This window comes from Seriola dumerili, unplaced genomic scaffold (assembly GCF_002260705.1).
Source record: "Seriola dumerili isolate Sdu_G_001 unplaced genomic scaffold, Sdu_1.0 BDQW01001125.1, whole genome shotgun sequence".
Lineage (NCBI taxonomy): Eukaryota > Metazoa > Chordata > Actinopteri > Carangiformes > Carangidae > Seriola > Seriola dumerili.
In genome coordinates this window covers 549856-621944 of record NW_019175380.1, presented here as the reverse complement: position 1 = coordinate 621944, position 72089 = coordinate 549856, and the positions used below count along the sequence as shown (strand labels likewise).

The window sequence follows — 72089 nt, the reverse complement described above, 5'->3', positions numbered from 1 at the left end:
TGATTCACTCGTTCATGTTCCTCTGAGGATGAACTGTAGTAACTTGACGGTCGTCTGACTTTTTTATCTAACTGGTTAAAATTTTCAAAACTAATGACGTTCCCATGAGCCTCAGCTGGACTTGTTCAGTGCTAATTATTAAATGGAAGCATGTTACACTCTAATCTTTTTTTCACCTGAATAACTTTATTAATCTTTCAGGTTCATTCCAGTCCATTCCGGTCCAGTCCAGTCCGGTCTGGTCATGCAGTCCTTGACCGAGGAGATCCAGAGTTTCTCCCGGACGCGGCTGAGGAAGCAGTGCACCCGCGTGACGTCACTGAGCGGCCGCCGCATCATCGAGACCTGGAAGGGGTCAACCATCACTGTGGTGGAAGACCCCGCCCCCCCGGAGAAGATGCTCGGGTACGTCCCCGACACTTCCTGGGACCTGCAAGTCGGCGTCGTCAAGCCCTACCTGCTGCTGGGTGAGTGCACGTGCCTCCACCTGTAGCATGATAAGGTAGCCAGGTAACCTCCCACATTCTCCTCCTGTCCGAAGAGACAGGTGACTATAAACTCTTCCTCAGAGCTGCAGGAGAGAGGGTTTTAAACACTGCACCTCGTGTGTGTTGAAAAGGTGTTTTCAAAGACGCTCATTTGTTTCTGCAACTTAACCAACTAGTTAACCAACTAGTTACCAACCAACTCTCCTGTTACTGAAAGATTACTCACAATAACTGCCAGGTTCAGCTGCTGTGTAGTTACAATTAACGTTAACTTGAGTCAAAGAGGCTCAGTGTATCTGACCTGAAACTTTAGAAGTGCTAAAAACATTGTGACTTTTGACTAAGTGAGTATAAAGTGTAAAGAACCTGAAGCAGAGATTTCTCCATGTATGCAGAGATAAATCAGTGTGAGCAGGAGCTTGTGATGCCACAGTGACGGAGTATATTTACATAGTTCTTGGCTTTTGATTGGACAGTGATATTCTGTAGATGTTTTCTCGTGACTAATTTACATGTTGGGCACGTTGGGCCTGAGCGAACCGAGCAGCTGCTCTAGTCAGGGAGGGAAACGTGAAACATGAAAACTGTGTTAGTTAACTAACTTACACACTAACTGTGTGTGTGTGTGTGTGTGTGTGTGTGTGTGTGTAGGTTCTCAAGATGCTGCACATGACTTTGGTACTCTGAGAAAACACAAGGTGAGTTTTTTTTTTAAACTTCTGAACATAAAAACCAGGTTAATTTCAGGTTAATGATGAAGTGAATCAATATGAAACATGATAAAAACAACAGGACAGTTAAAACAGATTGTGCATGTGTGTGTGTGTGTGTGTGTGTGTACAGATGTAAGTATATGAAGTATTCAACACAGATTCATTTAAAGGGCCGGTTCACCTGAATTAATGTGATTCATTTGTTAGATTCAGCAAAATGTTAAACAAAAAAAAAACTTAAGGTAAACGTAAAAACTGAAGGAAAACCTAACTAGCTAACTCCCTGTCTCCATAGAAACGTTATACCACTTGTTTACATCACCCAAAGCATCATGGGAAACCACTGCGCACTTACTGTAGACACAGTCTCAGACATGACTTTTACAAAAGTCTGTAAATAAAGCAGAGAGTGTAGAAGATAAATGTTATGTTGTTCTGTTGTACTGTTGTTTATGGCTGTACCACTCTTCCTCCTCCTCTTCTTCCTCTTCATCCTTAGGTGTCTCACGTCCTGAACGTGGCCTTCGGCGTGGAGAACGTGTTTCCCGACCTGTTCATCTATAAGACCGTCAGTATTCTGGATCATCCCGACGCCGATCTGCTGCTCCACATCCAGGACTGTTGTGACTTCATCCAGCAGGCTCGCAGCGAGGTAACACATCAGTCACTACTACAGACTGTATCCATCAATTTATTCTTAATTTATCAATGAAGCAATTTATCATTCCCTCCATAAAAGCTCCTAAAGAGACTGATATAAAATAATGATATAAAACAGAGAGAAGCAACAAATGCTCACAGTTCAGAAGCAGGAACCAGAGAGAGAGAGACTGGAGTTCATCCTGGAAATGATTGAAACCATTAATCACTTATCAGTCAACAAATTGATTAGATGACAAATCATTTCAGCTCTACTGTATCAACAGAAAACAAATGGGCAGAAGGTGAACATCCTGTCTGCAAACACAGCGAGGGATGTCTCACTCTGCTGAAAAATCACAACTTGAATTTTTCCCATCTCCGAGCAAATTTCATTGGTCGACACAGTCGTGATGAAGAGCAGCAAAGACATCTTGAAACTGACGTTGGAAACTTCCGGCTGAAATTAAAGAACATTTTTACCCCCTGCTACAACAGACATATCGTTTCTACTCTGTAAATCAGTAATCAGAAACCTATAGAGACATATAGATGGATATTTTGTTTTCATCCAGCCAATCAAATTTGTGTCTTTTTAAACCATATTTGCAGAGACAGGAACACTGTGGCAGACAACAGGCCGCTGCACAACACAAGATATTACAGCCAACAGCTTCAGATATATGAAGCATATTGCTTCACTTTCACCTGGCACCCACATATCATGTTAGTGTGACCTGCACTCTGTGACCTGGAACGTGACCAACATCCAATACTAGAAAGATACATACTTTAATAAATTCAGAGATTTTTAAAACTTCCTTTACTGAACTTAATAAAATCATTAAACATAAAACTATTAACATGAAATTGAAAAACAAAAACACTGACTTTATTTATTTAGGATTAATAACTAAATGTGATTTCAGGTGGACTTAAAACAGGAAGTGCCGCATTAAAACTACTGGAAACTAAACAAGCAATGAAGGTGAGAGCTGCTTTAGCTCAGGTGAAACCAAGTGATTGGATCAAGTCAAACAACCAGAAACAATCCCATAATGCCGAGGGATTATGGGCAGAAGGAAACAGATCTAAGGGTCTTAAAAGGAGGGAAGAGTTGACATGTGACACGTTTCAACATCTCCTCTCCTCTCCTTGCCTCCTCTCTCCTCTCCTCTTCTTCCTCTCCTCTTCCTCTGTTTTAAATAATAGATGTGTAGTTTTGTTCATGTTTTATTAAACTGCACACAGATCAGATCTCAGTGTCATACAAGCTTTTAGCAGCGAAGCCTGCGACTCACCTTAACATGATACCACACACACACACACACACACACGGCGAGTCATTAGGGAGTCATTAGGGGTGTATGATTACAGGAAGTGTGTGTGTGTGTGTGTGTGTGTGTTCATTATGATATGGTTCTATGTGTGTATGTGGAAATTCCAGCCCTGATAATCAAACTGATGCTTTTACTTTGAAATGCGGGGTCAGATTACGCAGCAGGCCATCTGGATGGTAATGACCATCAGTTATTGATGCTGTCATGACAACAAGAGCAACAACCAGAACACCATCATGTGACCCAGTTCCTGACTGCAGTACAGATATATAATGTGGTGTTGATACTAAATGTGTTTTTTCCTGGTTTAAATCATAATTTTCAGCAGGTTAACACAATTTACAGATCACATTTTTTTAGATAAATATTATATTTATATATAATAATATAGATAGGCAAGTATTTCATATTGATATTTTACATTTTTCTTTTTCTTTTTTCTTACAGTTTTTTACCCAGATTTTTTTTTTGATAAACCTGAGCTGTAAGTTGTGTTACAAATACTGAAAATCATGGTAGAAAGCTGAAAACACATTAACCACAATTTTCAAGTTGGATTTAATTTAAACTTTAGCCTTTAACCTTTTACGCAAAGTTTTGGTTCAGCTCAAACCAAAACAGATTTTTGATTTCATTCTTATTTGTACCTACATTTTAATTTTGTTTTGTTTTGTTTCGTTCAGATTTGTACACATATTCTCATTAATTACCTACAATTTTTTTTTTTTTTTTTTTTTTTGTTTGGCTTTTGTTGATAAGAAAAATGACAAAAGTCGCCAAACCTGAATCAGACTGTCTTAACGGAAAACTGTGACGGTTTAGGAAATGCTCTTGTTTTCTTTTCCTGTCCGGAGTCACATGAGAAGGTTGTTATGTTTGGTTGTGGTTCAGCCTGATAACTGGGACACAGCCTGTGGTGCAAACCGTCCATGTGCAGGAAAACAGAGGCTGTAATGGAGAAGCTAATGAGAAACCAAAAGACACCAACAAACAAGACACCTATTAACTAAACAGCACGTCAGTGGAGGAGCTCGATGTGGTGTTGAGCCCAGCTCGAACAGACTGAAGTCATCTGATCTGTTAATCTGTGGATCCCTCTAGTGTTCAGACAGCGTCACTGCAGTTTATGTTTTTATCCCAACAATCATCTCTCACTGACTCTTAAAAACACAATAAGCTTTAAGTTTGTTGTATCTCAGGAAAATGATTCTAAATCATTGTAAAAATGCACAAAGAAAAGAATTTTACATGTAAAACATATAATCAGATAATAAAGTGTAATGCTGGATTATACTCCCCAGTGGTACAGTAGAGTTACTGTTATTAGCTTTACAGTATAGTGCTGCTTACATGTTAATGCGTCTGTGATAATCTTCTAACAGTGCTGTGGAAAAGCTTTAGACACCAAAACTCAAGTGAGGATGCTTTCTAAAATAACGCAATGAATATTTTCTTCATTCAAACTGCAGAAAGAACCTAAATCAGATCAGTACTTGCTCTGACCCCCCCCTTTGCCTTTAAACCAGCACCGGTTCTCCTCGGTACACCTGTACAGTTCTTCAGGTAGTTGTCGGGGAGGTTGTTCCAGCATCTTGGAGAACCTGCCTCAGTCCTTCCGTCTCTTCATGTGATCTCAGACTGACTCCATGATGCTGAGACCAGGACTCTGTGGGGGATGATTATGTTGCTCTGTGTTTGCTGGATCTGCTAATAGCTAACTGTTTGCTAACACGTTAGCCAGGACTGTGTGTTTTTCAACTTCTTGTGGAGAGAAAAAAAATCATGCAGCTTTAGTATTAATGTTTCCATCTACTTCGCTCTCAGAAAGGTGTGGTGTTGGTCCACTGCAACGCCGGCGTGTCCCGGGCTCCGGCTGTGGTCATGGGCTACCTGATGTCATGTGACAGCCTGTCCTTCAATGAAGCCCTCTCATTGGTCAAATCAGCTCGGCCCGCCTCCTCCCCGAACCCTGGCTTCCTGGACCAACTCAGGAGTTACAAAACTCAGACGATGAACGGATCCAAACACTAACGGATCAAGAGAAAATGTTCATGCTGTTTTTAGACAGAACAAATAAGTTAGATTTTAATGAAAAAAACTTAAAAACAAATATTTTAGTGAACAAATTTTTGGGATTTTAACAGTGTAGGATCTGTTTTTGGACTGAGGAGGAAGGCTCTGGTTCTGTTTTGGTTTCATAGTTCATTATGTGAGAATGTGAGGTTGATATGAAATACTACTTTGACTTTAAAACAGTTGTGACACAAGATTCTACAAGCTGGAAATGAAAGGAAGGATTTGTCATCTGAATAAATTCTTTCTTCCCTCTACTGGTATCTACCTGTGCAGATAGGTTTGATTAAATGTGTCCAGATTTTTAAACCAAATGACATGATTGACTCCAAATGCCTTTCTTGTTTTTATTGATGACGTCTTCTTAGTGTTTTGGTGCTGTCGTTCTTATGGTCATGTCTGTGCTTTGTTACATTAGCTTAGCATTAGAACAATATATTGTGGGGGAAATTTATCTTTAGCAGCAGGAGAACAGGTGTGCTAACTGGGCAGCTCACACAGGTGCCTCTGATATTGTTTGTTCTGTGTCCTGAGCTCATTCTTTGTTTGCCCTTTAGCTGAGGTGCTTCCCTTTTAAGTTGTACATCTAATCTCTTTGGTTTGTTCTCACATGATTATATATTTAAAGTGAGAACGTATTGATGTACTGATTTTTGATTTAGAATTGTTCATTGTTGTTGTTTATTCAAGAGAATATGATAGAATTTGATCTGTATGTGCACTCTCTTTTATGTATTGAAATATAACCACTCAGCTGTAAGTACTCACACCTGACTGATTACAATCAAAAGATTAAATACTTTGAAACAGAACCTGCTGACTGCTTCTCCTGCTTTGCTGATATTCATTAAGTCCAGTGTAGCCCTAGAACACATACATGTATGAAAAATACATTTGCATTTTTATGTTTACATAATTTAATTAATTTGTATAATTTTTTTCTGCATCAGATGTTTTGAGGATGGAACTATAGTATTGTCTTTGTACTTTGTTGTTGTCTTTACAACAATCACATAAACTAGTTATTGCAGCTGTTTGCCACCTGAGCAAGATGGAAAATGTCTAAGGTACTTCTATCTGTAGTCTTGTGACTTCACCATTATAATAAGACTGTAACTACATCAGCAAATGACTTATTAAAATTAATTAAATAGCGTTTGTAATATTTCTGTTCTCACCAGTCAGGACAGAGGACGCCATGATTGTAGTGGTTATGACGTCAAGTCGCGTATAAAGCACGATTTTCCCAGTAAAAAAAATCGTTGTTGATAGGTTTGAATCCTTTTTTCCCAGTCGGGGGTTAAAATTTTCGATTTTCCGACGTGTCATGAACGCAGCATAACAATTGGCTACCGACCTTTGCTGATTCCATGGCTGCTACAGAGATCGTCAACCGGTGAGGACGGTGACTTCTTTGCCCGGGACATGTAGCATTAGCCTCAGTCTGTTAGCATACTATCATGTATGTCGTCATCAAGTTTATGTTCAAGACCTTTTGACATGCTTGTCGTTTTAATATGAGTCAGTCGGAAAACATTAAAAAGCTAAGGTTAGCTTAATTAGCTAGGTAGCTACGGCTGAGGGCAGCTCATGGCTCCTTGCAGAATGGGAGAAGACAGGTTTGAAGCTCAGAGTGAGCTGCTCCGCCGGCGCCATCTTGCAAGTGCCTGACTGTTTTTAACTTCCGGCGAGTGGACACGAGTGGAGCCGAGACTTTAGTGCCATGGCTCTTCGTGTCGGTTTGTGGTAAGTACGCTGTCCCACCTGTCACTTAAAGCGACATACCCTTACACCTTGGAGCCTTAATAAAATTGAAATGGGTGAGTTATAACACAGAAACCAAAACTGTTTTGTGCCAGTTTTATTCCTGCTGTAAAGTCTTACATTTCTACATGGGAGCCCATGGGGATCGACTCACTTTTGGAGCTAGCCTCACGTGGCTATAGAGTTTTGCAACCAGGGATGACGTATTTTTGTAGGCCAACCTGGATGTTAGCCACACCTTGGTTCCCTCAACAAAAAGCCTATGGGATTTTAACATTGTTTTTTGGATTATTGCAGAAAAAAATCCCTGTGTGACAAACAACAGTTAATGATCCTGATTTTGTTCAGCAGGATCATCTTAAGCCTAAATACAATCAGCAGATGTAAAAAGCTAATGCTAGGCTATAAACCAACTACACCATGGACACATGACTTCAACGTCACCACCACTAAACTTCAACTTGTAGTTTGATTTAGCTCTGACCTCTTCTACAAAAGCCTTTCCTCTTACAGTTGGTCACAGTTTGGCAGCCGGCCTTTTTTACCACATGTAAAAGCTTAAAGAAATAAGGACTGAAATATTTAACCACATCTTTTATGACATAGAATAAAACGTGAAAATGTAATGAGCTTGTGTTAACCACAGACTTATTTCAGGCATCTAAACAAAAACTTATTTAAAAGACCAATAGACTTCGGGACTAGAGAACAAGAAGTGCTAAAATGCTATTGCTATATGCTGTTCATAGCTTGTTTTAGGTTTATAAAATGACTGTGAATTAACATGGCAACCATTACTGGCAATGTACTGTACAATAGAGGAAAGTTTGACAGGTGTAGCATCAGAAACTACAAGGGGCGGGGCTTAGCTCATGGTGAGTTCCCAGGTGAGGAGAGATTCAGTGTTGCAACAGGAAACAATCTGAATCCAGTTGCTGCAGTATGAATTAAAACTGAAAAAAAAATGTGATCTCTCTTTCTCACACACACACACAAACTCACTGACCCTCCTTTCCTGGCTTCAACCTCCTGCTTAAAAGGGCAAGAGACCTCAGTGCACTTCTGCGTCTGAGAGAGCGAGAGAGAGCGAGAGAGAGCAGCAACAGTGAGGGAGAGCTGTGCTGAGCAGCATGTGGATGAAAGCAGGTGGAAGATGTCTTTCCAACAGGTAGAAAAACACAGAGATTCAGAGTCCTCCGTCTGTTTGGAGTCTCCATCTTCCTCCTCCTCCTCCTCCTCCTCCTCCTCCTGTGGTTTCTGCTGACGATGGGCTCCTTCTGCTCGTCTCTGGACAGGAAGATGGCGGTGGTGATGGTGGCACCACGTGAGGAGTCTCCGGTTCAGACAGTGACAGGTCAGTCGTTTTCTGCCTCTCTACACCAGTCTTAGCTCTCTCCTATACAAACTTTTAAATTATAAAAATGTACTTTTGCAGCGAACATGGATTTTGTCATTTTTTAAAAATGTCCTCCGTGTTCATTGTCATATAATATTTAGCCATCAGATAGGTTTTTTCTGTAGATGTGGATAGTTTCTGAGCAGTGTAGAAGCGCAAAGACGAAATTGCAATGAATATTTAATGCTGACATTTTGGCCAAACAAAACGAAATGAAACACTGGGTCAACGTTTAGACACTTTGCACATTTAGTTGTGCTACAAAATGATCTTAAAATGAAACTATTTGAATTTTTCCATTAAAGTAATAAAAACATTCAGATTATTAAAGTCCCCTGACGTTCGAAAAATGTTTGTGGCTCATTGTTGTGATTGATCTGTTTTCACATTAATCTGCTGGAGGAGGAAGTTTCCTCTGTGCTCAGCTCCACTGAAACACTTGTAGGATTTATGACATCACAGCTAGTTTGGAGCCAATCACAGCCCAGTATGCAACTTACAAAAATCATCACACCTTTGAAATTAAATAACATATTTACAGATTGTGGATTTTTCAGTGATGTCCTCAAACACGTCTGGAGGGATCGTTAAGACCTACTTTTTAAGATGAAGTGTTTTACAGCTTCTGTCGGATGGAGGTTTAAAAATAAACGTGTCTCTCAGCTCTGCTCATGTTGTTCTACTTGTTGCCTCAAAAGCCTTTTGATAAACAAAGACCTGAATATATTAATGAAACACACACACACACACACACACACACACACACACACACTCACTCTCCTCCAGCCGCCCACATGATCATCTTTAATTGTCTCTTCAGCGTTTTTTGCTGATTATGAAGAACCAATTAACAGTCAATTAGCCAGCTGACCAATCAGACAGCCAGTGTGTTGCCATGAGGGTTTGTTTACAACCACAAGAGCCGCTGTGTTGGACAACATGGGCACACTGCTAATTCCACTGTTCGCCTCACAGGTCTGAAGATGTTTGATGTCAGAAGGGACACAACCAAATCTCTCACTGGTCACACAGCTGCTGCTTCTGGTCTCATCTGCTCTCTGTTAGTCTCAAGTCTGGTCTCATAGGGTGTTTTTCAGGTCTCAAAGCATGGTTTCCTCCAGTCTCTGGCCTCGTCTGGTCTCTTCTAGTCTCTGTGGGTCTCTAAAGGTCTCTTCTACCCTCCTCTGGTCTCTGTTAGTCTCTGTTCTGGTCTCTTCAGTTCTTTGACCTGCAGCAGAAATCTCCGAAACCAGCTTTTTAAAATGAACTAGTTTAACTGGTTTAACACTGACTGACCAGAAGAGGGAGACACACATACACACACACACACACACACACACACGTTTCATTCTCTTTTTTAATCACTTTTATTCTAACAACCAAATACAAAAAGAGAAAATACAGGAGGAAAAGAAATCTTTCAAAACAAAGGTGATGTATACATTTTCATATTTACTATAATTTACAGAAGTTTCTCCTACAGATATAAAAAGTAGATCAAGTAAAATTAAAAACTAAAATAAAGAGTTTCCTGTTTCCCCTGTTTTCTCCAGTTTTCAGTTGGTCCCAGTTGCTGCTGTCGACCCTTTTAATTTCACCTCTACAGTCTTTTTAGCTTCGGCTATTTTTAGGGCTGACGTCTCTCGCAGTTTTGGGAGGGTCAGCTGTGCAGAGACAGAAAAGAGAGAGAGAGAGAGAGAAAAGAATCATGTTGATTCTGCAGAAATCACCCTCACAGTCATCCAATGTGACCTTTCATTTACTGTTGAACTCCGTCATCAGTCCCTCAGGATCGCCCCTGTCTGTATTCTCCCCCACACTTCTACTAAACCGATATATTTAAGAGGCCAAACAGTTTTGAAAATCAAAGTTTCACTTCAAACTTTTCCTTCCTCTCTCTCCATCAGGTGACTCTCTGCAGCCAATCAAAGCGAGTCACCTGCAGCATCCAATCAGGAGCCGGTGCAGCTTCGGGAGGCGAGTCCGCGGAACCACCAATCACTGTGCTGTGAAGAGCCCCAAGACCCGGTAAGAAATTTAAGATTCAAGTGCTGCAAGATCCGATACTACTACAAATACTGATGTGGTCAGTATCAACACGTTTGTGACTTGACAAATATGTTAATAATTAACAACTTTTTATTATTGATAATAGAAAGTTTGGCACTGCGTTTCCTTCATGACATTTGCTTTTTGCGAATTAGTTGTAGGTAAATGTCATTTCTTGGAGACACGTTTGCTCTTGCATGTCTGTGCTCTGTTGCTCTTCCTGAGTTTTTTTCCGCCGTTAAAGCTGCACTTCTCCTCAGGAGGCTTTAAAGAGTACTTGATGAAATTGCCTCTAGTACACCTTCGTGAAAGCTTTGAAAGATCTTTGATGGTTTACTCAGAGCTTCATCTCCTTCATCTCTGCCTCATCCGTTGTGTTTGTGTATCAGGAGACATTTCTGTCCGTTACTTAAACAGAAGAAGAGAAGTGTGGGAAAATATTAGCTCTTCTGCAGACACACACGTTCAGCTCAGTGGATCTGGATGAGAAACTCTTGGAGTTCCAGCAGCATCTGTTCCCACTGGAAAAAAAAGACAAAGATGTCATGGGGGGGGGGGGCAGAAACTGGGTTGAATATTGGTATGTGTCACCATGACGACCCAGCTTTTGAAAGAGGGTTACACCTTGTAATTTGTAAAAGTCAAACTCAGGGATATATCGGCTTCTGCTGCTTAGATTTAGACAAGTCCCCCAGCTTTATAAAAGTACAGTACTAAATCCTCTTAAGTGCTGAGATATTCCTGCTCCCCTGAGGACAAACCCAGTGGATTTACTTTAGTTCTGGTTTAATTCTGTTAATTCTGTTCATCGTGCTAACTTTGCGCTCGCCGCCTCCGTTCTAGAGATTCAGGGGAAACGAGGGTTTGGGTTTAGGGAGAGCTGCACGAGCCTCGTGTCTCAGTCTGACCCAAAGCAAACACAGTAGTCACCTGTCTCACTGTGCAGGGATCTAAATCTGGAACAACATGCTCTCCGTTTACATGTGTCCATTCAGCCTGTGTTTGTGACAGAGAAGAAGTAGCAAAGAAATTCCTGCAGTGATACGACACACACACCCTGCGGTTCTGTCAGTGTTGAAGTTCAGTTCACAAAGGTTAAAATGAACTAGTTAACATTCATAGTTCACAATTTTGAATTTGAACCAAGTTCAGTCCCAAAAAATAAACTCCTTTACTTTTATTTCTTCTGTTTCTTTTTAATTCTTTGTCAGTAGAACCTCCTCCTGTCATCCATCCTCAGCCTCAGACCACTGCCACTTCTCAAACTGCATGAATCACTGTTCACTGCTTCAGAGTCACAGACAGAGATCATTGTTAAAACATGAGAAAAACCAATGTGAGTTTATGTTTCATGTGTAAATGCTGTGAGTTTGACTCAGCTGTTGGTTCATAGTCTGACTCTTTCTTAATGATTTCTTGTGATCATCATTCTCTCAGATATTTCTAAAGATGGTCGGATGCTTCACCTCGATGTGTCGTTTCACATTTGTTACTGATGCGTCTGTTTATTCAGATTTTTATCGTTTGAATCTTTTTATTTGTTCATAAAACTCTTCAAAAGCACTTGCCACATGCCACATGCCGGCTGCCGTAAACCGACTCATGCCGCTGTAAAACTGAAACACAGTTCTTCTTCTTCTGGTGATTTTTTTTGGAGGTTGGCAAACAGCTTTTTGGGTCACTACCGCCACCTTCTGGTCACATTCAGTGTTCATTAGTTGTAAACAGATCCATTTGAGTCCGGTTCTGTTGTTTTTTCCTGTTAAAGGGAGTTTTTCCTCCCACCTGCTGCCTGCTCGCTCTCTGTGGGAACTGTTGGTTTCTCTCTATAATAAAGTAAGGTCTAGACCTTACCCTGTAAAGTGCCGTGAGATAATGTATATTATGATTTGGTGCTATACAAATAAAATTGAATTGAATCCAGTTCATCATTCACCAGCGTGTTCATGCACAACACTGGGTTCTGTTGTCTTTCCACCTCGGCCTCAATTCTTCTCTGTGTCAAAGTGAAGTGACTCGTCCTCATAGGACCCCACAGGATAATCCGCCACTGTGTTTAGTTTCCTCAGGAGACAGTAGAACCGTAGATGATGAGTGTGTGGGGTGAGTTGGCCCAGATATCGATCCCTACGCAGTTAGTTTTCTGTGTTTCCGTTCGGTCAGACTGAAATGATTCATGTTTATTTGGAAAGTTTATTTTTCAGGCTGATTCCCTTGATATCTGCTGTTGAGTCCTGTCCCTCCAAATCTTTACAGCGGAGGTGGACGGTGCAACAATAAGCAAATTTATGGGTTTATGAGTTTTAAAATACGTGTGGTTTCATTTTGGGGCTGTAATGACCTCTGCAGCCTGTAGGGGGCGTCAGCAGGACCTCACACTGATTGTCTGGCTCTGCCACTTGACTCGAGAGGTTTTTGTGACTCTCATTTTCAGGAACATTACATCATCATTGTCTAAAAACCACACACACACACACACACACACACACACTCTCTCTCTCTCACTCTTACACAGGAAAAACACACAGCTCAGCTCAGCACACACACTCTCTCTCAGATGCTGCGGGAGTGGAGGACAGACTGAGATGCCTGTTTGCTGTTTGCATCTGAACGGAGCGTAAAGTTATGTGTGTTTGAATTTGGGAGGGAGGAGGAGGGAGGTCTGTCAGCTGCAGGATTCCATCACTCTTAGCAACCGTTACTGAGTTACCACGGAAACGCTGCGCGATGTTCTCTGCTTCTCCTTTGTCCTCCTCCATCGCTCCCCTCTCTCTCCCCCCCCCTCTCTCTCTCCCTCTCACTCCATCCTGTCTTTATTGCCGGTCGACTTCCTCTGTGCGTTGCTACGGCGATGCTCTGGGACATTCAGCTGGATCATTTTTCCGCCGCAGTGCCGGAGTGCAGAGCTCGAACTGAAGGAAGTCACCAGCTGATCACCTCGTTTACCTGTCAGATGCCGTCAGTCTGTTCCTGCTCGTCAACTTTAAAAAAAAAAACAAAAACTCCACTTTTGTCTTGTGACCTTTTAACCCTTCCGCTTCCCTTACGGATCACGGCATAGCTCTTTGTTTTGGATTGGCCGGGCTGACAGGTGACGTCACAGGAAGTTGGACGAAGTTTTATTGAACCCAAACGGCTGCGATTGGTGTCGATGTTTTCACGACTCCGTCAGTCTGAGAGACGTCCGGACGCTCGGAGAACAAACTCCACTCAGTGAACACAACAACTCTCCAAACACCTCCTTCTCCTCCTTCTCACCCACGCTGAGATGAACGAGGAGGTGGAGGAGTTGCAGCTGCAGGAGCGGGAAGTGCAGCAACAGGAGGGAGAGCAGCAGGAGGAGGTGGAGGTTCAGCAACAGGAGATGCAACAGGCGGGAAAGCAAGGGGAGGAGGAGGAGATGCAGCAGCAGGAGGACAGACAGGCTGAGGAGGTGCAGCAGGTAGAGGGGGAGCAGGTGCAGCAGGAGGATTTGCAGCAACAGGAGCAGCAGGGGGAGGAAGAAGTGGAGATGCAACAAAAGCAGGACGAGGTGCAGCAGAGTGAGGTGGTAGAAGAGGAGGAGGAGATGCAGCAGGTTGAGGAGCTGCAGCAGACCGAGGAGGAGGAGGAGCAGCAACAGCAGCGGCAGGAGGAAGAAGCGCGGACTGAGGGGGTGTCATGGACTGTGCAGCAGCAGAGTGAAGAGGAGCAGGAGTTTGAGAAGGAGCAGCAGCAGATCGAGGAGGCGCAGGAGTTTGTGGATGCTCTGGAGCAGAATCACAACAACCAGGTCCTGATTCGACTGAGAGGAATGTGAGTAAACACACCTCACACGATCAGCTGGCTGATGATGTAATGATGATGATGATGATGATGATGATGATGATGTAATAGCACTACTGATAATTGATCGAAGTGATCGTGCCGGGAGAATCAATCGACCACTGTCAGTTTTGGAATCAGACTGTCAGACTGAGTGTGGTGGCCTGGTTACCGTGGTGATGTGGGCACGGACTGAGGATGGGGGGACGACAAATGACAGAAAATGAGTTGAAAACAGTGGGTGTTCAGCAACCTCACTCACCATGAGAGAGAGTGTGTGTGTGTGTCTGTGTGTGTGTCTGTGTGTGTGTTTGACAGACAGGTTGTCATATCATCAGATACTTTCTCAGACGCTAACAAGCGAACGCCGCGGAGGGAATGACATCACCACATCTGTCTGAATCTTGAGGCTTTAAAGCAAATGTAAAAAAAACCAAAAAAAAACAGCATGTCTTTTTGTGCTCCATAGTTGCCATGGTAACGGCAGAGCGTTGCGATGCAGCAAAGATAGACAGATCAGGAGTGGGGGGGGGGCTCATCACGTGGTCACCGCACACACTGAGCACAGAATCGTCTTTAATGGAGTCTAACGAGCAGGAAACAGCTCATCATGACATGAAATAAAGAGCTGGACATTTAATTGTGGTTCTATAGGACGTTATGTGCCGGACTATTTCATGGCCACACAAAACCACACTTTTACACTTTGGTTTTTTGTACAAATAGGCAAACAATGGGCCCCCGGGTACAGAGATGTAAAAGGTCCCAGGACCCTCCTACACAGGAGGAGGACGCTCAAATCACAGTTTCTTGCAGTTGTTTAGTGTCTCCTGCAGTAGTTCTGCCTCCCTTTGTGCTAATTTTAATTTCTTTGTGGTCATGTTGCATCTCTTTGTAGTCAGTTTCTGTCTCTTTGAGGTCGTTTTGTACCTCTTACTAGTCGGTTTGAGTCTCTTTGATGTTGTTTTTTGTCTCTTTGGAGTCAGTCTGAGCAGCTGAGGTCATTTTGTATCTCTTTCTAGTCGGTTTGAGTCTCTTTGATGTTCTTTTTTTGTCTGTTTGTGGTCTTTTGTCTCTTTGTAGTTGTTCTGAGTCTCTTTGATGTTGCTTTTTGTTTCTTTGAGGTTGTTCTGAGTCTCTTTGTCATCATTTGATTGACTTGCCTGGTTGTCCTGAGCTTTGCAGGTGGTTTTAGTTTGCCTTTGAACAGAGTCAGACTTTGGAAGGACAGTAAACTGAAATCCTGGTGGATCAAAGCACAGCACAGTGCAATACAGTCTGATATGATTAGTTCCCAGGTCGACGGCTCTCCCTCCTAATATGTTCAACAATGGGTCCTCAGATCTTAAGAAATGTCGCATTGGACGGAGTAATGAATGTCTCTGAGGTATAGACAAGAAACGGTGTCATTTAGCTCATTTTAAAGCAAAGAGAAGCTATTTCAGCTCTCTCATGATAATCTGTTTTGCTATGACCATACCCAGCCTGAGGGCGTGTTGTGATACAGGGGGAAGAGTCAAAGAGTAGTTGGAGCGGCCCAGTATCACAGAGAGACACTCAGGGATTAGCTCTCGGCTGTACGTGTCGCTGCACAAATGAAAAATGTCATCGCAGAAACTCCTGAGCTCAGGGCAAGACCAGACAAGCTCACCAAGGTCCCGTCACTCAACTTACACTTTTCACATCTTGCACAGAGACAGGAGGAAGAATTCTGCTCAATTTGATCTTGGAGAAGTGAAGCCGATGGATGACTTGAAGTCTGGCATTGATAGAACATGCTTTGATCCCATCTAACCCCTTTTCCCGTAACTCATTCGAAATCTGCTCACGAGTGTCCTTAATCCACGCCTCTCTAATGTGGAGGGGGAGGTTGGGATTCTAGTCATAGGGTCATAAAAGTTGAATTCTTTGAGCATCGTATCGAAGTGAGGCCTGACAAAATGTCTAATATGCAGATACCGAAGGAAAGCGACCAGGAGAGAGATCAAACGTCACCTGAAGATGAGCGAAAGATGAAAAAGGTTATCTGACCAATGTGAAAAGACAACGTCCATGAAGCCTGACAACTCAGAGAGACCCAGCTCTCCCTTGATTTTTCCCTTAGAATCTGATATGAGTTACACAAAATGAAGCCGTCCTTCAGTTGATTGATTGGACACATTGTGGGTAACGTAGGCGTCAAGTTTTGACAAGGATGAAGACTGTGTGGAATAAAAAAGACGACATCTCTCTGCGTTTGCTGCATTTAAAAAAAACAAACTGTCCATTGTGAATCTGACAGTGTTACAGCATCGCAATGCTAAATCGGTGGAGGACTCTAAATGCTGCAACATACAATGATATTTTGGAAAATAGCTTGCTTCTCAGTGTGAGTGTGTGAATAGGTGATTTAGAGGCAAATTGCAATGCACTTTGGGTAAAAGCACCATCTAAATGCAGCCAGTTACCTATTATCATTCCAACTTTGTGTCAACACTTTGTTTGTCCCTTCCCTGTTTCGTCATGACCATGATGAAACAATGACGCAAAGTCAGATCCATAAAGAAACGGCTCATCACCCAGTGAGTCCTCCTCATCACCAGCATCAGTGTTGGGCCTCACTGATGCTGTTGTGTCTGAATGGGAGTAAATCCAGCAGCAGGTTCAATCTGTAATATTTAACATGCGAACACATGAATTTCATAAGTGCTTTATTTGCCCTTGACAACATGAGAGTGAGTTCTCGTCCTCGTCGCTCCTCAGACCAGGAAGCCAGTCCGTAGAAAAGCTCAACATTTCTGATAAAGCTCCATGTTTTCTTCTTCTTCTGTGTTTTATTTGAAGTGTTGATCCATCAGAAGATATAAAAACCATCTCAGTGTAGTTTCACATCTCCTCTCTCAGGCTTCTCTCTGGAGCTCTAGTAACAACAGGTCGGTGAGCCAATCAGAAGAGAGGAGGCTCTGAGCCTCTCTTCTGATTGGCTGACTGTTTTCTGACTGATCCAATAAAAATATAGCAGATTTCAGGTAAAAACACTCAGAGAAACCAAATCCTGCAAGGTTTGGATGGTGGGTCCAGGTGGGCGGGGCTTGGTGACTGCTTTGTTGTGACATCACAAAGTTCCAGAAGTCCTGACGGCTGGTTTTAAGGCTCAGTTTCTGAATACAGGCTGTGTGCATTTCTCTGTGGACTGAGGCTTTGATACTTTCACAGTATTAATATAGAAGCTAGACCTGATCTATAATCACACTACACATGGACACAGACCTTTACACTGGAGGACCTTTAAGACCATCAGATGCATACAGGACACACAGTACATGCTATAACCAGTGGTGGAGAGTAACTTACCCGAGTACATTTACTCGGGTACTAATGTATATCTAACTACAGTTTTTTATTTTACTTCAGTGTTTCCATCGTCTGCTGCTTTTTATTTCCACTCATTACATTTATACACTAAATCTGTTTGATTGGTTGAACTACTACTAATAGTAATACTTTGTTGAGTCATAAATGAACGTTACTTGCATCAGCAGCAGCAGTGAAGTGAAATGTGTGTGGTATCACTTCCATAAAACTCACACACACAGGTTTATGCCCCTTGGCAGCTCTCGTCGTGATTAACAGACCCAACTTGGTACACAGCATCTTGTATTAGTAACTAGTTGGCGACAGAGCAAAAGATCACAGGAAAAAAAAAAGAATTTACCAGCAGAAGTTTGTGTGTTGGTTGAAAAAGTTGAAGCCAAGAGGCGCATTTCATTTTTGCCAAATCCTGTAATAAACATTGGCGTGTGGATGTGTTATCTGTCCACGGTGATTCAAAGAGAGAGGAACACTGAAGGTGTAAAAATTAAAATTGAACACAGAAGCTCATTTTATAACCTGGAAAAACTCTGAGGGCAGAACTTTCTGCCTTAACGAGTAAAAACAGAACTTTGTTTTATTTTTTATTCCATTTATTTTGCTTTAGAGGAGATTTATTCTTTTGTAGTTTTTCTAGTTACCATCCCACTTGTAAGTGGCGTTCAAGTCAACAACACACACACACACACAGTGAACTTATGTTGGGACACCTGGCAGGCGCGGTTGTTACCGGTCGCTACACACTGTGGCGTATAACAGTTTACTTTTTTTTCTCCATATGTTTTCATGTATGAAAAGAGTTAGAATGAAGAACTCATGCATTTGGTAAATCATGCAAATTATGATAGTTTTTAAAGGTACATTAGATGCCTAGACTGCCTCACTCGTGTTGTAAACATGTTGATGTTGCCTCCTTCAGCAGATACAGATATCACATATTTCTGACATCAGTGACAATACCTAACTGTCAGTACCAATATCAAAACAATACTCTTTGATACTTAAACCTCTGTAACTGATTTTTTTTTGCCACTTTGGGGCAGCGGAAACACAACTTTGACATATCATCATCTCTTTAAGTTGGTTAGCCTGTTAGCCAGTCCAGTGTTCCCTCTCTTTTAGCTCTGTGTTTGGTCTCCACCAGCTCCTGAGGGAAATATCTGGCTCTTTAGCTGCTAAATGCTCCACTATGTTCACCAGCTGCTCTCTGACTGAGTCTCTCTGCTGTTTGCTGAGAAAGAAGTGTGCAGCTTTTAGGGCTATGAGAGTGGGCGAGAGTCCAGGACGGTGAAGTCGTGTCTGGACAGATAAACAACGAGCTGAAACTCACTGTGAAGCTCTGTGAGGATGAGGACGGCTGCAGGTCGAGCTGATAATTCTCTGTAGGTTCATCACTATGATCAACCCCTTCCATCTTTTAACGTTGGTTTCATATTGAATATTTATCATAGTCACTTGAATGAAATGGGCCAAACTTAGAGAAAGTTCCTGATTGAGATCGGTAAACCTCTGATCAAAGACTTAAAGCCACAGATTTTCCCCTTCTCCTGTGTTTTATTGAAGTGTTGATCCATAAGAAGATATACTTTGTCTCCTCTCTCTTCTGATTGGCTGACTGTTTTCTGAGCGATTCAATAAAAATATAGCAGATTTCAGAGAAACCAAATCCTGCAAGGTTTGGATGGTGGGTCCAGGTGGGCGGGGCTTGGTGACTGCTTTGTTGTGACATCACAAAGTTCCAGAAGTCCTGACGGCTGGTTTTAAGGCTCAGTTTCTGAATACAGGCTGTGTGCATTTCTCTGTGGACTGAGGCTTTGATACTTTCACAGTATTAATATAGAAGCTAGAGCTGATCTATAATCACACTACACATGGACACAGACCTTTACACTGGATGGAGCTTTAATAAACAAGTCTAAAAATGGATCAAGGGGCTGTCTTTCAATAGGTGGAAGCTTCTTATGCTCAGTGCAAAGGACATAATGAGGTTTAATAATCAGCTGAACGGTTCAGGTGAAGAAAGTAACTGTAACTGACACTAACACTGCAGGTACGGAGGCTGCAGTCGCAACTTTTCTGATTGTTCAGTTTCTCTGAAATCCACTGAGATGTTAAGTAACACTAAATATGCTCCTGACAAGTTTTATCCAAATTAACGAAAGTGCAGCAAAAACAAACCAAACGGCTCAAAAACTTCCATTAGAACCACAAATAAGACGATGCATCATTCTTATCCCGAAGTCAAGTGTTTCATATTGAGTGTTTTTGTGTGTCTGTGCCAACGGTGCTTGAACCACTAAAAGCCCTTCTGTGTCTTCTTCTATCTCCTGATTGATCAGATTAATTCTTCTTGATGGATATAAACCAAATCTCCAGATCAACAAACAATAAATATCTGTGCTGTTTGGAGGGAAAACAAATAAGTGTACAGATTTTTTTTTTTCTTTTTGTCGTGTTCCCTAGTTTCCATGGTAACAGGAGAGCATTTTGATGCAGCAAACTCTCTGCTGAAGAGAAAGAGAAAAAGAGAAGAAAATGACTATTTTTTATTCATTTTATTCATCCATTTTGTATTCATTTCATTTTCTTTAATTAACCTCACTTTTTTTATTTTTTTTTACTGATGAAACAACGTGCTCCGCAGAGTTCATCAGACTGTTTTATGAGGCATCAAATAGAAATAGAAATCCAATTGAAACAGTTGAGTTGCTGCAATAATAACAGATTAAAAGGCAGGTTAGCTTGTTGTTTGAACTCCAGTCACCTGAAAATGAATTAAAACGAACAGGGAGAACGACATGCACGATGTGGAAACCAACCATGTTATTCTTGCTCTTCATTCTTCTTTATATGTAGTAGATAAATACAGACAGGTGACAAATTAAAGGAAAAACCTAAACATAAAGTGTCTTATTGATTCTCCTACTCTACTGGAGGACGAACCATCTCTCCTAAAGAAGATATCCTCTCATTTGGAGTCTCCCATAGGTGTTGAACTGGGTCCAGATCTGGTGGTAAATCCCAGAGGGGCTTCTTCTGGTGACTCACATCATTTTCATACTCATCAAAGCCTCAGTGACCTCGTGCCCTGAGGATGGAGGCATCTTTCTCCACTCGTTTATTCAGGTTTTTCCTTTAATTCGTCCCTGTTTTTGTATATACATTTATATATCTGTGTGTGTGTGTGAGTGTGTGTGTGTGTGTGTGCACGCTGCAGATGGTTTATTATCAGACTGTTTCATTTTAATGGATGCACTGCTGTTCCTCCAGGCCCGGCGCTCGGTCTTGACGTAGGCGGTGTAGATGGAGTTAAGTGCTAAAAAAGCGCGAAATGCACCCTGCGGTGGCGCATCGCTAACAGACTCACGCAGAGAAGTAATGCATCTAAGAATAAAATACACTTTACATGCTCAGCGGTGCTAATAATGCGAGGAAAAAAATGTGCAAGGAGAAAGTACAAAACATATCAGCTCAAGGAAAGAAAAGTAGAGAAAGAAAGAAAGAAGAAAGAAAAAGAAAATGCTAATTCTTTCTCTGAAGGCGTCAGCCCGGAGAAGTCATGACAGAGTGGTGACTCATTCTTTAGAAACCATCTCTGTCCTCACCTGTCAATGTTGCCTCTGCAGCACACTTTTGTTTTTTTGACTAAAAAAACCCCACAGTGCAGAAACCTGCTCTCTGCGCCGTACCCCGCTTTGTAATTTAGCGCTGGTCCGCCCACGCCAGGCCAGTGTACAATTACAGATCGACCATGAAATAACCGGTTCCTGCTGTCAGATTTCAAAGCTGAGACGTGTCACAGCTGTGATTAGCTGTCGGGGTCAGATCCCGCAGCTGTGATTGGCTAATTTCAGACCAAATGCTCCACATCAACTTGCAGAGTTTATATCTGGTGCATGTACTGAAATCCCAGCGGGGTTTCTTCAGCGGTCCACTTCATGTAACGGATTTAGCAGCGAGCCTCGACCATGGCTTTATTAATTCCTGTGTTGTGTTGAACCTCGGCGTTATTTTCTCCCTCACACACCATGTGTTAATAGTAGTTATATATATTTTTTCTTTTTTCTTCTGACCTTATTAAAACCCGATATCAGGAAAAGTAATGAAGTCGTGACCCTTCACTTTGCCACCTGGGTTTACACATTTACTGAAGGTGACAGAATATGGAAATGAGCGTGAAGCATCCTTCTAACACCTAATTATTTCTAATTTTTTTAATGTATTTTTTGTTATATCCCATGAATCCTCACATGTGACTTGAAACAGACCAATCATAGATAAGCAGGAGGTGAAAATCCGCCGTATTTAACCATGTTTTACAGCTGAGGACTGAGTGGTTTTTATAAAATTAGGAAAAGTCATTGAGAATCAGGCAGATAAAATAATATTAACTATATTTTTCGAGCTGTTTAAGAAGGTCTGGGGTCTCCACCGCCTCAGTCTGAACATTAGGGTTAATAGTTGTGGATACTGTGGTAAAGGAAACAGAAGATTTCCCTCAGACTTCTGTGTTTTTAGATAAAGGAGGAGTTGTCCACACACTGAAATATAAAAGCTTCCAAAATGTTTTTTGACCTCCAAGGTCTTTGTCAGACAAACATCAATGTCCTCCTCAGCATAATGCAGGAATAATTATCCTGTTACTGGATTCAAATTATTCTTTGATGTCTTATTTTAACTTGGTGGATAAAGCACATATAAGTCAACCATGTACTGCTATATTTCCCATAATGCTTTTGGGGGTGTAAACATGAATTACATCCTGAATTTTCACCTATGGGATAAATAGTATATATCTGTCTACTGATCTATGAAGCCACGGTGTCAGTGAGTTATGTTGTGTTCTTTCACCTTTTGGTAAATTGGCACCATTAAAAGTGAGCTGAATTATCTATTAAATGTTCCTGTATATGATATATCTATGAATGTACAGATGACAGTCACTGTTTTACTGTGATACTGAAGAAAACTTAAAAACAGGAAGATTCTCAGGCAACTTCTAGGGTTAAAAAGGAGCGTCTTTTTGCTCTGTTTTTAAAGTTGATTTATAGAGATTTATCTGCAACGGATATTAGGAATAATGATCTTCACGGGAAGCGTAGGTCATATTGAATCTAAAAATGTGTGTATCACGTCTCTGTGTTCAGATGTGGCTGAGTTATAACACTGGGAAGGAGATCATTCTGATGCAAATTGCAGCAGTCGGGCACAAATGGTCTGAAAGTAGCTGAACAGCCTGGATGAGCTGAGTGTGTCAGAGACGCTGCAGCTGCTGACTGTGAGGATAAGAGGGCTCTGCAGAGATAAATGTGGCCACCATTCAGATATGTTCATGGGGGCTTGGCCTTGACCACCTGAACACACACACACACGTTCACATGGTCAGTTTTAATGAGTTTATGATGAAGACTGTGAAGTCAGCGTGTGATTGGTTCACTTGAGTGACTCTTGTGTTTTTGTTTCTGTTTACAGGCAGAAATATAAAAGTACATCACAGAGGTAAGACGCACACACACACACACACACACACACACACACACACACACACACACACACACACACACACACACACACACACACAGAGGAAGCTCTCAGTCTGAAGTAGAGGACTGAAGAGGCTCTCACTCCTCCTACACACACCTGGACTGCTTGTCTGTCTCTACCTGTCTTTTTGTGTCTGTCTATTTTTGTACAGACAAACCCTCTCACACTGTTTGTCTGACTGAGTGCGTGTCTGAATTATTGTCCAAATCACAATGTGGATGAGTGAAATATCCAAATCGAAGGAGCTGCAAATTTTTTTCTGATGAAGGTAAAATGAGTCACAGACCTTAAGTGAAGTGTTGTGTTGTCTACAAATCATATTCTCCAGACACAAAGGAAACATGTTTGTTTGGTACAAGAACCAACACAAATCACATCATCATCATTTTTATACTTTTTTCAGTGAAAATTAAATGAAAATAAAATGATCATTCCAACTGAAATCATGACTCATATCTTAATTGCAACATGATTTTTTTTGTGTGCGTATCGTTCAGCCCTAACGCTGCGTCTGCTTGTTGCTTGGTGACAGGGGTCATGATGCCGTTTCAGACATTTATTAAACAGACGAAATTCTACAAATGAGTATAATGTTCTGTAAACTACCACACGATTATCGAGGCCAAAAGAATTCACTGCACTGATATCGATCACGATGTCTGTCCATCAAGATTCAAGACTAAACAGTCGTCAAGCAGATGATGGTGGAATGTAACTAAGTACATTTACTCATGTACTTCAGTGCACATTTGTGGTACTGTGGTACTTTTTACTTCATTATATTGATCTTTATCTTTACAGCTTTATTTACTTTGCAAATGTTTCGGCCCCAAACAGGAAGAGCTTATAAAATATGATGTTTTCTTTTAAATTAAACTACCAAAATTAAATTAAACTATGAGTCAATTGACAGAAAATTAATTGGCAGCTATTTTGATAATTGTTTAAATTATAACGTTTTATATTTCCAGATTTTCACATGTGAAGATGTTTTGCTTTTCTTTTGATTGTTTCAATTTATTTTTAATAATTTGGACAAAACAAAACATTAGGATGTGACCTGCAGCTCTGGACAGCGTTCCTGACTATTTGGAGACTTTTTAACGACACAATCAATCAATTAATCAATCGAGTAAAAGATGAGGGGATTAATTATTAATCTATAATGAATATAATCATTAGTTATAGTACTATACAAAATAAAATATATAGAAATTAGCTGCACCTCAAGCAACTACAGCAATAAAGTCCTGCCTTTAAATGAATGGATCAGTTACAATAATCTAATATATATATATATACAGTATATATATATATAATAACAGAGCAGTCACAGGGACAGTAACTTGTAATGGAGTATTTTGATTAGTACTTCTACTGGCTGAGAAAGATTCAACTTGAAATGAAAATGCAGTGCAGGAGCGACAGCCTGGAGAACCAGTCATGCTTGTACTTTTATCAAAATGTAATAAAAGCTGATGCTTGTAGTTCAGAGCTTCTTTCTATGATGAAAAAAAGCTGGAGGGACTCGAATAAGAAAAACTATGTTTAAAAAACCAATTGTTGAAAGTAGTAAGTTCAATTTTCAAGCTACTTGAACTCAACTTTTTCCATTTTATGATATATTTCTACTGATTTTTACTCCACTACATTTATTCAACCACTAGTTACTGGTTATATCACAGATTAAGATTTTACATAAAGAAAAGATATGATTATAAAATCCAGTGCACTGGTAAAGATTAAACCTTCTGTGTGTTGTTGTGTCTCCTTGTCATGTTTTAGAAGTTGCTGGGTTGCATTGACATTTCCCCTCTAAACTTCTCACATGGTTTTATTTGAAACTAAGTACAAGTACCTCAGAACTGTACTCAAGTAATTGTACTTCATTACACTTCACCACTCAATAAAATCTGAAGGATCTTTGATGAAAACGAGAAGCTTGAGTCTCTGCAGTCTTGAACTTTAGTTCTCCCTCGCCCCGTCTCCCTGTTCTGACTCCAGCTGTAACCATGGCAACTAAAACAGATTTCGTCCAGTTTACAAGAAGGTGTTTGGTTACCGTGACGACGGCAGGATGCCTGGTCACTGCGGAGTCTTTATGTCTCCCCTGTTGTCAGTCTCCTCCGTTGTAAACAGTCAAACCACCCCTCTATCCTGCAGGAAGAAATGATTTCATCCATCCATCTGTCCGTTAATATCCGTCTGTTCATACACCAGGACTGTAGGTAGCAGCTGGGTGGATATATAGTATGAGCTTCTACCTATATATAAAATATTGAGAATAAAAATCTAAAAAAGTAAGGAACTTTTTAAATGAATGGTACAGTGTGGTTGGAAACATGTTTTTCGTCTCAAGCCCAATTAAAAACATTGCAGGTGAGGTGGAGAATAAAGTGTTCACTGTGCTCCAAGTCAAGCTCAACTTAAAGAAGTGATTTTAACCAGCGGGAAATTACAGGATATGGTCTGAAATAGACGTGGACATACAGTGTGGGAGAGCTGAGGGGAGGCAGAAATACTGTGTGAAGTGAAACAGTCAAAAAATCATGAAACACATATTGATATCATTCAGTGTGGCTCACACGTCCTGAGGATATCGTTATTTCAGATGTCTGTCCAGAATAAACCTCAAATCTGCTTCAGAAATGCTTCAGAACTTCACTGGGAGTCGTCATGTTTTTAAGTTTCCTTCAGTATCACATTGATCCAGTGATGGTTGTCTGAACATCCGTGGATACACTTTTAATGATTTGATAAATTCAACAGTGTAACCATGCCATTTCCAACACTTTGTTGGCACAATCGTGGCGTGAACTGTGGGCTTAGGGCTACGCCTCTTGTTCCGGGCAGTCACCCAGCCGCCCTGGCATCCCGGCTGTTAGGGAGCAGCCGGGAAGCAGAGCTGCACTTCCAGTTCACTGGGCCTCTCCTCCCTGACGGCAAATTAACCATTATTGCTATAGGAGACAGAGGAATGACTAAACACAAAACACACAGAGCAAGAGAAAGCAAGAGAGAGCCATCGCCACCTTTATACTGTAGTTAAAACCTGCACCAAATCATTTTGAAAGAGCAACTGACATCAGATGGGAGAAGTCCAACATTCAGTTGACCAATGGTGCAGCGTAATCACTCAACTCTGTCACTCAGTCAGTCAGTCAATCAAAGATATTCACAGATATAGCCAAAAATCACAGGGCTCAAAAGAGAATATTACAACAGCATATATGATAAGCTTTTGCCTTCCCAAGCAGGGTGCTCATCAAATGGTTTGAATGTTTTCTGTTGTCCTATTGGTTCCCAAATTTTCCTTTATGTTTAGGAGAGGAGAGAAGAGAGGAGGCTCTGAGCCTCTCTTCTGGTTGGCTGACTGTTTTCTGAGTGATCCAATAAAAATATAGCAGATTTCAGGTAAAAACACTCAGAGAAACCAAATCCTGCAAGGTTTGGATGGTGGGTCCAGGTGGGCGGGGCTTGGTGACTGCTTTGTTGTGACATCACAAAGTTCCAGAAGTCCTGACGGCTGGTTTTAAGGCTCAGTTTCTGAATACAGGCTGTGTGCATTTCTCTGTGGACTGAGGCTTTGATACTTTCACAGTATTAATATAGAAGCTAGAGCTGATCTATAATCACACTACACATGGACAGACACCTTAACACTGGAGGAGCTTTAAAGTACAGGAGGACCAGCGAGTTCACAGAACAACAGTAGGAAAGTGCAGCTATAATTATTACAGGGAGGGGGGGGGATTACCCACCTGCGTGCTTTGGACAGGATTAAAACCACCGACAGGAGCAGGTGATGTTAAAATCACCCCACCTCCCCTAGAGAAATTAATCCACTCTGAATGGGGCTTTAGATGAGAGGATTAATATCAAAGATAGCTTCGTGTTTATCTGAGCTCAGGGCGTCAGGACTGAGCTGCTGCACCGACTGACAAAGACAGAGCGAGCTACAAGTCTATAAGACAACATGTTTGTTTCCTGGAGGAGACTCCCGTTACTAGCTGTGGGTGTCAGCTGATTGACAGGAGGCAGAGATGTCATGTGTCCATCTGGAGGAAACAGATTTTCATGTTCCCGTTGTGCGGTGTGAAGAGGACAGCAGCTGTGTGGGGGCAAAGTATGAGGAGCGGTGCTTCCTCCTGTCTGTTAGCAGGTGTATGTATCTGCACAGACGATGGATGAGGACTAGTGTTGGGCTGAAGTTACGTAGAATAACACACGTCACAACAGAGGACATTAAGTTAACAGGCACATACAGCACAGAGCAGCAACAACTTTCTACAAGTTCAAGTGCTAAAAGCTGCAGTTCCTCTAACGACCACTAGAGTCTGGCTCCAACAGTGAGTCAGTCCCCATAGACTCCCATGTTAAAACTTTACAGCAGAAGTAATCATGTTTACAGCCTGGTACAAAAACTGTTTTGGTCTCTAGAGCTGATTTCCTCCTTCATGACACCTGTTTATATAACTCACCTGATTACATTTTATTAAGGACTACAGTTATGGAGGATTGAGGGCGTGGCGCTTCGAGTTACAGGTGGGGTTGTTGGATTAGCTTGTCGTTAGGGGCGGAGTCAGGCACTGCCAAGATGGTGACAGTGTGTCGTGACAGTCGTGTTTTTAGTCTCATCTCTTTAACCAGCAGATGCTGCTGGATGAGCTCTGTCTCTCTCTTTCATCATTTCATTCTTTACAACTTTAAACCCTTTGAAAACTTGGTGTCAAACCTGAAACTTTTCTCTGTAACAGAAATAAAGTCCCGACTGACGTTAAAGAACAGAGAGAAGGTGTCTTAGGTGTTCTTCATGAGTTCAGCAGTTCTTCCTCATCAGGACTGTGTGGGTGAGGCTGGATCAGGTGTGACTGACAGTGGCCTGGCAACATAAACAAACAACCACACAACTGACATCAGATTTTGATTCAAATGTTTAAACATTTTCCACCTTTTGTCCCTTTGGACGAGTGAGAAAAGCAGAAATCTGTGAGATTAAATAATCAAAACTGTTCTACGTTTGGCAGAAATGAGTCCTCATGTTATAGACTGTATCTCATGATAAGACACTGATGGAGAAAATAAATTTTAAAGGTCGTTGAAAGTGGATTAAATTAAAGTCTGGTTATTTCAAAATGACTTCAACACAGTAATTGAACCTAAACGTGTTGTTGTTTGTGCAGCCGCACAGTGAGATATGAGAACAAACGATCATACGAGTCAACAAATTTATCTCCACCATGATCGGAACAACACATACGTTAATACCTGTGGCTGTTGTGTAGCTGTTAGAGATAAATGACTGTTCGCCACAGTCGCTGATACTGTTGCCTTCACTGCTGAGTCTCATGAGGTCAGAGACTGGACCAACGCCCTGTTCTCCACACACAGGCCCCCCCCCCATCTACCCAAGCTCATCATCATCATCTAATGAACCGTAATAGACCCAAAAATAACACCTCAAAAATTAAAACTGTTATTAATTCATGAGCCACGAGCTAATCACCTTATTCAATAATTATATTCATACAGACTGTGTATTTTCTAATAACTGCTGTGTGTGTGTGTGTGTGTGTGTGTGTGTGTGTGTGTGTGTGTGTGTGTGTGTGTGTGGTCAGGCTGAAGGGGGTCCTGGAGCAGATGGACCGGGGCATCGTGGACCTGCAGGAGCTCCGCAGGAACCTGGAGCTCGCTGCTGCCATGTTGGACGCTGTTTACACCGATGAGACCAGGTGGGATGGACGGAAGTAAGAAGGGAACAAAAGGAGGGAGGGAGGGAGGGAGGGCAGATGGAGGTTGCGGTAAATAAATCTTTGTCCCTGGTGATCCAAGCTGTGGTCGACAGGTGTTTGTTTCTGCTCCGCAGGCGTCTGCTGGACACTGAGGACGAGCTCAGCGACTTGCAGGCCGAGTCGGTGCCCAGCGAGGTACGTGATTGGCTGGCGTGCACCTTCAGCAGGAAGATGGGCGTGGCCAAGCGGCGCCCCGAGGAGAAGCCGAGATTCAGGAGCATCGTCCACGCAGTGCAGGCTGGCATCTTTGTGGAGAGGTAAACGTCGCTCCTGTCAGGAGTCAATTGTCAGAAATCCCACAGATCTTTTCTCCAAACATCTGCAGCAGATGTTTGAAAGAAGGTGATGCAGCTACAGCTACACCAGTGCTCCCACTCTCACTCTAACTGGTACTGGACTGTAAAATGACTAATACACATCTGTGAGTTAATATTCAGACTTAGTGCATAAACTACATGGCCAAAAGTATATGGACACCTCACATACTTATATGTATTACATTTTGTCTTAGGCTGTTTCTCCTGGTCTGGCTCCTTAGTTTAAGGAAATCTTAATGCTACAGAATACAATGATATTTCTAACAACTATGTGTGAGCAGTTTGTGTTTGTCCCTGTTTCAACATGACAGAGCTGCTGTGCACGAAGCGGCTCCATAAAGGAATGACTTTATCTGTTTGGTAGTCAATTCAGTTCAATACAAGAAACTTTATTTGTCCCCAGGCGGCAATTGAAAGACCACATAGAGTAAAAGACACAAAATACACAAAAATAAACACACAACCAGTGCAAGACAAACTGTACTCATTAAGAAAAATAACAACAATGACATGAAGAAACAAACTGCTCCGTGACCAACATCAGTGTTGAACCTCATTAATGCTGCTGTGTCTGGATGGGAGTAAAAACCCTGCAGCTGGTTCAACATCTGGTGGAAAGACTGAGACCAGGAGAGAGGAGGCTGTTAGAGCAGAACATTAATGTAGTAAGATGTACAAAATGGGAGGAATGTACAGGTGTCCGCATACTTTTGGCCACGTGGTGCTAATAACAGGCGAAACTGTGAGTCCTGGAAGTCCAGTCCTCAGATCGTCTCAGACTAAAGACATTCAGATGTTCTTTTGGTTATTTATGTCGTCGGCGTCGGAGGAAAGAAAACAATCAACAACTTCTTCGAAAACACACTCCAGAAAACATCCGGCCGACTTCGCCGCAGATGTGATTACAAGGTCGAACATGAAGTGTAACGATGTTAGCGTGCGAGCGAGCTGGAGATGGAGATCACATATAGGGAAACTATCACAGGTCCAATATCATTAGAGTGTAAATGACTTGCAGTGATAGAATGGTATCAGTTCATCTGCTGCAGCTTAATGACGCATGAAATCAAAAAATATCTGCTGCGCTCGTTCTGTGTGAGTGTGTGTGTGTGTGTGTTTTGAAGACGGTTACCATGGCGACAAACAATCCATCCTGGTCACAAACTGTGGAGGAGGGCGGCTGGAGTGGGTCTGTGTGTGAGGAGTGTTTATATGCATGCAAACTGTCTGTGTTTATGTGTGTGAGATTTGAGCATGATGATTTTATCTTTGTGGGTGTGTGTGTGTGTGTGTGTGTGTGTGTGTGACATCAGGATGTACAGACGGACATCCAACATGGCAGGTCTGACCTATCCTCCCACGGCCTTGACTGCTCTAAAGGTAAAAACTGTTTTATTGCTGCGGTCCCAACATCAGGAAGTGACATCATCTTATTGTATTAACCCCGTGTTTGATTGGAAGTTAAAAAAGTCCAGTAAAGTCAGAGCTCAGACACTGGGAGTCAGTTTTGTTTCCTTAATCACCAGTTGAAAAAAGTGTGTAAAAAAACCTTTAATTTGAAAGGAAAGGAGGAGGTAAAGAAGGAAGGAAGAGGTAGACAAGGAAAGTAAAGAAGGAAAGAAGAAATGAGGAGCTAGGAAAAGAAAGAAAAGGAAGAAGTAGAGAAGAAATGGAGGGAAGTGCTATAGCAAGAACAGAGGAGGTGGAGAACAGCAGGAAAATGTAAAGACAAAAAAGACGAGACAAAAAAGAAAAGGAGGATGATATGAGGTGGAAAAATGAAAGGAGGAATTAAAGAAGGGAGAGTTAGCGATGAAAAGAAAAAAGGAGGAAGCAGAGGAGAATGTGAGGTGGTAGAGAAAAGAAAGGAAAGAAGAAAGATAAGGAAGGAAAAGAGGTGATAAACAAGGACTTAAATGGAAATTAAAAGGAGGCAGAAAAGGAAAGGAGGAGGTGAGGAAGGAAAGAGGGATGTAGATAAGGAGAAGGGAGGACAGAGGAAGAAAAGAGTAGGGAGGGAAGTAAAGAAGGAAGTTAGAAACAGAAAACCACACAGAAGGGAAGGAAGTGAGGATGCAGACAAGGAAAAGACAATGGTCAAAAGGAGGAGAAAGGGAAGGAGGTAAAGAAGGAAAAAAGGAGATGAGGATGGGTGCATGAGGTAGAGAAGAAAAGGATGGGGTAGGGAAGAAGGAGGCAGAGAAGAGGTAGAGTAGGAAAGGAGGAGGTAGTGACAAAAAGGAGGGGGTAGAAGAAGAAAGGAGGAGGTACTGAAGGAAAAGGAAGTTGAAAAGGAGTAGTCAATAACGAAGGGAAGGAGATTGACACAAAAAGGAGGAAAGAAGGAGATAAAGAAAAGGTAGATACCAAAAGGAGGAGTTAGAGGAAGAAGGAAGGAAAATAAAACGTCAAACATAATTGTGAACTAATGAATAACTAGAATCATTAATGTCATTGTGTATCCTGTTTCCTCCCAGTGTGAGTTAACATTATGATCACACTGCCCTCTGGTGGTAGATACACCTCATTACACCACATTAGACTGAGTGAGTGGAGCCAATCAGTTCGATCCAACCTGCTCCGTCCCCGTGTTATATGATGATGTTTTACTGGTTGTTTTCCAGGAAGTGGATCAGTGGTCGTTCGATGTTTTCTCTTTCCACGAGGCCACGGGAGACCACGCCCTCAAGTTCCTGGTCTACGACCTGCTGACCCGCTATGACCTCGTCAACAGGTTCAGGGTACACACAACTTCATATCATTAAGAGCTGTGGGGTCGAGGTGTTCCTGATCCTGAAGTGTGGAGAAGCAACCCGAACATGACATGCTTAAATTACTTTTTAGAACACCCTGATTTTTTCAGTTTTATTAGCTTAGCTCAGCACAATGAGTGGAAATGGAGGGAAACAACTAGCCCGGCTCGCTCTGAAGCTCACTAATTAACACTTTCTATCTTGTTTGTGACCCACTGATTCCAGGAAGTTTCTTCGCCCAGTGAAGAAATAGTCTCGTGTTTCTTCTTATTGGACAAACAGTACAGTCGTACATCACTGTCACCAAAGAAGAAAAGTGGAGATGCGATCATGTAATTACAACTTCCGTATCTTGTAATTATGAGACTCCGGTTTTTGTTATCGTGACTCAGCGTCTCAGAATTACACAACAATTCTACAGATACAGATCTGGCAATTATAAATGAATGATCTCGTTATCGCAACATATTGTTAGTGTAATAATGAGAGGCTGTCATAATTACAAGATGCTGAAGTCATAGAGGATCATGCTCCAAAACTAGAAGTTTCACCGTCTGTGGATTTAAGATGGATTGGTTTCATTAAATATTTAGGGTGCATGTGGTGGAGGGGAAGTTCAAGATTACAGGTTTTTTAATAAAGAAATGTCAAGTGCTCATAGCACCTGTAGCACCTGTAGCACCTGCAGTACCTGCAGTACCTGTACTACCTGTAGCACCTGTGTTCAGATCCCAGTCCAGGCTCTGGTGCAGTTCGTTGAAGCTCTGGAGAACGGCTACAGCAAACACAGGAACCCCTACCACAACCTGATCCACGCCGCTGATGTCACTCAGACCGCCCACTTCCTGATGCTGCACACTGGACTGATGGTAACACACACACACACACACACACACACACACACACACACACACACACTTTTACATTACATTAGGGGTTCTTTGTCCCCTAAAGGAGGTCGAGTCCCCACAATGTGACATACACAGCACAACATGAGTAATACAAATACACAGACACACACTAAAATTGTGTGTGTGTGTGTGTGTGTGTGTGTGTGTGTGTGTGTGTGTGTGTGTTTGTGCAGCACTGGCTCAGCGAGTTGGAGATTCTCGCGATGGTTTTCGCTGCAGCGATTCACGACTTCGAACACACGGGAACCACCAACAACTTCCACATCCACACCAGGTAACGTAGACAGGTGACATGTGACCAATGAATCTGTGGGATCTGATTGGACGACGGAAGTTCCTCTCACAGACCGGACCTGATGGTGAAAGTACGACATGACCCTTTTTAAAACTGTAACTCTGACAGTCTACAGTCATGCAGCTCTGAGAGGCTGTGAGCTAAATGCTAACAGCATGCTAACATGCTGACGTTTAGCGGGTGTAATGTTCAATGTGTTAGCATGCTAACATTAGCATGAATTGTTAAACACAGTACAAAAGAGGTTGATGGGGATGTCAATGGATTTGCAGGTATTCAATCTTAATAGAATAGAATCAATACACACAAACACACACACACACACTCCTCTTAGAGCTGCAGTGTTTGCATCTCTGCTGTTGTGTGTGTGTGTGTGTGTGTGTGCACTGACTCACACACTGAACATTTGTGCACGTGTGTGATTAAGAAAGTAAGTAATCAATAATCAGATTTCATGACAATCCATCCAATAGTTGATGAAGTATTTCAGTGTGGAAGGACAGATCGACTTTATCCTTCCAGGAAATAACAAGAACACAAACCTGTTGTCGGGGACTCTATGTGTGAAAGGCAGCAGCAGACGCCAGCGTGTGATTGGTCGTTGTGTCTGTCCGTCAGGTCGGAGGTGGCCATTTTGTACAACGACAGGTCGGTGCTGGAGAACCATCACGTCAGCGCCGCCTACAGGCTGATGGCAGAGGAGGACATGAACATCCTGGTCAACCTGAACAAGGACGACTGGAGGTTCACACACACACACACACACACACACACACACACACACACACACACACACTCTGTCTCTCTCTCTTTCTGTCATGGTAACGGATCACTGATCATCTCGATTGTGTGTGTGTATTGATTATTGGCAGGGAGCTGAGGTCTCTGGTCATAGAGATGGTGATGTCCACAGACATGTCCTGTCACTTCCAGCAGATCAAGACCATGAGGAACGCCCTGACACAGACACACAGGTCAGTGCTGCTGCCACGACCTTTGACCTCTCACCTTCCATTAAAACACAGTTCAGTTTTTTTTACATTTATAAAGACATTATTTATGTGACAATATGTGTTGCGATGAAAATTATATGACAGGATTAAATAGTTCTGATGGACGAGGAGAGAAGCAGGTTTCAAGACGTTGGAAGACGTATTGATCCTTTACTTAAGTTAAAGTACAAATACCACACTGTAAAAATACTTAAAGTCCTTCATTAAAAAAGTTCCCTAAGTATTATCAACAAAAGTCCTTAAACTATCAGAAGCTAGTGATTATTTTTCATTACTGATCTGTAATGTTGTATGTAAGAATAGTTGAATGTAAAACAGTGAAAAGCAGTAAATCCTCACGTTTAATCGATCCAATAATCCATTCATTATTTCAGCTCTGAGTTGATACATGTAGTTTAATCTATAATACAGCATCATGTTCTCTTCATATATTTTGTATGTTAAGTCTTCATTAGTGGCATGAGATAGAAATATTCAAATAAAGTGGAAGTACAGTCTGTGACGCTCTGATTCTTTTAAGAAGATACTGGGAGCAGATTGTCGTCAATGTGGCTGTGAGTCAAATTTAGCTCAGACTTCATCATTAGACCAAAATGTAGAGACCTGCGCCCTGCAGTCTGTCAGCCGGCCTCACACAGGCAGACTGTGTGAAGCTGCTCCATCTGACGGAGACGACCAGATCATCAGTGGGAGTCTGGAGAAACGGTCCAACATAACGTCCTGCAGGCTGCTGAACTACAGTCTGTCTGTGAGTCCCTGAAGGGGCCTCCCCAGGAATAACTCAGAGTCTGAGTCCAGCACTGTGTGTGTCAGTCCTGCTGGAGGTGTGTGTGTGTGTGTCTGTCTGTGTGTGTGTGTGTGTGTGTGGGCAGCTGTCACGCTTCACCAGCTCACGCTTGAATGAGATTTTGGGGAAGATGCTGGCCTCAGCCTGTCGACATGCTGGCTCTGCTTGTGCTGCTGCAGCAGCTGTGTGGAGAGCAGCGCTCTGAACACTGTGACCACAACACGAAATAAAAGACACTGTCCTCCCCTCACACAGGAGACACAGGAGACACAGGAGAGCAGGGGGTCTTTTCCATACACAGTCAGATTCACTAGATTTAGATAATCTAATCTATCTAATCACAGTTTATTATTGAATGATGTTTACATGAGGCTCTGTTCCCTCTCTCTCTCTGCAGCATAGACAAAGTGAAGGTTTTGTCTCTGATGCTTCACGCTGCAGACATTAGTCATCCAGCCAAAGCCTGGCCGCTGCACTACCGCTGGACTCACAGTCTGATGGAGGAGTTCTTTAGACAGGTGCGCGCACACACACACACACACACATACACACACATACATTGCAGGAGTGTGTATGAGGCTGTAGTAAGAGTAACGCTCCATATTTAAAGAGTTTGGTTGGTGGCATCTTTTTCGCAGGCTTTCCAAAAGTGTAACAAATAATGTAGCCAGATCTACCCAAGCTAGCCATGTTAGCCAAACACATGTTGGTCCTCTTTGTCACTACATAAGCCAAGCAGCCAAACTGGGTGACACTGCAACGACCTAAAACACTTCCATCAGGAGAAATGAAAAATTTGTTTTGGGGGCTCGTGTTTTTGTCGATGCATCGTTTCAGTATTTGCTGCGTGTTTGCTGTTCATGTTTTTGCTTCCTGCAGCACGTTTTTTCATTTGCAGCAGTTTTGTTTTGTATTTTTCTGTGTGTTCTTGAATCTGCATCGTTTCTGAATTCGCAGCTCATTTCTCCTAATGGAAGTGTTTTGGGCCGTTGCAGTGTGTTTGCCCTCGTCTGCCACGGTACGATAATAATAATAAACTTTATTTAGCATCTTTCATACAAAATGAAAAGTGAAGCACTTTGTGAAATGAACATGTTAAAATCACTGATGTAAAATGAGATAATAATTATTATATCATAGAAATAATAGATTAAATAATTAAAAAATAAGAAAAATAAGGGAAAAAAATCAGTAAGACATAAATACTTAAATACAGCATTTAAAGGAAGTGCTCAGCAAAGTGCAAAATTTCAGAGCTGTTTACAGGCTGAGGTGAAGAGATAAGTTGTTTATCTTTCTTTTAAAAATGCTTGTGAGTGAGTGTAGCATGTAAACATCTGAACGTTTGCTTTGCTTTGTTTAAAATGATCAAGAGGCAAAAAGTAGATGCAAATACCACAGAGTTGATTTAAAAACACACAGCATGTTCATGTGTCTTTTCCAGGGAGATAAAGAGGTGGAGCTCGGCCTTCCTTTTTCTCCTCTCTGTGACCGTAAAGCTACGATGATCGCCCAATCACAGATAGGTAAGAACAACCACCAGCACACCACAGGCAGGTGAGGAGCACAGTAAACTAGCAGCAGATCACAGGGTTTAACAGGAGGCTGTCGGTGTTTATGAACTCTGGTTCAACAGTGACACCTGCTGGAGGTGTGAGGAGCTGAAGAGGACTCAGTGTTTGTCTTCTCTCTGTGCGGCCGCAGGTTTCATAGACTTCATCGTGGAGCCGACCTTCAGCGTCCTGATCGACACCACGGAGAAGGTGATTGGTCCCCTGATAGAGGAGGACAGGAAGGCCAGAGAGACAGGAAACAGGAGGTCCAGGTACTGATGCTATCACTGCCACAATACAGTCAAACTGATGATGTAGGTGAAGTTAATTTAGACTGTATCTCATTATCTGACTCTCAGTCCGTGCTTCCTCTTGGTCCATAACTCTGCTCTGTTCCAGTTTAACAGGAAGCGGCTCTGTTACCGTGGAGTCGGTGCAGAGACACAACAGCGGTCGCCACGGAAACAGTGATGATGGACAGATGGACTTTTCTCTGACCGCCATCGACCTGCCGGCTCTGAGGCTACACCTGTCCGGCGTCATCGCCAGCAACAAGGACCGCTGGAAAGAGCTTTCTGTTCAGGGTATACACACACACACACACACACACACACACACACACACACACACACAGGAAGGTTTAAATTATAGGTAACCTGATAAAGAATCGTGTGTGTGTGTGGGTCGTGCACAGAACTGGCCAATAAGGAGCGAGAGGAGCAGGAGAGGTTGGAGTCCAACATCAACTCAGACGTCCAGTCTCTTCCAGCCTCACCCAACCACAGCGTCCCCGATGGACACACCTCTGACCAATCACAGAACTCAGACGGATCCCCACCTGATCAGACACAAGGCCACAAGTCACCTGACCACATGCCTGCAGATCACCTGACCTGGAATGGTACAGACATGACACAATACATGTTAACATTTCATAGATGATATACAGCATACATATATATATATATATATATATGTATATGTGTGTGTGTGTGTGTGTGAGATGGTTTCCAAGCTTCACAGTTCTGTTTTTACTTCTAATTTCATATGGGCAGACATAGATATCGTTATGGTTTAAACTTGATTAGCTTAATTTAGTATCAGTTTAGTCACTTGTTTAAGCTTAAAAAATAATCACTTATTGGGATGTAAAACATTTACATTTATCTGATACGACCACGGAGCTAAAGGTCAGATCAGACCGCCAGGTTCAGAGGCCAATGATTGGACAAAGCTAACACAAAGAAAAATTAAAACACACGGAGAAATTCAGGTGTGTTCCTCGTTTCATAAATAATTCATTTAATAATTAATTGGAAAACTGTTTTTGTTTCTTACATTTATTTTATTCAGTGGCCAAAATAAAGACGAATCAGTCATGTTACATTCCTGACAGCAGATGAAGTCAGAGACCAGAGCTGTGCACGTTCATTTAAAGTGACTGATGACGAGACTTTAATTAGTCTTAATGAAAAACTGTTGCTTCTGAAGGAACTCAGTTTCTTCTGGGGGAGAACGACCCCACCCCCCTCGGCGACAGCAGAGTAGGGTCTTCATGTCCGTACGAATGCAAACATTTGCTAAACTTAAACACACAGTGTGCTGACCTGTTGCTATGGTAACTGTTGCAGGGGCACGGCTGGGCGAGGAGAAGGAGGAGGAGGAGGAGGAGGAAGAGGAGGAGGACAATGATGAAGTGCCTGAAAACGCCTGATGACACTCCGCGGCAAACTCACCACTATATCTGTGGTGGTGGCAGATCACCATGGCAACAGGCGGCGCGGTGCAGTGACAGCGAGAGTTCAGACTCTTCTGTTTTAAACACAGCAGCCGACTCAGTGGCCCCTTCCCTCCTTACTTCGGTGGACCCCCCCCCCCCCCCAATCCCCCCCCATATAAAAAAAGGGCCACCAGACCTTATGTTTACAAACAACCATGAACACATCACATTCATCAGACAACAGCTTCTTAGCAGCTTCACGGTCCATTCTCAGTGGTGAACGTGTCATGTGACGTCATTAGAGACTCAGAGAAAACAAGTGGAAACATCTACATTTAAATTTAAAAAGCAACAGGTAAAAAAACCAAAGAGCTTTCGGCTCACGGCAAACACAGGCCACATGTTCACGATCTGCAGGAATGAGTCATGGAGCTGTTAAAAAGCAACTGTGGAGGTTTTTGTGAATGAATGTGAGCAACAGATGTGTTGTTATACATGTACATGTAAAGAGTGACCTGTGCTCTTCTCTCTGCTCTGGGTTCAAATTATCAAACATGTTCAGTGCTGCTAATCAATAGTCAATCGATATCTTCAGGAGCTGTTTTTAGCCACGTTAGCGGTCCACCACTAGACTGAAATATCTCAACAACTATTAGCTTGGATTCATTTTAACAGCTAATCCAACACTAGTGTCATCCTCATCAGCCTCAGCAAATGTTAGCATGCTAATGTGCTAAACTAAGGTGGTGCTAAATGCTAATGGCGCGTTCCATTTTAACAGGAAAGTCGAAATTTCCGAGTTCCGAGTTGGAAATTTCAACTCGATCAGCCAACCCCTTGAAACTCCAAAATCCAAGATGGCTGCTCTTCGCATCAACAGAAGTGAAAGCTGTAGTAACGCACGGTTTATTCGCACTTCTGTCTTATTTGTGTCTCATTTAATCCATCGTACTCAAAGAACTGTTGCTACAGTGATAGTATGTGCAAAATATGATGTAATGCTGTTGTTGCTAACAGTAACAATAACAAGCATCAACAACAACAAGCTTCCGACGGACGTGGTCAACTCAGATGTGACATCATTCCCAGCTCCAACATCCAACTAACGAGGTAAATGGAACACGGCATTAACATCAGTATTTCAGCGTAACTACTGTTAGCATGTTAGCATGCTGATGTTAGCATTTAGCTTAAAGCGCATAGATGCTAGCCTGCACGGCACTTGCTGTGCTTAAGGTAAAATCCAAAATGTGCATTCAGACTAAAAGCAAATTTCAGAGATAGATGCAGATAAATCAATATAAATAAACAAGCACATTCAAATTCACTTGCATTAGTGTAAACTGATGCAAAACTGTGCAAGTAGAAAATGTTTCATCAAGACGTGTGACTCAGGTTCCAAATAATGTGGTTAAATGCAGCTAATTTATTCATCTGAGTCTCCATAATGACAGTGCAGGTGAAGGAGGTAAATAAAACCCGCCCACTCACAAATACGTCACAGAAGCTAAAAGGCGCTCTAACTGACATTTCACTGACTTTATGAGATGTAGTTGTTCCATTAGCTAGTTTTCTACCCAAATTCAGCTCAGAATTTCACTGAGAATCAAGAAAACCTGCAAATGAAAAATGCAAATTAATCAGTCAAACATGATTGACAGTTTGGACCCACAGAGGACAGAGCAGCAGCGAATCAGTGACGACCAATCAAAAACACACTGGAGTTCACATGTGACCACTGCAAGGGACATTTTTTTTTTAACAACATGGATCGTCTTGTACTTTTTGGCCAATAAACCCATAAGTTAGCATAACAACATGGACACTGGGATGGAAACAGGGAGTTAAATTTACCTTTACAATGGACGGGAGCTCCGTTAACCGTCACCTTTCCTGCCTGCGAGTAAACAACAGTGCCCTTCATATTATCACCATGGTGACGACGGCAACAAAAAAAACACCGGTTTCTATAGCAAAGGCCAATGAGCTGAGTGGTGAAGCCAACATGGCCGACAGTGAAAACTCTTTGATCCTCTGAGCACTGTGTTTGTTAATGCAATGTGTGCTATAGTCATCATGTGCTCTTTGGCTGTGTGTGTGCGTGTGTGTGTGTGTGTGTGTGTGCGTGTGTGCGTGTGTGTGTGCGTTTGTGTGTGTGTGTGCGTGCGTGCGTGCGTGCATGCGTGCGTGCGTGTGTGTGTATACGAGTGATATTCTGAGTGTGTGTGTGTGTGTGTGCACGCTGTATACTGTACAGCTGTTTTCTGTATTGTATTAAACATTCAGGACTCCAGTTCCCTCCTGACGTCATTTCATTTCCTGTCTAAGGTCAAAGGTCACGTCTACACCCCTCACTAACAGGGTGTTTGACTCACTTTCTCAAAACAGCACTTAAAGGAGCTATATGTAAGTTTTGCTATTGCTACATAACTAACGTTAGCATTAGCGGCTGTTTACTTAACAGTCTAGAGGAGACGTTACGAGTTCAGCATCAAACTTCATTCCTTTACTCACCAACATCTGTCTCCAGAGGTGCAGACAAACACCAATGTTAACTCTTGTTTCTATCACGTCTTTTCTTCTACTGAAGATAGCATGCTAACCAGCTAGCCTGTCTCGTTATTTCCTGATAAAGGACATTTCCACTGGTGATGTACATTACTGTGGTGAACATGCCTGGATTAAAGAACAGATGTATGTTAGAATTGCTTCTGAATTGACCCCAAAATTATGTAAAAAATTCAGGTGTGAAAAACTGAAAATTAAAACCTCGAAAACTGTTAAAATGACGAACATTCAGGAACAAAACAAAGGATATCTGTTACAACCTGAAAAAATGGTATCAATTACTTTTATAAAATAGTCTATGTATTGGCTTTGTTTCTGAATTTATAAAAAAGTATAACCATTAACTGATAGAATCAGAGAGAGTTTAAGATGCTTTCTAACAAGAGTACAACTGTAAATTCCACTGACACGCTGTATTTCAGTTGACAGTTAAAAGCAGTGACAACAAACCAGAGAGGACAGAAATCCTCTGTCAGTGGCTGCAGTGTAGATAAACACCAGCAGAGAGCAGCAGATCATTTTGATTCTAGATACAAACAGATGCAGTAAAACACAGCTCGTGTTCTGGTTTTATCACATGTATGATAGTTTATGAAATATCTTTGTCTTTTGGACTGATGGACAAACAAATCAGGTGATTTTTAAGTGTTAAGTTTGAATGTAATTACACTAAATGAAGGATCAACAAAAGAGTTATTGATAAGGGAAATACACATTAGTTTCAGAGCTATTACAGAGTGTGAGGTATGGGTGCAAAATATTGTTTAATTATATTCTCATCTTGGTCATAATTGAAAATACAAGCTTGTTTACACTGCAGATGTAATCAAACCTTTAAGTTTTAGAAAAAACTAGTAAGTTTGACTTATTTATTGTAGTTCTAAATAACTTGCGAAACACAGCTCAAAATTATTGAATTTATTTATTATAATCAAGTCAAGCAAAGTTTTATTTATCGCAATAATACAAATCACTAATTTTCCTCAGGGGGTTTATAATCTGAACAACATGCACCAGCCTCTGTCATTAGAGCCCTGTTTCAGATGAAGAAAACCCATTAATGATAATGAAATAATAAACAGCAATGCATGAGCAGGTGACATTTCGTTATTATTATACAGCGTCTTTGTTGTGTCCAAATTAAACAGACCCAAACCGTTTCAGTCTCACTGACTCACTCTGCTGCTGCTGTTGCTGCTGTTTCTCCACTGATTAGTTCAGTTTAGAGAAACTACAAGTGTCTTCAGTCACAGTCAATCAGCTCCTGATTAACAGCTGCTGCAGTGACACAAGACCAGACTGAAACAACACACAACCCTCCAGTCCAGAGCAGCGACGCAGCTGTCACTGCAGAGGAATCCTCACATCATAATTCAGTTTAAACAAGATGGAAGGTGATTATTATTCATGATTGATTGCACTATATTTTATCAACAGTATGTAGAAATTTCATCCACAGTATGTAGAAATTTTATTTAATTTTTCTGTATTTTATTCTTTATTTGAAACAGAAAACGTGGAGAAAAGGCGACAAAAGTGACTGGACCAGAGGCATCGTTCTTCTGTTTCACGCAGAGAGCAAAAAAAGGACACAGGTAAATATTAAAGGAGCAATGAACTAATTTTTACACATGAAGATCACTTTAATAATAATAATAATAATAATAATAATGATAATAATGCTTTATTTATATAGCAGTTTTCATAGAAGACATGTAGCTCAATGTGCTTTACAAGAAAAAAAAATCAAATAGTACAACAAAATAAGGGCAGACTGAAGGACAATGAAAATAGACGATATAAAGACAGTAGATGATAAAATATTAAAATGAAAATAAAATAAGTAACCAGTAAGAAAAGTAAAATATGAGAGAATTCATTAAAAGCCAAGTTAAATAAACAGGTTTTCAGATGTTTAACGAGCAACTCATGAATTCATTCACTAATTATGACACAAAAAGGATAAAATGAAGTGATGACATTTTATATCCAAGTGGTCAAAGGTCAACTTCACTGTGACATCATAATGTTCTGTAAAATCACTTCTGGTCGTTATTCAACGCTGTAACTCAGGAAGGAGAGGCTGCTTCCTGTAACTTGGCTGCCTGGTGGATGAAACGACCACGAGACGTTGACTCTACTTACATTAGCACTGAATCACTTGTAGTGAGAATCATCACCTGACTCTAAAGTGGGTTTTCTCACCTTTCAGCTCATTGTTTTGGTTTCAGTTCACTCTCAAAGCAGCAGCTGTCAGTTGGTGCAGGTATAAATGTAAAGATGTTGTATATGATTACAACATCTTTCAATTTAATCTGATGGCAGTGATGTTTTTGTTTAAACAGCCACTGGGAGGCACTAAAGTACAATCTCCACACCGAGTGTAATATATACTAATAATTACCCCGTTTATCAGATTAAACATGATTGATTCCACAGTAAGTGACTGTCACCCATTTGTTAGAGTAAGAGTCTGACTCAGCAGAGTGTCCCCAACCAACACATGTGACTCACTGAGCTTCCCGTTCTGAATTCACAGGGTCAAATTAGCTGGTGACGGCCTGTGAAGTCTGGCCAAACTCATTATAATTAAGACAATAATTCTGATTGACAGTGTTTGCCAGCAGACGCAGGCCTGTGTCAGCAGCTGGAGGAGGCTTCACCTCTGCCAACTTAATCAATTCAAAGTGGCAGCGGGGCCTCGATCAAAGGCTGAGCCTCGGATCACTGTTTTAAAAATCTTGTATTTACCGTACAGTGTGTTCTGGCAGACTCATCAGCTGACATGTTAATTGATTTCATTGATCCAGTGTGGAAATAAGGCTGGTGCAGCAGCAAACAGAGGAGAAACAGGGATGTAGTCTGGGAACTAGACGAACATGTAAAAAAAAATAAAAGATATGAAAACATTTTCAGTATGTGATGGAGTAAAGTGGAAGTTTCACCCACTGAAAACATTATGAATGCTAAACATTAGAACCGCTGCTGAGGATGAAACAGTCTGTTTCCAAGCTCTAATGGCATTTCCTGCAGCAGGTGTGAGAGTCATCATGGCGAAAACATTCAACTTTTAGACGGAGCAAAACAAAAGTTTGAGCATATTCTTTTACATTTTTGCCTTTGAATATCACTGACTGACTGAGTGATCATATTTCAACCACTGGTCATCGGAGTGCCGAGCTGCAGTCTACAGAGCTGCTTTGTTTTCCTTACTGCTCGGGAATGCAGGGAAGAGGAGGAGCACTTACAATACACTGAGACTTACTACTTACTGTGGCAGATAGACGAACCAGCTGTGCATTTTATGACTAAAGCTTGAAAATTTCAGCATAATAATACACACCCCAAGGTTTTATTTCACACATGGCAGCAATTTGCTCCATTTCTCCATTATTATCATATATCTTGTATCTTCGTGTATCTTTGCCAAAAATGCATTTTTCTTCCAACAAAGATGCTTGTTTGCTGCTGTGACGTCATTTTGCTTAGAGCACCAGTTTTGCAGTGGGATTGTAGACCCCAACATTTCCAGGTGTTAAGCTAGCTATAGCTTGTTAACAACATTGATAACTTCTACTGTGTGTTTTATGGAATTACATGACTAGCCAGCAGATTAGCAAACATGCTAGTTTGATCTGGACCACACTCATTACTCCAGGGGCCTCCGCTCTGTCCCAGTGGTCAAATCTGAAATTCCTCCACATCTGAAAATAAAACTCCCTGGTTTATAGAAACACTGGAGAAATTTTCATGCTTTAGTCATAACATGCACAATAACCTTCTATATACAAGCTCATCTGCTGCACTATATATAGTTTTTCTTAATCAAGGAAGCGTTTTTTATTATAAATTACACACACACACACTCACACACACACACACACACACACACACACACACAGTAAAATAAATGGTTAGTTTTGCAGCCCTGTTCTTTCCTAGAGCTGTCTCCCGGCAAACACTTTGACTCAGGTGTAATGAATAACATTAATGATCAGGACAAATACCAGGTTCCTGAATCTATAATTCACCTGTTCTCCATCAGTCTCCTGACGCAGGAGGTCACCTGCCCCATAGAAACCGTTTAATCGTGTTGAAGCTGCCGGAGGAGGCCCGGCCGACATCTGAGCAGCAGAACATTTCCTCTGACGTGAAAGGCCAACAGAACAGAAAGCTTTGCTAAACTTTAAATGACTCTCTTTGCCACGAGAAGGAAAACAGGGAAAAGTCTCAGAAAGTGTCAGGTTTATAATGCACGATCAAAGGGAAATGCCCTCAAAGCCACATTCAGCCAGCGGGCTGAATATCGACTCAGGTGGCGCCTTAACAGCTGAGTCGAGATAAAAAAGGAGGCTGCAGCAGCTCGTTCAGCTCCAGTGAGCAAACATCTTCCCTCTGAAAGGCCTGTTCCCTCTCCACTCAGAGACTCAATGGCTCGAGCAGAGGAGAGGACTCTGAAAAGCCCTTTGTCAGCCGCGAATCCCTTTAAAAGAAAGCTGCGAAGTAGCTGGAGCACAAAGGCAGCGTATGTGATTTACTTCGAAATCTCATCCAGGTGTAGTGCAACTAAACAGGAAAATACTCTCTGCAGCATGTTTGATGTTCCCTTCAGAAATATGTGAGCGGCTTCAGACGTGTCATTTTCCTCTTTGATGTTTTTCCTTTTGGTTTGAACGTAGAAATGCCCAACGACATTTGAGAAAATCCATTTCTGTTGGAGTCAAGGTCAGAAAATAACGATATGAGGTCACATGATCGTTAAAATGAAGAAATTCTTCCATACAAGAAAATAAAAACCTGTAATCCAACTTTAGCTACATGTGTAGTTTACTGGTTTGGTGCTAACTGGAGTGATAGCATTAGCTTTGTACCAGCAGAGGGTGCCTTCCTGTTAGCTTGATGTAGAAATGTGGAAGTTAGGAATTATTTTCTACTGCTGAAATATCTCAACAACTGTTGGACGGCTTGTCCTGAAATTAATGAAGTTTCCCATCAGCCTCTGCTCTACCTTATTAGCAAATGCTAGCATGCTAATATGCTAAAATAAGATGGTGAACATTACACCTGCTAAACATCATAGCATAGGTCCTATTAGCAGTGTTACTGTGAGCATGTTAACATATTGATTTTAGCATTTAGCTTAAGAGACAGCTGTCCCAAGCTTCTAGCACTGCTAGCATGACTTAACACTTAGTCGTGTTACTATGACAACAGAGTCGTTCTGGGAGTTATTTTTTCTGCCTGTGATTGAAATGAACAAAGACATTTTATCGTGAAGGGCTGTCTAGTTCACAGAGAGAGACTGTGTCCAATGTCGATGATGTAAAACCAGCTTCTTTGTCTTTAAGAGACATTCAGCCATTAACATTTAAATCTTCAGTAACAGCAGCACTTACATTACTACCATACACTTTATATTCAAGTAAATTTATACTTTATATATAAGTATGTGGAGACTTTTGGTTTGAGAGTATTTTTTACGTTTTAGGCTTTTTAAATTACAATGATTACTTTGGGATGAATGGGAACACCGGCTGTGAGTCAGACCTGATCACTAACAGTGTTGCACCTGTTTGAATGAGAATATCCCTCTAACCAGGTTCCACATCTGTTGGAAAGACTGAGGAGAAAATCCCATGGTGTCAGGGTGACGTGTTGTATCTATCACTTACTGTAGTCCTGCAGTACTCAGGTGTCCACACACTTTTATAAATGCATTTTTATTTAATAAACTCAGAGTTAATGGAGTTTAATGGAACAGATGTACCATCTAATCCAATCCTGTACAACAGCTCTGCAATAAATCTTTTCTGTGTGAAGCTTGTAATGCCAGAGAGGAGTTAATTAAACCCTGTGGTCATTTTTTTCAGCTGTAGTTAGAGCATTATAGATGTTTTCTGCCCTCTCTCTCCCCAAACAATAACTTGAAGCCTGACAGTCGTAAACCGACTCTTACACCCTTGAAATCAAGGCAACAGTCCTCAGCTCCATCCGTTAACCTGCTTTATTACCGTGCTGCTGCAGGGCGGAGGTCTGGAAAATTAAATACCTGCCTGTAAAGAAAACATCCGATGACCGATATGTGAGGAAGAGGAGTTTAAATGAAGAAGACCACTGGCCTTCAGAGAGTTGGCCGCCCGCCAGTCATTAATCCGTCTGTTCGGATGTGAATGAAGCGTCGGTCTCATCGTTGACACTCAGTGTGTCTGTGCTTTATTTTGGCTGATGGCGTGACTAATCCCATCAAACTGAAAGGGAGGAAGAGGTCTCGCCACACTGAGGATCATAATAATTGGATTGTGAATACAGTCATTTAGTTTGCTGCTGAATGGGAACTAAATTAACTGTGTTTGTTTCATCACCCAAACTTAATCCCTGTTGGTGATGAACAGGGAGGCGCAGCTGCACAGAAATTACACCCATCAGGGTGAAAAACAGGATGGAGACAGTGCAAGTGTCAAATCTGCACAGATACAAACTGCATATTTTTATATGAAAACCTCATCTCAACCAAACCAACACACCTTTATCTTTTCTTTTATTCAATCAGTTAAAGTCTAAATTAGATTAAATCCTCTTACAAGATCTGGTTAAGAAGGCAACATAAAATCATTAACCGACCTGAAACACCAAGACAATAGAGAAAATCCCAAATGCTTCTCTGAGCACAGGAGCAAAATACCTGGGTGTTGTTCCAAACACACCTGGATATTTAGATTAGGGAGGTGCTCCCCCACATTTACCCATAACACCCTTCTCAGTGTAGATCATCAAAGGGTTATAACATTAACTCTGGCCTGACATTTATGGCAAAGTGAAATGATATTTGGTTAAACACTAAATGTTGAGGTGGACAAAATGACTTTTTTTTACGTTTTGCTGTGGCTACATAGCTAACATTAGCATTAGCTGCCGTTTACTTTGCCAGTCAGGAAGAAATGTTGTGAGTTCAACCTCAGACTTCATTCCTTTACTTGCCAACAGCTGTCTCCAGAGGTGGAGACAAACACTAATATTAACTCTTGTTTCTATCGCGTCTTTCCTTACCACTGAAGTTAGCATGCTAACCAGCTAGCCCCACCCTGTCTCGTCACTTTTGGATAGTGACTCGCTGTAGCTTCCAGTCTGCCCTGAAGACGTAGCTGCTCAGAGAACGGATTATAACCTGTTGTTGTGTAAACGCAACGATTGCTGAAGCTCTTGTAAAGCAACAATAAACCACTGAAACCAAATTTTTAAAACAGGTCTTCTGTTCTGTTTGTTAACTGAACAGTGAGTTAAGTTAGTTTTAAGATCCGGATTGTGTTCATTTTGAAAGTAAGTAGCCTGGTGTTTGTTTTTAAGTAACATGTTTATGAGCGTGTTCGGCAGTTTTTAGTGTCCCCTGGAAACATGCATGCTGTCCTGATGGAACAGTTCAGCAGGCAAGTTTCTTTCTTTCCAGAAGTTAGATAATCAATAGCACTCTTGTGTCTGAGTAGTGTGTGTGTGTGTGTGTGTGTGTGTGTGTGTGATGTTTCTGTTCTGTTCAGAGGAGTGAAGAACAGAAACTCTGTCTGTAAAAATCATAAACCAGGGAATTGACTCAAATACAGGGATCACACAGGAGAGGAGGTAAAAGCTCTGCAGCCTGAGGTCTAACACAGGACGTCAGTCAGCTTAGCAAACAACACAGGTGAGGAGCAGGTGAAAGGTCACACCTGAGGAATACTTACTTGTAACAGGAATGGCTGGAAAGATCAACAAACAGGTAGGACAATCTGGCACCAGAGCAGATTGGAGTGATGTGGTCTATGAAGGTGTGGCTCGTCGTAGCGGTTGTCGACTGCGGACGCCAATTCGAAGTGAGATGATCTGGTCTACAAAGGATTTCCACTTTGTATCATGAACTGTGTCAGCCAATACTGTTGCTGATTCAGAAAAAATCGGGAGCGTTTCCAGTGGACACAAGCGTGAGGGTGGCGGGTACCATGAAGGCGTAATCCTAACCACTGGGTTTGAGTCCAACCTGTGGCCCTTTGCGCCATATCATCATCTCTCTCTCTCTCTATCAGAATTAAGCAACACTTCCGTTGTGTTGTAGGATTTGCAGCCTGTTTGTTTATTTGCATGTGTATTCTTACGTTGCAGTGCATTGAGCTCTCTGGGCCACCGTAGATTACCAAATAAAACGGTAAATAAATACAGAGACTTAACTCTGGGTCCCTCTGAGACTTTCTGCTGCTTTTGGTGCCCCGTGAGCTCCAGACGTCTGTCATGTCACCAGAGAATGAAGTGCTTCTTTGGAGTAGTGGGCCGCAATGAGGATGTGATGGATCCAGGAGATCTGTCGAAACACTTGGATCCAAAAGCAGATTGAGATTTTACATCAGAGCCTTCTGTGAGAAGAGTCTCTGATGGGAATAGATGATAGCACGTCTTCATGATGGAGGACAACATCTGTGACGTTAACATGCCACCAGTTCATCTGTTTCATACTTGATCTCTGCAAGAATACAGAGGATATTTCTCATTAATCTCCTTTTTCATCAAATATTTATGGTCTTTCTCTTATACACCCAAGTCCCACATGAGATGGACAGAAATAGAATCATAAGTAAAGCTGATTGAATCGGTAATTCACTTCCTGTCTCGTGTAAATTTGATAAGGCCGAGCAGTAAGTGTGCAGATGTAATGAAAATGGGCCTCAGCTCCTCAGGATGTGTTCGCCATCCTTCAAACAGATGATGTGTTTGTTTCCTTTGTACAGCTGAGGAGGAAATCATGAAGCAGACACGTCGGGTTGATGCTGAGGTGAGATATGCAGTCTCTCGTCACACCGCTGCTTTCACACCCACCTGCCAACAATGAATGTGATTTGAATATTTTTCCCCTTTTTAAAGGTTTTTTCATTTCCTACCTTCACTTTTCTTGTACTGACGCTGCAGTGACAGGAAAATATAACGTCTTCCCAGGATTTATATCGCAAGATGGAGAAAAAAAAAAACACGACAAAACTTACAACATAAAACTCTACCTGGAATTAATTTTGGATTACACTGGTGGAAACACACCTGATTAATTAACGAAAAAAAAGGAAAAGTGAGCGGCGAAGAGGGCTGTCGTTTCTTTAAAAATTCAAGTTTCAGATATGAATTTGAGCATCACCTATAATGCAATTTTATTTCTTTAACCGTGTCCTAATTCAGGGGCTGCATCCTTCGGAGGGCACGCCGTGGACCGCAAAAGCTGAACCCAAAATGACACGATCTGGTTTACGAAGGATTTCCACTGTGCATCACGAGCTGTGCCGGCAGAAAGTGCTGTTCCTGTTGCCTAGCAACAGTGACAATAGGTAACTTTTTTCTTTACAAAAACCTGAGGTTTTAAATGTTTTTTTCTGACACTGAACGTGGTTTGTTGTCGGGAGCAGGTGGTGGTGATTGTCGCTTGACAAGAGCTTTGGCCATCGTTGTGTTTACAAGACAAGAGGTTATTATACGTTCTCAAGGCCACAGTGAGTTGCTATCCACTATCGGAAAGTGACAAGATGGGCTGAGGCTAGCTGGTTAGCATGCTAACTTCAATAGAAGAAAAAACGTAATAGAGACAAGAGTTGACATTGATGTTGCTTTCCATCTCTGGAGACAGCTGTTGGTGAAGTTTGATGCTGAACTCACAAAGTTTCTTCTAGACTAGTAAGTAAACAGCTGTTAATGCTAATGTTAGCTACATAGCATTAGCATAACTGAAAAGTAGTTCCTTTAGGGCCTTGTTTTTTTTTTTGTTTTTTTTAACAGTTGTACGGTTAGTGGTTCAACTGAGCTGAAACTGAATACTTACATGTAAGATTATAATACTCGGGCTACGTGAAGGTGTTGTTTGCTTTCATTACTGGCGTGCAATGAATCTTGGGATATGTTGGAGCATTTGTTGCCAAGGAAAAAAAAAAGGTTGCATTTCTTGGCCAAATCTGAAGGAGCCTTTGAAATGGGTCAGTCTAGTCACGCCGCTGTGACGCAGTCGGTCTTCATCCCCCGAAGGATGTGGCCCCTGAATTGGGGCACAGCTGATGTGTCCTAATTTTATTTACCTCCTTAAATACTGTAGTTCTTATATTGTGCCCCATATTATGTTATTGCGTTTCATTTTGCTGCCAGCTGTTGGGTTAGTTGCACAAAACAGTGAATTTATTTTAAATTCTAGAGGGTGGAGATCTCAAAGTTTCTGAAAGTATCTAGTTTCTGACAGGATGAATTTTGGTGAAATGATGTGCAGGACATCAAGACTTTTTCTATCTGATTGACTGGAGCAGAAATAAAAAAAGATGAAATCAGTGAAGAGGAACGAGCTGATATATGATACTGTCAGACAGTGTGGAGTAACATGATTTTTCTCACCTTAAAGTTCCTTGACATGTTTTAAAATCCACTGCTATGATTCATATTTAGTTTAACATGGTTTTCACTCATAAAAAACTGGGTCTGAAGCTCATCTCCGCTTACTTCCTGTTTGAGAAATCTGGATCAGGCCTTGAGCCCCGCCCACCGCCTGCTTGCTCCAGGTGGACAGGTGAAAGAGCAGAGAGTATGAAGATGGTTAGAGGAGGAAACATCAGAGAGACTCAGCCTCATGTTTGAGCCTCAGTCAGACCCAGACTCAGAGGAGGAGTCTGTTGAGACCAGAACCAGAGACTAGCAGACGGATCAGAACAGTTAGCTAGTTAGCATCTTTTCAGAACAGTGAGTGTTGTTAGAATCTGTTAAGAACAATTGGCGCAGTTAACATCTTTTATTTGTTTATGTTGTTTGTTAGCTTGTAACTGGCAGTGGCTGACAAAGTGTTAGTGGTTGTACTAATGCTAACTGTATCTCTTTCTACTGACATGGTTTCAGGTTTATTTAGCCCCGCCCCCACGTCCCCACAAGTTGACAGGATTGGTTCCTTAAGGTTGTGACCCTGAATCTGTTTTTATGAGTCGTTGGTTCACTGCAGTTCAAGGTGGAAACACTGAGTGGACTGGATGTTAAGGGGTTAATTGTGGAGAAGGGAGAGTTTATTGTGCTCTCTATAAATAAAATAATGAAGCCTCCTCCTGCTCCTCTGTGAGAAGCGTTTAATGTGCTGCTGCCACGGCTGAAAAATGACGACCTGGAGTTGATGCCAAGTGAGAGAAATGTTTGCTGCTCTTTCAGGTGGATGTTTGGCTGTAAGCGGCAGGTGTTTTCTGTCTGCTGTCTGATGCTGGAGAGAGAATATCAATCATCAAGCTGAAGACTGAAGGAGTGTGTTTGGTAAGTCACACCAGAGGCGAGTTAATGTTGTATGTATGAGCTACAAACTATTTGGGAAGTAAAAAAAACAAAAACTGCAAGATTACAAAGGAGATGAGAGACAGAGAGAGGATTATAAAAACCTAGCCTCCAGACCCAAAGAGATCAGACCAGCGAATAAAACACTGAATCACAACTCTGATCTCTCTCAGGAAATTAAAATATATAGAAAACACTTTTGTTTTCATACCCTAAAGATCCTAAACCCTTATTTTTCTCCATGAGTGTTACAAGTTGGATTCACCAAACTGTCACAATCTGCACAAACTTCAGCCCGGGGAGCACCACCTGCGCATGTGGAGGTACACGTTCACCAGATTCGATTATTGGCTTCAATCAAGGCTCGTTGTGGTCTGTCTTCAGCTGTGTTTCATTCACGTTAGCAAATAACAAGAATTTCACACTCTAGAGTTTCAAGTCCTGTTGGTGGAAAACAGCAGACAAAAGTTAAGCAGCGACAGCGTTAGAGGAGCTGAAACAATGAAACTCTTTCTACACCAATATTAGCAAAATTTTACACCTGCTAAAAAAAAAAAAGCGATTGACTCCTTTTACACTGCTGAGAGTGAGGAAACAATATGGCCTCCAGCTGTGACTGTGGAGACATAATAAACCCACCATTTTAAACTTAGTGAATTGGCAGGTCATGATGAAGACGAGCTGGTAAACAGAATATTGAGTTTGCATCAAGAGTATTTCAGTAATATTTATTATTTTTGTGAATTTCAGTATCATAAATAAACTCCAATTTATTCAGATTAAGACTTTATTGTTCTTTTACAACAAGTCTGAACCACTAAAAACACTTTGTATGTATCTACTTTTGTTCATAAACTCTAAATACTTATGAATGTGACAAATTCTCTAAAATTCACTTATAAATTATTTATTATTATTTATTCACTATGAATAAATCTGTTCGTACAGGTTCTTGGTACACGAGGTACCAGCTGTCTTCAGCCCCCACAAAACAAGAAATGATTGTTTTATATTTGTTTTTCCCTCCCTCGGTCAAAGTGGAGGTAAAGAATGATTCGACTGATTTAATCTTTTCGACCCATTATCAGTGTTTTTATAATATTGAGCTCCAGCTCTTATCTCTGACTTTCACAACCACTTGGCTGCAGCTGCTTCATAATTGGTATTTTTGACATGTTGCAGCAGTGTAAGCATTTATTTATTTATTTTTAAAGGCACAGAAACGTTCAACATCACTTCATGCAATACAACAAAGGCTAGACTGCTGAAAAACCATGTAATCATAATTATCATAATAATGTGAGGCTGTGATTTGAACGCCTGCGGGTTCCTGAAATGATGAACTCTGACGATAGACACGATGCCTTGTTCGTGTTGACCTTCTGAGAGACGATTCAACATGGTGGAATCTCTTATCTTCATCATCTTTAACAGCGAACACAGAGGAGCGAGGACGACCTGGAGCGAGACTCGTGATCAGTCACGTGGCAGAACGAAAGGAAACGCTTTGAATGCTGGATGGTTTTATGTTTTTGAGATGCTGCCACTGAGACCTCGTCTCACAGCAGACATTAATTAACCGTCTGAGGTCGACGGATGTTTCCATTTATATCGCCCTGATAAAACAGCGTAGAAATACGGTTTAAATGTTGTTAGAATCTGTAAACTCTCCGCTTCCCGTTTCATATTCTTGCAAGATTGTATGTGTCTAAAGCCGCAGCTAGAAGGCCTCTAATATTTGGTTAGAGTAGACAACACTTTTCATTTTAGGCATTTATTATACATTCATTTACTATTTCACTCACATTTCACATTTCAAGCACCAAAACATTTCATCCACATCAGCAAAGGTTTGTTTTCACAAGCATCTCAAAAAACTGGACTTCAATTTTTCAGCATTTGGGCCAAATGATCTTTGCAAACAGGGTCACAAAGGGGCCTGAAAATTGTTATTATCTTATATACCCTCAGGCTTCAGAGGATTAATATTGGCTGCTTTCCATCCAGGTGACAGGGGCAGGTGTTGTACCTGTAGGCTCAGTAGTTGTTAGTGTTATTAGTTGTACCTCTGCCCAGAGAAAGGCTGCAGCCAGTTATATGTGTGGGCTTTCAGACAGACAATAACATTGCATAGAAATATGATGTTCCCTCATAATTTGAATGTGAACACTGCAATGATGCAGCAGGACGCCATCGCAGAATTGGGCTCTAGAAGAAAACACAACAAAAAAAACAAACATGCAGAGCCGTCTGACAAAACAGTTTATCCTGTCTGAGCTTTTATCAGTCAAATAAGTGCAAACTCACATTCCTGGTATTTTTATTTTGTAGCAAGAACACTGTATTTCCACAGTGCACCTCAAGATCGTGGCAACTTTCCAGAGCAGGACAATGTGTCCTCATGAATCTCTTTACTGCCTCATAGTGTTTTGGCTTCAGACTCACAGATCTGTTCCTCTAGCTGGACTTCCTGAGGCCCGTTCCACCAAATCAAAACATGCAAACTTTACTTTGCAACATGGGAATTTCCTCTTGCGTTAATTTGGAGACGTTTCATTAATTGAAACAAACACCATACTTACTGACTGTATCTAAAGATGGACATAGCCTCTGTGACTCCACCCATAAGAGTGGTTTTGAAGCCCAGAGTGAGCTGCTCCACCGTTGCCATCTTGGCAGCGCTTTACTCCGTCCCCAACTATTCCAAAAAGAGAAAAGAGGTGGAGTGTGTGTGGAGCTGCGACTTTGGTGCATGCCAGTTTAATATCTGTGACAAGCATACGCTCCTGTTAGCATTGTTAGCACAGCTTGGCGCCTAAGCATCTTGCTCAAAAGCTAACCCAAAGCTAATGCATTTGCTAGTTAATGAGCTAAGCTAACAAGGCAGGTAAAGTGAACGCAGTCACAGACATCTGCTAATTAGTGCTAACATATAAATACATGAATTCTAGAATTTCACTCACCTCAAAAAAGCAGCAGATTTCCAAATTTTTCTGACACTGTTTTTCTTTAAAGGATGTCGCTAGGTAACAAATTAGCAATGTAGCAACATGATGATGTTCCCATTTTTAGTCCCGCCCACAGAGATCTCATCGGCTGACTGTTGGACTGTGTCGTAAGTAGGTAAAGCAGCAGCCTGATTCAAATCGTTGAACAAACCGAAGGCTGTGAATGTGAAGTCTTCCAATTGTAAGAATTATCACAAATTCAACCAAGCGTTCAGTACTTCTTCAATCTTTTAGGTTTTTTTTCCACCTGTAAAAACACTTGCCAAGTTTTCCACTCGCTGCAGTTTTTCCACATGAATATAATCCACTTCAGAACCAGTTTTATGAGGCAAAGTCAAATAAAATCAAGCTTCATAAACTCTGTAACTACAGTGAGGATTCGTTTTGTCTTTTTGTGCAGCAAAAGCATCTAAATGGCCTTTTTTTTTTTTTAAAGTTGCTAAGACACAAAACTTTAATATGTTAAATGTACAGAGCTTGTTTGTCTGACTTGCCATGGAGGGAAGGAGGTGAATACATTAAGTCGGTTCAGAGAGGGAAACCTTCCTGCCTATCTAACTGCACAGGCTCCAGGCTGCTGACAGAAACGCCCACGCCATTATTATCAGTATCCTCAATCACTATTTGTTTTTTTTCTGCTGACTTGCAATTTATAAAAATGAATGGTCACAGATTTTACACTTCAGGTTTTTGAAAAGCAAATTCAATCATTTTCAATAATTACAAGAAAAACATCTCCAGGATCCTGCAGGGAGCGATTATTCTCATTAGTTCCACCTGTGTTTGACGAGTCAAACTGTCGCCCGTGTTTGTGATCAAACACTTAATTTAAGATATCAGCGGTTGGTTGATTTGAAGCCAAATATTAATATTTCTGTCAGGATCGACCCGCTGTTCAGCGAGCCATGTTTACACTTTCCTCATCCCAACAACCGTGCGACTTGACGGCTCAGGGAAATGCTCCTTAAATATTTGATGTTGTTTTCAGCAGATTTCCTTTCATGCCGACGCTCCAGCTGCTCCAGCTGCTCCCGCCGCGGTGATGAGAAGTTCGTCAGCGCGGTTCTGTCTCAATTAAAGTTTTTACACAACCACAGGGTCGTTACAGTCAAACTTATTCCACCCAGGAATCATCACTTTGATCCAGAATATTTACTTACTCTCGGACCTGCAGCTCTGGTAGTTTCTGCTCAGTTTAGAAACAGACATAATGACTTATTAGTCTCCTGAAGCTCTAACCAGGCTGTTATTCATTAATGGGTGAGGAAAATAAAACTTTCTAACCATCGTCTGTCTGCACATTCATCCATACGTCTGTCGGCCTGCAGAAACCTGCTGTTTATCAGGAGCTGGGACATTCTCGTAGTTTCACAACAGGATGAGTTTTTTTGCCATAGGATTGATTTCTGTTCAGGTGCGTCATGAGTTTGCTGTCAACACAAATATAATCCCACGGTGATTTTCTTATCTTTGGTGGAATAAATTCAAAAATAATGAGAGTATCTCCACTTATTGTTGAATCTTCTTCTCCATTTTTAAAGCCTAGACTCTGTTCTGCAGAGGTGAAGAAGAACTTCAGTTAAATACAATAATATAACAATGAAAACACAAAAAAAGTACTTATTAAGTATGTAATCTATATGACATTATGTCAGGTTGTTCATATTAATGCAGCAATGCTTCAGCAGCATTTCATTGTGGTTTTAGTCGCTCCCAACCTAGGGGTCGGGCCCCTCCAAAGGGTCCCCGTATAAATCTGAGGGGTCGTGAAGTGATTCATGAGAGGAAAGGAAAATTAGATTCTTTTACATCCATCAGAAACGTTTAGGGATTTAATCTCTTTGTAGAACTGAAACTAATTTAGAGTTAAACATGTGAAAAGTAACTGGAAATTGACAGATACATGTTGTAGGGAAAAAGTATAATATAATAGCTAAAATAGTATCTAGAAATTGTACTTGAATGTACTTTCCACCAATGCTGTTCTGACAACTGAAAAATATTTTTTGTTGACAAATACTGAGAAAAGTATGAAAGCAACAGAACTCTATTTTTATTTATTTATTTTACATAGAATAACAAGGAAGTATGTTTGGCAGGCAAGACTTCCAAGCCCTCAAAATACAAAAAGTTTAAGTTTTTAAAATAGTTTCAGAAAGTGAAGATGAAAGTGTGTGGATGAAGTTTAACATCAGAATATACCGGCTTTTGTATTATTAACATTCATGAAGACGATGCTTTTATTCTGAAGGGCATTCAGTGTCAGTTTCAGGAGGATAATGCAAATATTTTCCTGAGATAACCCAAATATTTTCAGAGGAAGTGATAAAACTAATCGTCTTCCTCTCTTATCTATAGTATCTTCCTCCATGTCTTCGCCTCTATATTGAAACACAACTCTTACAGGGAAAGTTGAGATCATCCTGTTAAAGTCAAAACTGGTTTACATCATCGCAGACGTGCAGACACCAACCTCATCTCTACACCTCATGTCCGACAGAAAGTTCATGTTGTTGTAAAACATTTTCTGTCTTCATTCGTCGACTCCTTCAGTTTTTGTGTCTCTGGTTAAAGGATCCGTGTCGTCTGATCCTCCATGTTTTTAGACACGTTTTCTTTCCTGCTCCAGGCAGCAGTTTGGCTTCTTCTTTTTTCTGAACAGTGTAAAAAATCTGCAGATGCTTGAAATGTGTAATCCATCATGTAAAACCACGAGTCTGCATTGTGTCAAAGTCACATTATCATTATGAGGCAATGCAGAGGAGAGTTTTCCACTGAAACTGCTCAGTTAACAACCCTCAATGATAACTGTGACAGAAATAATGCAGACTTGAAGTTCACTGAGATAAACCAGTGGTTGAAGGTGGTGACGTGGAGCCCAGGGGTGCATTAAGGTCATGACCAAGGGAAGATTTATTTTACTGTATATTTTTAATAATGTTTCACTCCATAAAAAAAGAGGAAACATATTATTATTATTATTATTATTATTATTGTTGTTTTTATTCTGATGTTTCAAGTAAATGGAATGAAATTTCCAAAGTTTTCATTTTTATGTTTTCACGTGTTGAAATGGAAGAAACCAGGAGTAAAAATCAAGTCTTCATATTAATCATTGTGCTGCTTTAAGACGACGAGGACAGTTATTATAGTAACACACAAGGCTCTCAGGAACATTACAGCAACCGTCAGAGCAAGTGATGGAAATTTGCGGCTGTAAACAGAGCTCACAGAAATGCTGATACGTCTCAGGTCCAGCACAGTCAGAGACCACGAACCTGAGAACTCAAACCGCAGTGAAAACTTCTGCAGCTTCTCATGGAACAGGGAAACTACAGCTGTGTCCCGACTCAGGGGCGGAGGTGTGGCCCTTCGCGGCCGAACCAAAACGAAACAGTCTGGTCAACGGAGGATTTTCACTTTGCATCACCAGCTGTGCCCTTACCTTTACTGGCCCCTGTTGCCTAGCAACCTTGACAACATGATCTCTTTTTTTTTTTCTTTTTACAAAAACTTGAGGTTTTAAGGCCCAGAGTGAAATGAATCTTGGGATAGTAGCCCAGGAAAAGAAGGATGCATTTGAGCCTTCAAAATGGAACAGTCTGGTCGCACCGCTGTGATGCAATCGGTCACAGCTCAAGACAAAACAACCCTTTTAGCCAGAAAATGTATGTTGGTCTTTTTTCATTGTAAACGTAAAATATGAGTCGAGGGGGAAGAAGAAGCTGCTCAGGTTTAAAAAAGAGAAACTACAAATAACCAAAGTTTAAGATTTTCATACAGAGATGAACGGAAACCAGCAGCTGGATGGAAACTGCCATGGCTCTTCCTGTTCAGGCAGCTAAACCTACTTACTTAAGTAAAGTGAAAGACAGTCGTCATGGTTAGACAATACAAATGTCAACACTGACCGGAGACAGGATGTGACTGTAGGGTGTTTGGATACAAGACGAACACTTACTCCATCACCCACAACCTTCACTTACTGCGTGAACTTTACAGAAAATATAAATTCATTTTACACAATATTGTTATGAATTTGATTTTTAAAGCAAAAGTGGTTTAACTCTGTGCTGCTGTGAAAAGATTGAGCCGCGGTGGTGGTGAGTTCAGGGGAACAAAGTGGTCGTCACATGTCAATAGCCGCTCGGAGGTTGGTGTTCCTTCCTTTGTTTGGCCACTTCCAGCATTTCTTTCAGAGGAGCAGCTGGAACTGACATCTCCTGCAGGCCGGGAGCTGAGTCATGCTTTATTATGCTTAAACTGCTGCTGGTTAATTTACTCTTAGAGACGATGTGTTTGTACCATCACTGTAACACAGTGTTCATTCTGACTCGGCATATTTCACAATCAGCTAATTCTCTGGTAAAAGATAACAGCTGAGGTATTTTATCTTTTTATTTTTAATTTTTTTTATAAAGGAGTTTCCCTGAAGAAGCAGAAATGAACAAACAAGTTCAGCTCCAGTCTTGTGTAGTTTATGAGGATGTGTCTGAGCAGGTGGAGCGCTGGGATCAGTATAAACATGTAAATTATAACGGCAAATTATCAACCACAAAGAGAAGGTCAATTCTGAACAGCAAATACACCGTGAATTAAATTTACTGATAGCAAAAAAGTAATTTATAAAGTAAATTGAATATTAATAGCTGATGTGCTGGACGCTCAGCGCTGCAGCACGCGCTCAGCAAGACAAAATGACATTAATGGCATCATTTACATGAAAAACACATCTTCAGGAGAGACAGTTTACACTATATTCATGACTACGTGTCTGACAGTAGAAGAGGTAATTTAAGAATGTGTTTGCCCTCAGCTGTACCTGTCTACCTCTGGGAGTTTGTTGCTTCACCTGGTTCAGGAGATGTTTCTAAAGGTTCATGTTTTCAAGCACATGAAGAAACTCATCAATTTGATTCTCTTTGTAGAAATGAGCAGTTGATTAACGAGGCTCTTGAGAAAATTTCATCAGAACCTCGTCTAGAATTTATTGTAAAATCACGTCCACAAGTATTTTTTTCTTCCATTTTTGTTGAGTGATCCTTTAATTTATTTTAACATTTAATTAACATACACTCAGTGCACCTTAGTTTCCATGAAGGGAAAATTTTACACCAGGAACAATGTTGTTACTCTAATGTTGGATTTGTTTTCATTATAAAATAATTAGATTTATTTTCAGTAGAAAATAGACAATCTCCACATGAATGTTAAGAAATATATTTATATTTTTCTTGTCTGTGTGAGATTCAGATTTGCGTGAAAAATAAGCGAGACGCCAAATCTCTGAGACGCCCGCTGTGTGTCCGCTGTAACCTCCGTCACTCTACATTGCCAGTGTGTTTACAGCCTTAAAGTTACAGCATATAATTTTATTTTAGATGATAGTCATCCAATTTAATGTCAACAATTTGTGTTTCATTGTTTCAGCATGACTGTCCCCTGTGCACAACCCAAGCTCCATAAATAAACGGTTTTTCCAGTTTGGTGATGAAGGAGAGTCCTGACCTCAACCCCATCCAACACCTCCGGGACGAACCTGTGGTCCAGACCTCATCACCAACATCAGTCTGGGACGTCACTGATGCTCGTGTGTTAAGAGGAAATCCCCGCAGCAGGTTCAACGTCTGGAGGAAACACTGAAACCAGAAGGGTGGAGGCAGCAGAACATTAATGAACATGGATTTGGACTCGCATGTGGCTGGAAACTTCATGTGTCCAGGTGTCCACATACTTTTGGCCACAAAATGCACTCTGGAAAAGAGCAAAGCTCCAGTGATGACTCATGAGTTTCAGTCCATGAGGTCAGACGTGTTCACAGTCATTCATCAAGCCGACGTCTTCTGCTGAATATGAATTAAGGGATTTTTATTCCGGCTTCTCGCTGTGTTTTTTTTCTTCTTCTTCTTACATTTATGAAAATGAAGCATGAGTGATTATTCAGCGTGTATCAGCTGCCTGCTCTGTAGTGTGAGTGTAATGTAATCTAGTCTCATAGACGCGCTGCCTTTTTATCTGTCAGCCTGTGGTTCTGGATACGAACTCGGCCTCTGATTTATTGCAGACAGGAGCGTCAGAGTCGATCAATTCCTACATCTCCACCTCGTCGTTCATCACGCTGATTGAAAGGCTTGATAATGACAATACACACGGAAATCAATCATTCACATTCTTCTTTTGTTTTTCTTTGTACTTGTTTGTTTTTAGCCGTGTGTTCATCACTTTGGTCCCGACTGAAATGTCTTGATGTGTTGTATTCATGGTCCCCAGAGGAGGAATCCTAACTTTGGTCATCACGTTTCCTCTATTGCTTCCATAAGGTCGACATTTGTGGTGTTCAGGAGCTGTAATAACCTTGATGATCCTGTAACCCTCTGTACTCAGGGTTGATCTTTTCAACTGTTCTTACTTCACATGTTTGGGCTCCTTTTTAGTGTGTAAAGCTGTCAGAAAAATAACACAGGAGGCTGTAAAGTTTTACAGCCTCTTAGTTAAAATCATTCGAAATATGATCAAAGAACAATTTATGGTTGTAAAGAATATTGTTTCATGTTCATACAAACAAAAACAGCTGAAAATGAAAGAAATAAAGCTTTGAAGTTACAGTCTATTTAAGCCTACATGTAAAAGAATTTCATTCTTTAAGTTTTTCATTAGAAATCTATCTGAAATTGAATTGAACTGAATGAATAAATGATGTGCATTAGATCATGTTTGAAATGCCAGCATTTTCAGCTTGTCTCTACATGACCATGTAAATAAAGTTATGTTCATGTAAATAAAACATGTCCCAACAGTACTTTCTGTTTATCGTTGATTAGCATACTAACATGCTAAATTAAGATGGTACCTGGGAATCATCAGCATGGTCCCCCTCGGGTGCTGAGGACGGTGATGTCAGTCCAACAGGTAGGTTCATGATGGAGTACGTGGCTGGATTTCAACTGAATCTTCTGAAGATGAGCGTGGTCTCCAGAGGATGAACACTTAATCATTTTAATGCCTCTTTTATATTTCATCCAGAGCCACAGTCAGGCAAAAACATTTACACGAGTAAACAAGAACTGTGGGTAGATTATCATGAGATACTCTGAGCACGTTCCTGCTCCCCAGAGGATGAACCATTTAAATTTTAATGAGCCTGTGGAACACTAACTTCTAAATTAAACTTGGTGTGTCGTATACAGTGCTGCAATCAAATGCCACTCGACTCATATTCACTGTCCTGGGACACTAGAAGGTGGAGAATTTTTGAGGCGTTGTGAAGGAGACAAAACCAGGAATTTAGTTCTGTCTGTGCTAAAAGATGAAAATGTACAGCAACAGAAAACAAGGAAGTAGATGGTTTGTTTGTTCCCTTAACAAAAAAAAACAGGCCGAATGGAGAGATGACACTTTCTAGTAATAGTAATAGACAGACAGTATAAAATTATTCAGCCAACTTTAAAATAGAGAATATCATGGTCCAGCAGATTTTAACAGATTATTAGAAAAACCGCCACCATCGGGGCGAGATGAAGTCTCTCATTTCTGATGTTGAGTCTCTGTGGAGGTCGAAGTAAAGTTTAATATTCTGTTTCTCCACTTTCCGCTGCAGATCATAAATTATTCTGTCAGACACTTTAAAGTGTGATTCAACCTCACACAGTCATTCACACATCAACTTGTTTTTTATGCAGGACTTCCTTGAAATTATGTGCAATTTATGTACAATATTCTGCGTTTAACGGTTGACAGAGGAGGATGTGTCTGCTCCTGCACGCCGTTGTTTTCCTGACAACAATCAGAGATGGAGACATTTCCCCCCCAACTCCGCCTGAGTGATGCTCCATAGATGTGGCTGTAAACATTTTGCATAAAACATTAAAGAGCTGCTGTGTTTTGGTTAAACAAATATATGCTGTGGCGGCAACCTGCTGTTTGTGATTCTTCTGAAGCCTGTATTTTTTAGGTTTTGATTTAAATATCAGCATTTCACTTTTACTTTATCAGCTGTTTATATGTCAGTTGTGTGTTTGATGCTGAGTTCTGTTCACAGGTGGAATAAAAGAACTAACAAATTAGTAAAATACAAACAATAAACAAAAATATTTGATAATTTTATACCTTATTAAATTTTAACGTTTTTTGATGTTTTTATACCTTACTATACTATGACGTTTTTAAAAAAAAATGTTTTTATGCCTTACTATACTATGAAGTTTTATGATGTTTTTATGCCTTAAAATACGATGATTTTTTTTCACTTTTTTTTGCCATACTATACTATGACGTTTTTTTAAAATGTTTTTATACCTTACTATACTGTGACGTTTTTTGACATTTTGATGCCTCATTATACTATGACATTTTTTGACGTTTTTATGCCTTATTATACTATGACGGTTTTTGACATTTTATGCCATATTATACTATGATGTTTTTTGACGTTTTTAGGCCTTAATATACTATGACATTTTTTAAGGTTTTTATGCCTCATTATACTATGACATTTTTTGACGTTTTTATGCCTTATTGTATTATGGTGTATTATTAGGTTTTTATGCCTTATTATACTATGACATTTTTATACGTTATTATACTATGACGTTTTTCAACGTATTTATGCCTTATTAAATGATGACATTTTCATGCCTTATTATAGTATGCCGTTTTTTGATGTTTTTATGCCTTACTATACTATGACGTTTTTTGACATTTTTATACCTTACTATACTATGACGTTTTCATGCCTTCCTATAGTATGACATTTTTTGACCTTTTTTTATGCCTTATCATACTATGACATTTTTTGATGTTTTTTTGCCATATTATATTATGGCGTAGTATTACGTTTTTATGCCTTATTATACTATGATGTTTTTATGCCTCATTATAGTATGACGTTTTTTTACCTTTTTATGCCTTTTTATACTATGACGATTTTTGACGTTTTTATGCCTTATTGTATTATGGCATATCAATATGTTTTTATGCCTTATTATAATATGACGTTTTTATGCCTTATTATACTATGAGGTTTTTATGCTTTATTATACTATGACATTTTTTGACGTTTTCAGGCCTTACTATACTATGACATTTTTTAACGTTTTTATGCCTTATTATTCTATGACATTTTTTGACGTTTTTATGCCTTATTATACTATGACGTTTTTTGAAATTTTTAGGCCTTACTATACTATGACATTTTTTAAAATGTTTTTATTCCTTGTTATACTATGACATTTTTTTATATTTTTATGCCATATTATATTATGGCGTATTATTACGTTTTTATGCCTTACTATACTATGACATTTTTTGACGTTTTTCTGTCTTACTATACTATGACGTTTTTATGCCTTCCATGACGTTTTTTGACGTTTTTTTTTATGCCCTATTATACTATGACGTTTTTTGATATTTTTGGGCCTTACTATACTATGATGTTTTTTGACGTTTTTTTTTATGGCTAATTATACTATGTTGTTGTTTCACATTTTTTTTTTGCCTTACTATACTACTACTACTATGACGTTTTTTTTTGGCTGACTATACTATGACTTTTTTTGATATTTTTGTGCCTTATTTTATTATGAAATTTTTTGACATCTTTATGCCTCATTGTACTATGACATTTTTTGACGTTTTTATGCCTTACTATACTTAAATGTTTTTATTCCTTATTATACTATGACATTTTTTTATGTTTTTATGCCATATTATATTATGACGTATTATTACGTTTTTATGCCTTATTACACTATGACGTTTTCATGCCTCATTATCATATGACCTTTTTTTTACGTTTTTATGCTTTATTATAATATGACGTTTTTATGCCTTATTATACAATGACGTTTTTATGCCTCATGACAGTATTATGTTTTTTTTACGTTTTTATGCTTTATTATACTTATTATACTTTTTTGATGCTTTTAGGCCTTACTATACTATGACATTTTTTTAAAATGTTTTTATGCCTTATTATACTATGACATTTTTTGATGTTTTTATGCCTTATTATACTATGATGTTTTTTGACGTTTTTAGGCCTTATTGTATTATTGCGTATTATTACGTTTTTATGCCTTATTATACTATGACGTTTTTATGCCTTATTATACTATGATATTTTTCAACTTATTTATGCCTTACTATACTATGACGTTTTTTAACGTTTTTATGTCTTATTATACTATGATATTTTTCAACTTATTTATGCCTTACTATACTATGATTCTAACGTTTTTATGCCTTATTTAACGTTTTTTGACGTTTTATGCTTAATTATAACTATGACGTTTTTTGACGTTTTTTTGCCTTATTGTATTATGGCGTATTAATACGTTTTTATGCCTTATTATACTATAACGGTTTTTGATGTTTTATGCCATATTATACTATGATGTTTTTATGCCTCATTACAGTATGGCACTTTTTTACGTTTTTATGCTTTATTATACTATGTAATTTTTTGACGTTTTTAGGCCTTACTATACTATGACATTTTCTAACGTTTTTATGCCTTATTATACGATGACTTTTTTGACGTTTTATGCCTTATTATACGATGACTTTTTTGACGTTTTATGCCTTATTATACGATGACTTTTTTGACGTTTTATGCCTTATTATACGATGACTTTTTTGACGTTTTATGCCTTATTATACGATGACTTTTTTGACGTTTTATGCCTTATTATACGATGACTTTTTTGACGTTTTATGCCTTATTATACGATGACTTTTTTGACGTTTTATGCCTTATTATACACTGACGTTTTTATGCCTCATGCCAGTCATATGTTTTTTTACGTTTTTATGCTTTATTATACTATGATGTTTTTATGCCTTATTATACTATTACGGTTTTTGACGTTTTATGCCTTATTATACACTGACGTTTTTATGCCTCATGACAGTCATATGTTTTTTTACGTTTTTATGCTGTATTAAACTATGACATTTTTTGATGCTTTTAGGCCTTACTATACTATGACATTTTTTAACAATTTTATGTCTTAGTATACTATGACGTTCTTATGCCTTATCATACTACGACATTTTTTGACGTTTTCATGCAATATTATATTATGGCGTATTATTACATTTTTATGCCTTATTATACTATGACTTTTTTTTACGTTTTTATGCTGTATTAAACTATGACATTTTTTAACAATTTTATGTCTTAGTTTACTATGATGTTCTCATGCCTTATCATACTATGACATTTTTTGACGTTTTCATGCAATATTATATTATGGCGTATTATTACATTTTTATGCCTTATTATACTACAACGTTTTTATGCTTTATTATACTATGACTTTTTTTTACGTTTTTTTACGTTTTTATGCCTTATTATACTATGACTTTTTGTGCCTCATTATAGTATGACGTTTTTTAAATGTTTTTGTGCTTTATTATACTATGACATTTTTTGACGTTTTTTTGCCTTATTGTATTATGGCGTATTAATACGTTTTTATGCCTTATTATACTATGACTTTTTGTGCCTCATTATAGTATGACGTTTTTTAAATGTTTTTGTGCTTTATTATACTATGACATTTTTTGACGTTTTTATGCCTTATTATACTATGACATTTTTTGATGTTTTTATGCCTTACTATACTATGACGTTTTTTGACATTTTGATGCCTCATTATACTGTGACATTTTTTGATGTTTTTATGCTTTATTATACTATGACATTTTTTGACGTTTTCATGCCTTATTATACTATCACTTTTTACGCCTCATTATAGTATGATGTTTTTTTAAATGTTTTTATGCTTTATTATACTATGACGTTTTTTGATGTTTTCATGCCTTACTATACTTTGACATTTTTTGACATTTTTAGGCCTTATTATACTATCACTTTTTACGCCTCATTATAGTATGATGTTTTTTTAAATGTTTTTATGCTTTATTATACTATGACGTTTTTTGATGTTTTCATGCCTTACTATACTTTGACATTTTTTGACATTTTTAGGCCTTATTATACTATCACTTTTTACGCCTCATTATAGTATGATGTTTTTTTAAATGTTTTTATGCTTTATTATACTATGACGTTTTTTGATGTTTTCATGCCTTACTATACTTTGACATTTTTTGACATTTTTAGGCCTTATTATACTATCACTTTTTACGCCTCATTATAGTATGATGTTTTTTTAAATGTTTTTATGCTTTATTATACTATGACGTTTTTTGATGTTTTCATGCCTTACTATACTTTGACATTTTTTGACATTTTTAGGCCTTATTATACTATGACGTTTTTTTGACGTTTTTTGGTGTTTTTATGCCTTATTATACTATCACTTTTTACGCCTCATTATAGTATGACGTTTTTTAAAATGTTTATATGCTTTATTATACTATGACGTTTTTATGCCTTATTATACTATCACTTTTTACGCCTCATTATAGTATGACGTTTTTTAAAATGTTTATATGCTTTATTATACTATGACGTTTTTATGCCTTATTATACTATCACTTTTTACGCCTCATTATAGTATGACGTTTTTTAAAATGTTTATATGCTTTATTATACTATGACGTTTTTATGCCTTATTATACTATCACTTTTTACGCCTCATTATAGTATGACGTTTTTTAAAATGTTTATATGCTTTATTATACTATGACGTTTTTATGCCTTATTATACTATCACTTTTTACGCCTCATTATAGTATGACGTTTTTTAAAATGTTTATATGCTTTATTATACTATGACGTTTTTATGCCTTATTATACTATCACTTTTTACGCCTCATTATAGTATGACGTTTTTTAAAATGTTTATATGCTTTATTATACTATGACGTTTTTATGCCTTATTATACTATCACTTTTTACGCCTCATTATAGTATGACGTTTTTTAAAATGTTTATATGCTTTATTATACTATGACGTTTTTATGCCTTATTATACTATCACTTTTTACGCCTCATTATAGTATGACGTTTTTTAAAATGTTTATATGCTTTATTATACTATGACGTTTTTATGCCTTATTATACTATCACTTTTTACGCCTCATTATAGTATGACGTTTTTTAAAATGTTTATATGCTTTATTATACTATGACGTTTTTATGCCTTATTATACTATCACTTTTTACGCCTCATTATAGTATGACGTTTTTTAAAATGTTTATATGCTTTATTATACTATGACGTTTTTATGCCTTATTATACTATCACTTTTTACGCCTCATTATAGTATGACGTTTTTTAAAATGTTTATATGCTTTATTATACTATGACGTTTTTATGCCTTATTATACTATCACTTTTTACGCCTCATTATAGTATGACGTTTTTTAAAATGTTTATATGCTTTATTATACTATGACGTTTTTATGCCTTATTATACTATCACTTTTTACGCCTCATTATAGTATGACGTTTTTTAAAATGTTTATATGCTTTATTATACTATGACGTTTTTATGCCTTATTATACTATCACTTTTTACGCCTCATTATAGTATGACGTTTTTTAAAATGTTTATATGCTTTATTATACTATGACGTTTTTATGCCTTATTATACTATCACTTTTTACGCCTCATTATAGTATGACGTTTTTTAAAATGTTTATATGCTTTATTATACTATGACGTTTTTATGCCTTATTATACTATCACTTTTTACGCCTCATTATAGTATGACGTTTTTTAAAATGTTTATATGCTTTATTATACTATGACGTTTTTATGCCTTATTATACTATCACTTTTTACGCCTCATTATAGTATGACGTTTTTTAAAATGTTTATATGCTTTATTATACTATGACGTTTTTATGCCTTATTATACTATCACTTTTTACGCCTCATTATAGTATGACGTTTTTTAAAATGTTTATATGCTTTATTATACTATGACGTTTTTATGCCTTATTATACTATGACGTTTTACAACGTATTTATACCTTATCATACTATGACGTTTTTATGCCTGATCATAGTATGTCGTTATTTGATGTTTTTATGCCTTATCATACTATAACGTTTTTTGACATTTTCATGCTTTACTATACTATGACTTTTTTTGACCTTTTTTTATGCCTTACAATACTATGACATTTTTTAACAATTTTATGTCTTAGTATACTATGTCGTTCTTATGCCTTATCATACTATGACATTTTTTGATGTTTTTATGCAATATTATATAATGGCGTTTTTATGCCTCATTATAGTATGACGTTTTTTTACACTTTTATGCTTTATTATACTATGACATTTTTTGACATTTTTAGGCCTTATTATACTATGACGTTTTTTTAACGTTTTTATGCCTCATTATACTATGACATTTTTTGACGTTTTTATGCCTTACTATACTATGACATTTTTTGACGTTTTTATGCCTTACTATACTATGACATTTTCTGACATTTTTATGCCTCATTGTATTATGGCGTATTATTACGTTTTCATGCCTTATTATACTATGACGTCTTTTGATGTTTTTATGCCTTATTATACTATGACGTCTTTTGATGTTTTTATGCCTTACTATACTATGACGTTTTCTGACATTTTTATGCCTTACTATACTATGACATTTTTATGCCTTACTATACTATAACGTTCCTTGACCTTTTTTATGCCTTATTATACTATGACATGTTTTGACGATTTTATGCCTTACTAAACTATGACATTTTCATGCCTTCCTATACTATTACATTTTTTAACAAATTTATGTCTTAGTGTACTATGACGTTCTTTTGCCTTACCATATTATGACATTTTTATACCATATTATATTATGGTGTACCATTATGTTTTCATGCCTTATTATACTATGACGTTTTTTGATGTTTTTATGCTTCATTATAGTATGACGTTTTTTTTACGTTTTTATGCCTCATTATAGTATGACGTTTTTATGCCTCATTATAGTATGATGTTTTTTTTATGTTTTTATGCCTCACTACACTATGATATTTCTATTCCTTACTATACTACGACATTTTATGACGTATTTTTGTCTTATTATACTATGACGTTTTTTGATATTTTTATGCCTTACTATACTATGACATTTCTTGATGTTTTATGCCTTATTATATTATGGCATATTATTATGTTTTTATGCCTTATTACAATATGATGTTTTCATGCCTCATTATAGTATGCCGTTTTTTGATGTTTTTATGCCGAACTACAATATGACTTTTCTATGTCTTATTATACTATGATGTTTTTTGACATTTTTATGCCTTACTATACTATGACTTTTTTTGACATTTTTATGCCTTACTATACTATGACTTTTTTTGACGTTTTCATGCCTTACTATACTATGATGTTTTATGACATTTTTATGTCTTACTATACTATGATGTTTTTATGCTTTAATATCGTATGATGGTTTTTGACATTTTTATTTCTTAATATACTGTGACATTCTCATGCATTTTTATGCCTTATTATACTATCACATTTTATTACATTTTTATGCCTTACTTTACTATGATGTTTTTATGTTTTAATATCCTATAACGATTTTTGACATTTTTATTCCTTACTATACTGTCACATAGTCATGCATTTTTATACCTCAGTATATCATGAAGTTTTTGATGTTTTAATGCCTTACTACACGACGTTTTTCGACCTATTTATTCCTTAATATACCATGATGTATCTCTCCTTTGCTAAAACAAGTATGTTTTATGCCTTACTACACTACGACGTTTTTCGACCTATTTATTCCTTAATATACCATGATGTATCTCTCCTTTGCTAAAACAAGTATGTTTTATGCCTTACTATACTATGACTTTTTTTGACGTTTTTATGCCTTACTATACTATGACTTTTTTTGACGTTTTTATGCCTTACTATACTATGACTTTTTTTGACATTTTTATTCCTTACTATACTGTCACATAGTCATGCATTTTTATACCTCAGTATATCATGAAGTTTTTGATGTTTTTATGCCTTACTACACTACGACGTTTTTCGACCTATTTATTCCTTAATATACCATGATGTATCTCTCCTTTGCTAAAACAAGTATGTTTTATGCCTTACTATATTATGACTTCTCATGCCTTAATATACTATGAATTTTTTTTTTTTACTTTCTTATGTATTATTATATTATGACTTTTAATACCTCAATATATTATGATGTTTTTATTGCTTAGTCTAGTATGAAGTTTACATGGAACAGTATTTTGCTGTAGTGGATAGAGCTGTTGTTTCTCAGTGAGAAGGTTCTGAGTTTGACTCCTGCTCCTTTTCTTGTTCTCGCTTTGCTTATACAAGGACTTTTTATGCCTCATTATACTATGAAGATTTTCATGTATTTATGCCTCATTATACTATGGTGTTTATATATCGTATTATAATTTTTACAATTTTATAATTATGATTTTTTTTGGGACTTTTCAGTCTCATTATACTATGATGTTTTCATGAGTTACATTTTTATGCCTCTATAATGTTTTTATGCTCTACTGTACTATGACTTTTTTATGGGGTATCACGGTGGTACAATGGTTAGAACTGTAGTCTTACAGTGAGAAGGTTCTGGGTTTGGGCCCCCGGCTTGGGCCCTTTTGTGTGGAGTTGCATGTTCGCCCTGTGCCTGTGTGGGTTCTCTCCAGGTTCCTCTTGCAGTCCAAAGAGATGGAAAGGAAACTATGGAAGCTTTGAGAAAGAAAACAAAAAATAGAACAGATTGTTACGTGAATGCAAGTGAATGCATTACTTTTCTTTAGTTTCCTATTTTATTTTAAAAGTAAGCTCAAGTTGTCAGATTTTACAAGTGTGGGAGGAGAAGAAGGAACAAATTTTGTTATAAGAATGTGATATGTTTTGTAAAATATCAGACAATATTACCTGTTTGTGCCTCAAATAATTCATAGACTTATGAAACATTA

General features: G+C 39.5%; 2 protein-coding genes across 4 annotated transcripts; both read left to right on the top strand.

The window, feature by feature from the left end:
* The first annotated feature begins 244 nt into the window (after positions 1–244).
* On the top strand, positions 245–5211 carry LOC111237969 (dual specificity protein phosphatase 19-like). Its single transcript, XM_022767301.1, has 4 exons — positions 245–467; positions 1140–1186; positions 1701–1853; positions 5005–5211. Exons 1-4 carry the CDS (start codon positions 245–247, stop codon positions 5209–5211), a joined length of 630 nt encoding a protein of 209 aa, XP_022623022.1.
* Positions 5212–12992: 7781 nt separating this feature from the next.
* Positions 12993–38450, top strand: pde1a (phosphodiesterase 1A). 3 transcript variants are annotated; one of them, XM_022767288.1, is made up of 16 exons: positions 12993–14257; positions 23090–23116; positions 28780–28893; positions 29028–29210; positions 30584–30650; positions 31895–32011; positions 32752–32892; positions 33108–33208; positions 33848–33973; positions 34102–34203; positions 35427–35547; positions 36474–36555; positions 36734–36854; positions 36982–37166; positions 37277–37483; positions 38214–38450. In XM_022767288.1, the coding sequence occupies exons 1-16, from the start codon at positions 13731–13733 to the stop codon at positions 38294–38296; spliced, it is 2304 nt and encodes a 767-aa protein (XP_022623009.1). In that variant the 5' UTR covers positions 12993–13730; the 3' UTR covers positions 38297–38450. The 3 variants fall into 3 exon arrangements, with proteins under 3 accessions (XP_022623009.1, XP_022623008.1, XP_022623010.1); XM_022767287.1 differs by having other exon boundaries at positions 28780–28908; XM_022767289.1 differs by lacking the exon at positions 33848–33973 and having other exon boundaries at positions 28780–28908.
* The last annotated feature ends 33639 nt before the right edge of the window (positions 38451–72089 follow it).

What these genes read in the sequence shown, in the direction of transcription:
- LOC111237969 (XM_022767301.1), top strand. Translation starts at nt 245, where the DNA reads ATGCAGTCCTTGACCGAGGAGATCCAGAGTTTCTCCCGGACGCGGCTG. An exon ending in CAAGCCCTACCTGCTGCTGG is followed by an intron (nt 468 to 1,139) that starts GTGAGTGCACGT and finishes GTGTGTGTGTAG; the next exon opens with GTTCTCAAGATGCTGCACAT. An exon ending in GTACTCTGAGAAAACACAAG is followed by an intron (nt 1,187 to 1,700) that starts GTGAGTTTTTTT and finishes CTTCATCCTTAG; the next exon opens with GTGTCTCACGTCCTGAACGT.
- pde1a (XM_022767287.1), top strand. Translation starts at nt 13,731, where the DNA reads ATGAACGAGGAGGTGGAGGAGTTGCAGCTGCAGGAGCGGGAAGTGCAG. An exon ending in CTGATTCGACTGAGAGGAAT is followed by an intron (nt 14,258 to 23,089) that starts GTGAGTAAACAC and finishes TTCTGTTTACAG; the next exon opens with GCAGAAATATAAAAGTACAT. An exon ending in CGGCCTTGACTGCTCTAAAG is followed by an intron (nt 30,651 to 31,894) that starts GTAAAAACTGTT and finishes GTTGTTTTCCAG; the next exon opens with GAAGTGGATCAGTGGTCGTT.